At 41.2% G+C, this 72,089-nt stretch overlaps 2 protein-coding genes and 1 pseudogene across 2 annotated transcripts; all 3 read left to right on the top strand.

Moving 5' to 3' along the window:
• The first annotated feature begins 12,670 nt into the window (after window positions 1–12,670).
• On the top strand, window positions 12,671–15,816 carry LOC127094320 (probable ADP-ribosylation factor GTPase-activating protein AGD14; annotated as a pseudogene).
• Window positions 15,817–15,964: 148 nt separating this feature from the next.
• Window positions 15,965–36,688, top strand: LOC127094319 (glucan endo-1,3-beta-glucosidase 5-like). The gene is made up of 2 exons (XM_051033168.1): window positions 15,965–16,308; window positions 36,334–36,688. Exons 1-2 carry the CDS (start codon window positions 15,995–15,997, stop codon window positions 36,686–36,688), a joined length of 669 nt encoding a protein of 222 aa, XP_050889125.1. The 5' UTR covers window positions 15,965–15,994.
• Window positions 34,732–35,754, top strand: LOC127093373 (probable ADP-ribosylation factor GTPase-activating protein AGD14). The gene has a single exon (XM_051032295.1). The coding sequence runs from the start codon at window positions 34,945–34,947 to the stop codon at window positions 35,683–35,685; it is 741 nt and encodes a 246-aa protein (XP_050888252.1). The 5' UTR covers window positions 34,732–34,944; the 3' UTR covers window positions 35,686–35,754.
• Window positions 36,689–72,089: the final 35,401 nt, after the last annotated feature.

The following is a 72,089-nucleotide window of genomic DNA, read 5'->3' as shown; positions in this document are numbered from 1 at the left end:
CAATGAGCAATGTTCAAGCAACCAAATGAAGCAATGAGCTCAACACATCAACTTAAATCCCTACAAAACACAAAGAAGTCAGAAAACAATCCAATTTGCACCTCAAAAGGTGAGCAACTCAACCATTAGCTAAATGTCCAAACCTGAAACACAAGTCAAGGTTAGTTCATGTACAAAACACTAGTACAAAGACCAAGTTCAAAACCAAACTAAATGATCAAAACAGAAACCAATCTTTCACATAATGCACATTCAAACATTCAATAAAATGTCCTCGAAAGGACCAACATCAATTCACAAGGCAAGTACCTCAAATGGCTCATGCTATGCAAGTGACAACAAATGTGCACAAAGTGAACTTCCAAATTAGAAAATCCAAATCAAAACAGAAAAGCATGCAATGGCCTTGAAATTTTTTATGCAAGCTACTCATGTCATGAACAAGCAATGTGCAAAAAATCAGATCCAGAAAAGTTCAAATGATAGATGAAAAAAAATTTACAAATGCAATGCAAAAAAATGTGACACAAATTGTCACATTCATCTTCATGTGTCAAAAACAATGATAGCATATGAGAAAAAATTCAAACCAGTGCTCAAAAATCATATCATGAGTGAAGATCAATCATGCAAAAAATCAAATCAATTGGATCAAAGATGAAGATTTCACAAAGCATTGAATGCAACATATCAAAATAGCATGGCATGGATCAAAAAATTCACACATTAAAAATCAGACATCAACAAATCATGAAAATAATATCAAAATAACTAGACATTAAAACAGAACTATGAAAAAAATTGGAGTTAATTTGGATCATTTTTCTATTTTTTATGAATTCTCAAAGTAACTAAAATAATATGAAATCACATGGAAATATGGAGGGAAAAGAAATATTTCAAATAATACTCAGAATATTCACATCCACACGATCAGGCGCGAGAATCACATCAACGGTCCAGGTTTGAACTATGAAACGCACCGTTTCATTTATTACATCAGCATGCACACATCAGCATTCAACATACATACATGGCAAGTCAAAGCAAACAGGGCCAATCAAATGGACAAGCAAGCAGTTACATGGCAGCCAACACAGCATAAATGAAACGATGCGTTTCATTTATGAGTCACCAACACACATCAGCGAGTCAAAGCTCGCGTGGCAAAGTTAAGAGAATATCAGCCAATGATTCATACACGCAAGGCAACATCTGGAATCCACGTGGTAAAACCCTAAAAATGAACCAGACGCCAGAGCTAAGCTCTGGTCGTCTTCTCCGGTGACATTCCGGTGACATTCAACCAAAATTTTCCAGAATTTAGCAAATGATACATCAATCGAAAGCTCTTGCAACATACATCTCAAATATCATACTCATTCATCCTAATTCATGCTAGGTTTTACAGATCGAACACAAACATATTTGAGATCCAAACTTCAAGTTCATCATACATGCTCAATATTCATCCATTTTCGAATCTAAACATATCTATGTGCTCTACACAGTGAGATCTACACAACTATAACAAGAAAACAGCAAAAAGAGATGATGAATTTTTCACTTACTTGAAATGCAGTTCTCTATTCACGCGTGTTCAAGCTCTCTACAGCTCCAGATCTGCTCCAATATCCTTGACTTGAAGCTTTGTGCAAAGAGAATCAATTGAAAACACTTGGATCTAGCTCAATTTCCATGAAGATGCAGTTGAACAGCTCGAATATGGACTGAATTGCTTCAATTGGATGATGAATCTTGCTTAGAATTGCACCAGGATCATGAATCTAAAAGAATTATTGGTGTTTGTGTGAAGAAAATCGAGAATCAAAGAGAGAGAAAAATGGAGGGAGTTTTGAAATTCTAGATCTGAAAATTCTCTTCTTCTGTGATTATGGTTAGGGTTTGGCTTTTATATGGTGTGTTAATGATGCTGAAATCCCAATTAAACCTTGGTTAAACATGATTAGTGAGATGTGGATCAAATTGCAAAATTGCAAATGAGGCTAGCATGGCCATGTCCCACGTGTACAGTACCATGCAAGGGTTTGAATTCACTCCAAATCAACCAATAATCATCATGGAATGGTTGTTTTCCTTGTATCATAAGCTAATTTTGAGTTATGTAAATTCCCTCCAAAATGAACACATGTGAAATAATAGGCATACAAGCCTCTCTCATGCATGGAAATGGTTCATTTGAAAAGTATTGGTCATGAGGAGTATTTTGCAAAAAGAATGGACCAAATTGGAGCTTTGTACCAAAAGTTATGCCATTTTGAATTTCCATGCACACCTTGTGATCATTTGGCCATAACTTCTCAACCAATCATCATATGAACATGAAACAGGACTTTTTGGAAAGGGGAGACAAAGATCTACAACTTTCATGTTCACCAAAAATCAATTTGAAGCTCCTTTGATGTTGAACATTCAAGTTGAAAATGGACTAAAAACTTGCCATTTTTGGAAACTTGAAATTACAGGTCATTTTCCATTTTTAGTAACTTTTGCCATGACCTCAAAATCTTCAAGATAGATGTTTGCAATGACAAATAGACTTCATTTGAACATGATTGAGGTGTTTCAACTCATCTCCCCAACCTCAAAGCCCACAGTTGACTGCACAGTTGACTCTTCGCTCCTCAGATGACCTTGAAATGCTTTGATGAATTTGGGCCTTTATCTCTTGATGAAATGGCTTCAAAATGAAACCTAGCTCATGTAAGCTCCTTAGAATGATCATGTGGTCCTTATACCAAGGAAAATATCTCATTTCTTGCACAAAGGATGCTCTTGAAGTGCTTGACCTGTGATTGCTTCAACTGCAAACAAAAATGTTAATGACATATTTTTGTGCTTTTGGTTAGTGAATAAAATGAGAAAAGCCATGATATACAATTCAAGCATGCCTGGTGATCTCAAACCACTCACAAGGAGGTCCCACCCAAAGGGAAAGGAAGCCAAGATGCTCAATGATCCTTGAAGCTATGCAATGCAATGCTATGATGCCATGAGGGATCTTAGGGACAAAATTGGGGTTTTACAATATGTCACTAACATCTTTTGTTTGTAGCTTGAGCAGTCACAAGGTCAAAAGCTTCAAGGAGATCCTATATGCATTGATATGGCCAAGAGAAGATGAAACCAATCATGGAAATGGTTATTAAAGCTCTCATCCATCAAATATGTCTCCCAAGTATCTTAATTCATCATTTTGATTAAAGAAAATCAAAGGGTTTGAGGCTTGTTTCCCAAGGAAACCCTAATTCATCAGCTTATCAACTATGCCTTGCACATGAAGCAACCTCAACCCATGATCAAATAGAATCAAGGGAAGTTCTTTAATTAATCATTTCATGCATATTTGAACTTATTTTAGTGTCCTCAATCATCAATTCATCAAGATATGAGGTATGGGCTTGAGAAGTTGATCAGTCAATTCATCTGACTATTTGGAAATACACTGAGACCTAACTCTTTATGTGTTTGTCAAATGGAGATAACCCCAAGAGAAACGATGTTCTTAGGAACCATATGAACAACTTTCATGTTCATCAAAATTTTATTTGAAGCTTGGAAGGTCATCATCCATTCCAAGACATTATAGGTCATTTTGATTGAAACCCTAATTTTGGGTCAACTTCCCAAGGACATAACTCCTTCATTTTTCATGATTTTGAGGTGACATCAAAGTAATTGGAAATCTTAAGATGTTTACTTCAAATGTTATGTTGAGTAAAATTTCAAAATCTCAAAATAAATACATGTGATAATGCAAAACATTATAAGTCACTTTGGACCAAATGCATTCAAATGTGAAAAAGTCTAACTTCAAGGGCCCATAACTTCTTCATCAAAAATCCAAATGATGCAAAATATGAGTCCAAATTGATTTCCTTGAAAAGATATACAACTTTCATGTTTAATATTTTATCATTTGGAGCTTGCATCATTGAGACAGAAGGGCTTGAACTTTGGCCAATTTTGAAAATTCCACGAATGCATGTTTTGCACCCTACACTTTAAGCTCGATTTTCATTAATTTCCAAGGCCCAAATGGAGTTTTGATCAACATGACATTTGTTCCTTATGCAACAAGATTTCCAACCATTACTCATAAGGTTGCATTTTGATTTTGGACATGGTATTTTCGAAGGCTTGAACATTATGGCACATTTTGGAAAATCATTTGAATTTTCATTGCATGAGCTATTACCACATAACTTGCACGTCCAGTTTGCATTTTCTTGTCATCAGCTGCCAAAACCAAGTGGAATTGAGCCCTCCATGCGCCTGTACAGGCCCATGCATGGAGGCCCTTTCCATTCATGCAAATTTGAAATCATGCATTCAGCATTGCCTTGCCTATAAATACATTGCATATGAGCTTCATTTCACTAACCTGAAGGCGCCCTAAATGTTGTGCAATTGAATCCTCACACCCACACCAAAGGAACTCTCTCTTTTTTCTCTCAATTTTCATATTTAGAATTCAGTTTCCTCGACTGATTTCTTAGATCTAAAGTTCCTTAGCCTTCTTCTCCTTCATCCATAGAGTAAACTGCAAGCATCCATAACAAGGAATTGTGACTCCAAGCTCTGCAAATCAGAGGTTCACTTCACATTTTAAATCCTTTGAATCTACTCATATATTGGTTATTTCTTGCTGTTGTTGTGTAATCTGAAGTCCTCTGCATAGAGGCAATTGTTTGATGCTTTTAATTTTCAAAATCCAACAAGTTTCAGTTGAACTCCATGAAATTCAACCTCTGATTTCTCTCTCAATAGGAATCTAGAGTGAATTTGGTTGGTACAGAAGTGATGTACATCACTCCACCTTTCGTTTGATACCTGGATCGCGCATTTTGGTTAACATTTAATTCTCTGTAAATTTGGACCTTCACCGGAGCTGGCCGGAGAAGACGGTGGCGTTGGCCACCATCTGGTCTCCAGATTTAATCTGAGCTGTCCATTTGCGTTTCCAGATTTAATCCAGGTTGTCCAACGTTATGACTTATTTTAAGGCACTATGTGATTCAGTTGCCTAGGGTGTATGGTGAGCGTGCGCTTCCTGGCCACATGATGATCCACGTCAATTAATGAAAGTGCATCAGACGGTCCACGTTTTTCCATCATTTTAAATTTTGATTTTAATTTCCTTTTATTTCTTTTATGCTATTTCATTTTCAAAAATTCATATCTCCTTCATTATTGGTCCAAAAAATGTGAAACCAATTGCATTATTTCTCTTTTAATTTCTAGTTTCTAAAAATGATTTTTAATATTTTTTATTTTATCATTTGATATTTTTTATGAATTTTCTCTTTTCTGGTTATTTTTAATTCATTTTAAATAGTTTTTGAGATCCAAAAAATACAAAAATATTTTTCCAACCTCTTTGAATGATGATAGATCTATGAAAAATATTCTCATCAATTTATTTGAGATTTTAATTCAATTAGGTTATTTTTATGCATGTTTAATTGACTTAAAATAGTTTTTGACTTTTAAAAATGCTTTGTTTGACCTTGTTGAACTTGGGATAATTCACTTGGACTTTTCAAAGTTGATTTGAAGTGAATTTGAAGTTTGACCTTTCTTTATTATTTTTAATTCAAGTTTTATTTTAAATATTAAAAATGCCAAAAATATTTGACTTGTTTCTTGACTTCTAATCTTCATCTTGCCTCTGTTTTCTATTGTTTGACCTTGATCTTCCCTATCTTTGGTCAACATTTGTTTATTAATACATACCATTTCCATTAATGCACTTTAATATTCTTCATCTTCTTCTTCTTCTTCTTTTCTTTTTTTGATCAATGAGTTAAAGATTGGTGGTTAGCATTGATACATGGAGGTTTAATCTTCCTTGATTCAAATCTAATTCATCTTGATCATGGATCAAGTGAATGGCTTTGCATTAAGGATAGATTGCTTCCTAAATCATGCAAAGAACCTAAATCAATACAAGATCATTTCTCATCTTCTTTTTCGCATGGCAAGTTGTTGGAGTTTGATTCACTAATCAAGACCTCTAACTTGTGTTGTTGCCTACATTATTATTGACCGGCCTCAGATATTTGTGACTTCTACATAAGTCCAATTACGATTGCTTAACATAGCGCTAAATTAGCCTTATGGCACACTAACTATTAACATTAACCATTAACCATTAACATTTACTTTTTGCACTTTACATTTATGCAATTTACTATTCTTGTACATATTATTCATTTGCTTTTCCCTTTGCTCATTTGAGCACATGTTTATGTTAATGCAATTTGCCTTTTGCTCACTTGAGCATATAATTGTGTATGTATCATTGTGCTTGTGTTTTGTTTTGATTGTTGTGGACCAAATGCAAAGAAATGGACAAATGGACTTATACTTTAGGACTTCCCCTATGCAAATTTGAAGTCAAAGAGCAACTAGGCATTGGGCCTTTAGAGTGCTATAAAAGTCAAAGAGCAACTAGGCATTGGGCCTTTAGAATGCTATAAATGCTAAAGAGAACTTTGAAGAGACCACTTTCTAAACTCCTTCTTGTTCATTCTTGGTTTGTTTGATAGAACTTTTTAATGTGTGTGTTCTTGTGCTAGGGATTCCAACATTGGGCCTAAGAGAGGAACCATTGCCATAAGCTTCTATGAGAGAGAGATCTAAGAGCCATTGAGGAACTTTCCAAGAGCTTGTTCGATTATGTTGATTGCTTGAGCTTACTATTATTTTGCTTGCATATTCCAAACGGTGGGAGCTACTTGGATCATCAATATGATCTCAAGAGAGGAACTCCATTTGTGGTCTTGCTTCTTATCCCTTATCTCTTGTATGATTAGGACTTTAGCCATTCTTCTTCTTCCCTCCACTCTAAACCCAAGCCAAAACTTTTGTGCAAACATTTAACATTTCTTTTCCAACATTAGAAACCTAAGCCTTATGCTTTTGATTTTCAAACTTTCTTTTCATAACACTTATTTTGAATTGAATCTTTAAATCCACTTTGACCATATTTTGTAAATACTTTTCATTGGTAAATACAACTCATTCAAACACTTTTGTGGTTTCAATGACCATTTTTTTAATGAAATTTTCCATAACCTTTAGCTATTAGGTTTGAGTTATCCTTTAGGTATATGTAATACTCACCTATATCCTTAGTGATGGACAATGAGTCTTCCATGCTTATTATAGGGTTAACCCCTCACTAGCATGTTGAAGCTATCCTCACATGGTGGATTTGTGGTTTTAGGTTGAGTTTTCTCCCTTGGATAACAAAAGACCTTAAGGCTTTTGGACCAATCAATTCACCAATTCATTTTGAGATTTTTACCCCGAACTACGAGGTTTTGATCCTAATCTTTTTTAAGATGGTACGTAGGCAATGTGTTTATCCATCCAAACACAAAATGTAAATAACTTGTATATTCTCTTCTCATCTCTTCAAAAATGAAAAGGGCTCCCTAGGAGTACCTAGGATGTTTTGGGTGCTTAAAACCTTCCCATTGCATAACCAACCCCCTTACCCAGATCTCTGACATTTTTACTAGTTTTTGATTTGATAAAACTTTTAGGTTTTTGTTCGCTTTCTAACCATTCCTTTGGATAAATAGAAGTGTGGTGGCGAATCGACTTGTATGGTTTACCTTAGATTTAGTCAATATCTCTAATGGTAACGAGTACCCCGCTACACTCACATAAGCTCACATATGCATAAAATAAGGAATGAAATAACTTACCTTGATTGAATTTGATCATAGGTTGAGGTTGCTTCATGAGCAAGGCACAGTCAAAGCACAGTTGAATTAGGGTTTCCTTGGGAAACAATCCTCAAGCCCTTTGGGTTATCTTGATCAAATTGGAAAATTGAGATACTTTGGAGACATATATGATGATTAAGAGCTTTGTGGACCATTTTCATGCTTGTTCTCATTTTCATCAATTCATTGAGCTTAGGAGCCTCCTAGGAGCATGGGAGCACATGATCCCTTGAGCTTTAAAACAAAAAGAGTGAGTGACATATTTTTGTGCTTTTGGTTAGTAATCAAAATAAGAAAAGCAATAATATAAAATACAAGCATGCTTGGTGGTCTCAAAACACTCACATAAGTCCCATCCCTAGGGTTAAGGAGCCAAACATGCTATGATCCTTGAGGCAATGCAATGAGCGATGATATAATGCCATGAGGGATCTTAAGGTCAAAATTAGGGTCTTACAGATGCCCCTATTTAAGGTCATTCTATCCGGAGATATGAAGGTTAAAATCTTCATCTCGACGAGGTAGAATGGGTTTAAATAATAACAAAGAGACGAATTTTGGTCCCTTAGAGACCTCGTGATGCAAATGTATGCATGCAAAAATAAAATCTTCATGGTGAATAATTGCCACGAAGGAAAAGAAATTGGGAGAAACTGAAAAATCCATAGGAGTAACACATTCACTAGGGAGACCGAGACTCTGGGGAAGAATAGGGTAAAAAATGTGTGAGCAGGTCACAGCTTGAGAACTTGCTAGGAGACACGAAGGGATTTCATAAAAGTAAATCAATGGAAAGACTCGAGCTGACGCAAAGATGCATGTATTGGGGAATATGCCAATACAGCAAAATTATCCTCAAAGGATACTTCGGACAAAAATCCGGACTCAGACGGGGACGTCCACAAAGGACTCAGCTGAGGAAGAAACAACGAGATATTACCGGTTACTGGGTAATAAACTCAAAAGGGAGACATATTGTTAAATCACCGGTTTCTGGGTGAGAGAACAACATGCTTAGGGAGAAAGAATATCTAAGACCGATATAAGGGTGAGAGATATCAATCCTCCGAAACATCTGAGGAGGACCCAAAAGGCACATCTCAACTCAAGAAAAGTCTGACTCCACGGGGGACAAAAAGTCATAATAGGGAGCAGAAGGAAGGAACACCAGGGATACCGGTTACTGGGCATATAATAGGTGACCAACCAGGCGTGAATTGGGAACATCCAAGACACTCATCATCCGAAAGGAGGGCTGGAAAAAGCAAACTCGACATATAGGATGGACATTCGATTCCACAAGGAAATATAAATCTTACTCGACTGGAGAAGAACAAAGACTTCGACTCAAGAGCGCATGAGACATATTATCTATTACAGTCATAACGTAGATAACATGTTGTCGCATTACGCGAAAAACCGGCGGGAAACGAAAACAACAGAACCGCCACCGTGCGTTATTTATCCCAAAAGAGGGAAAGGAAACGCTCGAAGTAAACCTGGAAAAGACATGGTCTCGCGACCAAAGAGAATGGGATCGGGAGTCGGTTATGCGAAGGGAAGGTATTAGCACCCCTACGCATCCGTCGTACTCGACGGGATCCACGCACAAAAGGAAGGAAAATGGTTGCTAAAACACTGCTCAAACAAACATCAAACACTGGCTGAAAGAGACACAAGAAAACAAACGAAACTAACTCGGCAGGATATCGCATCCTGGGCCTACGTAGTCTATCAGGCATAGACATCAGAGTCGACGTAGTTCGGGCTAGGGGAAAACGTGCTCGCTAGGATGTCGCATCCTATGCATACGTATCTTCTCGGACTAAAGAAGAATCAGAGCAATCGTAGCTCGGCTAACGCACGCCAAACAAAATAACACAGGGAATCGACTGCCAATCGCTGGACTTACGTCAAACTCCACACAAACAGGCAAACATGGAAACCGAATGCCAATCGCTGGACTTACATCAGACTCCGAACCAAACTCACCCACACTGGAAACCAAATGCCAATTGCTGGAGTTACATCGGACTCCAAGCACACAATAGACAATAGGATACGGAATGCCAATCGCTGGTCTTACATCCATCTCCTAACACACACAAGAGACAAACCAAAAAGGGCGCCCGGAGAGATCAGCTCATCTCCTGCCTACGTACCTCATCTGGTATGAGGATCAGGGCGACGTAGTTCCCCTACGCAGGGACAAAGGACTAACCTAACCAGATAACAAAGGGAGACACAACTAGGGAGACTACGACTCGAGCCTAGATGTTATCATGCAAATCATCCCTAAGTTAAGGTTGCTATCTAACTTGCACAGGGAGCAAGATATCCTAACAGCACAGGCAAAAGCAAACAATCACAAATAGCACACACTATATACACACAAAGTGGGCTCACACAAGGGTTAGGCTGTCCAACACAAGCCATCTGTAATCAGGTGATGTTAGCTCTTAACCCTAACATTGAGAGTTAGGGTGAAGCAGATGAAATAGGAAGTGAAGATGAGACTTCACAGCTCTTATCCATGGCCTGGGAGAGCTTTAGACAAATGAAGTGTGGGTTCAGAAAGTGGGAACCCTTCTACACTTATGACTGACTCAACATGGATCTTGGGTTAATATCCATAATGCATCAACATCAGTTGTGTGAGCAAAGGGATGACTCAACTGAAGAGCAGGAGATAGATTGCACATCTCTTGTATCTGCCAATTGCCTTATCAAAGGTCTTTTCCTGCTTGGGACAAAAGTAAACAAGCACAAGCATTGCCTCTTAAGGAGGACTTCAGACAGGTGCCTGGCCAAGTAACAGGCCAGGTCTTCCAGACTACATGGAGTTAGAGACATTATACCTCAATGCTCAAGCTATCAAGCAAAGCAAAAGCAACTTCACAATGAACTATAGCAACTAAGGTACCTGAAAACAATCCAACATGATCAGTACACAACTCAAACAAAAGTCAAACAGACAATGGTCAACAGTTAACTGTACACAGCCAAACAACAATCAAGCAAAGCAATGCACAAAGGTGCAAGCCACAAGGCTTAAGTACAAGTCTCAAAGCCTACAAAACAAACTCAAGGTTAGTCATAAACAAGCAATGGACCAACTCCAATTGAGTGCACATCATCAAGTATAAGCAATTATACTCTTTGACCTGAAACAACGCTCAAACATTAAGCACTAACCACTAGGACAAGGCCTAGGGTCAAAATGGGAGCAATAAATCAAAACAGAACATGAAAATTATCAAGAATCAAGTTCAATCAAATAAGAAACAAATCCAAGTGGTCTCACATTCATATCATCAACCAATTTCATTTCATAAAGCATTTAGTGCAAAGCATGCAATTTGAAGCTCATAGAACCAAACAAAATGATTCAATCCACATCAACTCAAAAACAATTCAATAAATCCCAATAAAACTCATGGCTAAACAGCATTCATCAAATGATCTACATACCGAATTTCAAGTCATTTGGACAAAGGGAAGCAAGTCAATTAAATTCATCAAGTCAAGGCAAGGCAAAACAAGCTCATACAAGGCACAAAATCATGTATCAACCTCAAGCAAGCACAAAACATAATTGGCACAAGATAAATGCATCAAACCAAAGCCATGGCAAACTTCAAGGTGTCTAGAATACATGTGTAAAATTTCAGGTCCATCCAATAAACACCAAGAATTTCACAAATCATATAAGATCATGACTCACAAAAAGTCCACAATTGGCTAACCAGAAGAGAAAATCTCAAAAAAATTGGAAATGCACTCAAAAATTCTAAAAAAATTCACACTCAAACTTAACATCCAGAATAGGAAACATGCAAAAATTCAGATTATTTGGCAAATGAATGGCATGGAAAATAAAATCAACAAGTTGGACAAGAAATGGTGTGACACACATTGTCACACCTTCATTCATCATAGCATATCTCCACAACCAGAAATGATAAAATCACAAACTCTATACCAAAAAATCCCTAAAGGTCTCTAGTTTACACATGCAAAATTTCAGCCTCATTGGGTTAAGCATCACCATTTCACAACCAAAATATCAAGCAAGGTGCAAGTAAACACATGTATGAGCAAACCCTAGGCAACATGAAAAACCTCACGTGTACAATATCTGGAAAAATATCCATAACAAAGTAGACATGATGATGAACAAAATGCAAAAAGTCTCATGTGATTTGGATTATTATTTTGAGAGTTATGATTTTTTTAATGGAGAAGAAAATTAAAAAATGCATGAATGGAGTGTACATGAACATGTGAAGACAATGGAAATAAATGCAAAAGGCAATATGAAGAAGTGCTCTGGTCCAGGCTCGAACCGGCGAGCAATTTGAAATCCAGCGCTCACTTAATGAAACGCACCGTTTCATTAAGTGAGGTGGCACGCTGCTATTGGTGCATGGGACAAAAACCACGAAACACATGCAAACTGAGCGCGAGAAGATCAAAATGCTTCTGGAAATTGGAAACCCTAGACATTCATCAAGTGTTCATTATGTTCATCCAGGTCAAGAACAAATCATTCCAGAAATTCATGAAATATATACCATTCGAATCATCCTTTAACACACATCACTAATCCAGCATCAATTTCATCTAATTCTAACCATATCAAAAGCATCGAGCAAAATAATTTTTGACATCCAAACTTCAAATCATGATAACTTTCTCAAAACTCAATGAAATCAAGAGATCTAAAGTGAAGAATGACCTATGTTCCACGATCTACAAGATGCACATGATAATTGGAAGAATTAGAGCAATCGAATTTTCACCTCAATGAAGATGCAGAAGTTGATTTGCTTGTTTCAAGGCCTGGAAATGCAAAACAGACGCTCTACCAAGCTCAGGTAGTTGAATGGATGATGATTTGAGTGTTGAACATGGAAGATCTAGCTCCAATCCTCAACTGCCATGAAAGATGCTTGATGCAACAATTCTTGAAACAACACGAAAACCTTGAATGCTTGCTTCCAAAACCTTCAATAATGCTTGTGGATGATGGAACAATGAAGAACCAGGCAAGTTTTTTGGAGAATTTGCAGAAAAAATGAGAGAGAAAGTTTTGTGCAATTTGCAATTTTTGATCTAGATCTGGTGCAAATGATGCGTTAATCCCAAATTCTGTTAGAATTATGGTTATATATGATGCACTAATCATTTCCTTAATCTCAATTAGCCAAATGTGAAGGATTAATGAAGATGCAAGTGTATGTGCAAATTGGTCAAGTCACCTTGTATGTATGAAACCTGTTGCTACAGTGCACGTTTTATGAACCAAACACACTCCAAATATCATGTAGTAGCCAAATGTGAAGCTTGGAAGTGTGAAAAATGCTTAGTTTTCAAATTCAACTTTTCCCACCAAAATTCAAATTCAAATCAAGTGGAAAATCCAATTTTTTTGTGATGAGATTTGATGAATGGTAATGCATGATTATGATAGAGCATGTTAAAACAAGATTGTAGCAAAAAACCCCACTCCATTTGGCCTTGTGGTGTGAAAGTTATGCTAGCTTGAACTTCAAATTTCCTTGACAATGATTTGATCATATCTTGCCAACCACACATGAGAAATGGATGTTCTTGGACTTTTTGTAAAGGTGAGAGCAAGATCTTAAACTTTCATGTTAGACAAAATTTCATTTGAAGCTTGTATGATGATGTAAATTTGAGGAGAAGACCTTTCCATTTTTGGCAGTTTGAAATTACAGGTCACTTACTATTTTTGGAAACTTTTAATCTGACCTCAAATTCTTCAATGTTGATCTTTGAAATGTCAAATGAGACTTGTATGGACATGAATGAGGCCTCTCTAACCATCTCCCACCTTCAAATCCATGATTTCATGCACAGTTGACCACAATTGACCACAGTTGACTTTCTAGGGTTTCAGATGAAATTCAGCTTAAATGTTGAGCTTTGATCATCCAATCCTTGGCCACACCACTTCAACATGGTCCCTAGGTCATATGAACATGTTGAACCAACCTTAGGGTTTTGCTTCAATAGAGAATGCACTTGCTTGCTTGATTAACTGGATCTCCTGACCAGTCTTGACTGATGACTTGCACTTGGGCAAATGGACAATGCAATGCTATGCAGTGGACAATGTAATGTTAATGACCTAATCATGAAAATGTATGTACAAAATGGGAGGTGCAAATTTGAGGTGCTACAGCTGCCCCTATTTGTCATACCCCGATTTTGACCCTGAAATTTTTCCATTTTTTTATTTGGCACTTGGCCTAAAATTCACTTGCATACATTCATTCCCAAATCCATTTTTTTTTATTGATAGACATTAGTCATTATCTAGCTTCTTGATCATGGTGTATTTTGATTATAAAATGGATTTTAATTATTTGACTTTTTTTAATTTTCAATTTGATTTTAATTTCGAATTAAGTTTAATTCCAAGTTTTAATTTAATCTTAATTGTTCATTTTACTAATGATTCAAACTCTGATTGATTATTTCCAAATGAATGTTAGAGTTGATATCAAAGTAATTTTAACGAATTATAGATTAATTTGATTTTAATTTGGTTTATGCTGATTTGTTATTATTATTTAAATTGATATTTAGATTAGTCTTGGATTATTCCTAAAATCCATAACCATTTTTATAATCAAATATCCAAATTTCTTAAACCCACAATTAAATCCACTTTTTTCCAATCCAACAACCCAACTCTATTTTTAAATCCATATCTAAAATCCATATCCATTTTCATTATCCATTCGGAACCAATTTAAACCAATCCATATCCAAAATCCTTTCAATCATAACAATTAACCAATTAACCCAAAGTTCATTAATCTAAAACAATTACCCAACAAAAAAACAAGTCTCAATTCCAATCCCATAAGAATTCCATAACAGACAACAACTTTTCAACCTTAAGATCTTACAATTCTGGCAGTTCAATTGATTTTTTTTCTCGGAAGCTGTCCAATCTTCAGGGTCCCTTCAAGATAATGCATCAGGAATTTCACTGCCATCTGAACCTGCAAGATCTGTTAGCTTGGATCTTTCCAAGGCACCAGTAGCATCAGCTTCATCTGTTGTTCTTTCTCAAACAGCTGCACCATCTCAAGCTCCATTGGGAGATCTGTTTCAATTATCTGACATGACTGCTGCTACATCTTTCAAGGGAAATCAACCTACACAAACATCCCAAGTCGCATCTATTGATTTCTTTGTGGAGGCTACTGCAACCTCTGATGCAAAATCGGTGGAGATATCCATCCCTAAAAATGAAGGGTGGGCAACATTTGATACGCCTCAGTTCACATCATCTAATGCACACGTGGAAACTCATCCGGCAATACCTTTAAGTGCTGAATCTTTGCAGGATAGATTTGATCCATTTTCCACCGTGAATGGTAATATGCAATGGCCATCTTTTGAAATTTCTAATGTTGGTCTATCTTCTGTTACATCTGATGTATGGCAAGACGGTGTATGGAATGCCGTAAAACAAGTTCCTGTTGCGGCTACAGATACTCAATCATGGAATGCATTTGAAGATTCTACACATTTTCCTGTGGATGGCAGTAGTCAAGGAATAAATTTGCACTATTTTTCATCAGAGATTTCAGGTTTAAGTGCTTCTTCTGAGGGACCCAATAAAGATGGAATCCAAAGTGTTGCTCCTGTTGGAGGTTTTGCTAATCATGTCATCCCATCACACGGAGATATTCAGCCTAATGGAATCAGTCGTAAATCAACTAATCCATTCGATTTTCCCTTTGATTATGATGTAGAGCCGAGCAATTTGTTCCTTGATATGGGCTCTTTGCAAGCTGCTCTTCCAGATGCCCTCTTACCAGCCACATTTGGTGGTATCCCTGAACCCTGGCTCCCTCAAAATACAGCGACACCATATATTTCCTCTGCTGGTGAAGGTGGTTTATCATTCATGGCCGTGCAAACTCCAAGTTCCATCATGACATCTGCTAAGAAGTCAGTTACTTTCTGTACTTCAGTGAAGGTGGAAAGAACTTACATCAACCTTGAGCAATAGAAACTCTACCTTGGTTCAGCTATGGCACAAAAACAGACAAATGCATTCCAAGTTTTAGATGACAGCATACCACAAGTCTACTGCAACTGGCCTGTAATCAAAACAAAATATCTAAAGACATGAATGCTAACCTTTCTCTCTCTTGATGGAAGTGTTTCTGAGAAGTGAAAACTTCAGCATGCGTTTTCTTGTTGCAGTTGCGTTTTTAGTGTCCTGTGTGAGTGGAATCGGCGTAAACTGGGGTACTCAATGTACGCATCTTTTGTCACCTACCACGGTTGTGAGAATGCTGAAAGATAACGGGATTCAAAAGGTGAAGCTGTTTGATGTTGATCCGAATATCTTAGACGCTCTTAAGAAATCTGGTATTCAAGTTATGGTGGGGATTCCAAATGACATGCTTTATACACTTGCTAATAGTGTTCAAGCTGCTGAAAAATGGGTTTCCAAGAATGTTTCTGCTCATGTTTCTTCTGGAGGTGTTGACATTAGGTATGTTGTGGTAAGGAATGAACCATTTCTGTCAACATACAATGGCACTTTTGAAGCCACTACGCTCCCAGCTCTGCAAAACATCCAGGAAGCTCTTACAAAAGCCGGTTTGAGTACTCGACTCAAAGCTACCGTCCCATTAAACGCGGATGTGTATATAAGCTCAACATTGGCTGTTGCATTCAAGTCATGTTGGAAGCCTTCTTTCACATTCAACATTTCAGCCACCAGAGATCGTGCAGATGGTCAATTGCAATACTGATTTGGCAACAAAAAAAAACATTGAAATCAAAACAAACTCTCACCAATTTCACTGCAGTAAAAAAAAAGAGCAAAAAAAAAATTCCCAAGCGTTAAAAATCCAGAATATCCCGATTAGGCAATAGAGATAAAACTCGAAGAGAAAGTTTGAGCTCAGATTACCTTTCCCGAATTGTAGCATCAAATAGGATAAAACTGATTCTGAGCAGACAAAAGCACTTCTGGAATTTTTTCTTCTTTGAACTTTTGAGTACCAAATCAAAACCCTAATCAGCAGAACATAAATAGAGAGGGAGAGTGAATCAATAAGGGGACGAGAGAACGGCGAAGAGATTTCAAAGACAAAAACCCTAAAACCCAAAAATCAAAGAAAAAGCCAGTATTGGAAGAGAGGAGATAGATTCAAGCTCACCTGATTCATTGTCGTAGCCAAAGGTGAGATTCCCGCTTGATGTCTCTGTGAAACCGTGGATTTACGCTTTTGTTGTGTAACGTTGTTGAGTGATGGGTAAGCGATGATGAGCGAAAGTTTAAGAAGATTGAGAGAGATGAGTGTTTGAGAGGAACGCCGTTTGGTAACGGCGAAGGTTGAGAGAGGTGTGAGATAGAGAGTTTTGGAGAACGAAAGTTGGGAGGAGGACGATTGAGTTCTGGGAATCCCATCTGCGTTCTCACTTTTTCTTTTATTTTGTTTTTTTATTTACTATTTGTTCTTTCCTAAACAGACTATTAAATCCCATTTTAAGTGACCATTTAGTTCCCCTTAGTTGGTCATTAATTTTGGTTTATGGGTAGTTAGTAATGTATTTATGGTTATCTTTACCAATTAATTTATTCCTTTTGAAAAACCAACAGCCAGGCGGCTATGGTTCTGTTTTATATTCCTCCATCATTTAAGTTAGTTGGTCCAGTAACATTAGTCCATCCCATTTTAATTGATTTGTTTTCTAAACTATCTCTAGCTAGTTCTGTTTATATAACCAAGTGTTTGTTAAAATAATAACTAGTCATGCGTGGTCTGGTGGAGAAGGGTAGTATCATAGTCTTGAGTGGGGTGGGTTCAATACTCATATGTAGCATTTTCTTTTAGCATTTTATTTTCTTTTAGCATTTTATTTTCTTTTAGTATTTTATTTCTTTTAACATTTTTTGTTATGTTTATGCTTTATTATTTTCATAGTTTCATTATCATAACATAGATTTGTTTTCTTTTAATTTAATCATTCATTCAAAACCATTTTAAAACTATAAAAAATCATATTTTTCTCGATTTAATATCGAGCCCATTATCCACACCTTTGTAAGTCGATTTCTTTTTAAGCATCGCCATCAACCTCACATAGCTTACTCTTGGGCTTTCTTACAATGAGCCGGTTCTCTTGCACTTACACTCATATTTCGCATCATTTGTTGTTTGGGCCTGATCTAATTATTTCATGATTTTGAATCCCCATTTGACAAAATGTACCCCACTTCCCCAATGTGTATATAATGTTGTATTGTTTTATTTCTCTATTTGTTTTAGACACTAACCAAAGAGTAAAATCCACCATTTCTGAAAAAATACAAAATATGACTCGATCCAACGTCGAGTATTTTCTCAATAAACAAATCAATTCATTTCGCCTTCCTATTCTATTCCTTTTCTTCCAAACTTTCATCAAATGGTTGATTCAACGTCAAGCCATTTTCTCTAATAAAAACTCAAAAAATATTAATTCATAGTCAAGACTTTTTCAATAAAGATGGAAGTGGAACGTGGTGTATACCACGCACTCCTGAGACTAGGATTCGAGATGTATATCTCGCCAATCCTAGCTCTCGCCATCATCCAATTTACCCACTTTGTTTTCTCAAACACTCATTCAAATCTTTCTCAAACGTCCATCAATACTTGGTCTAGGTCAAGTCATTTTCACAACAAAACTCAAAATACCTAATTCTTATTTAACACTTTTTCAATAAAGGTGGAAATGGAACATGGTGTATACCATGCACTCCTGAGACTAGGATTCGAGATGTATATCTCGCCAATCTTAGCTCTCGCCATCGTCTAAAATTGTCAATGCGGTTTCTTCAAACCCTTTCTCAATCAAATTCCAAAATACTTAATTCCTATCTTAACCCTTTTTAATAAAGAGGGAAATGGAACATGGTGTATACCATGCACTCCTGAGGCTAGGATTCGAGATGTATATCTCGCCAATCCTAGTTCTCACCATCACTCAAAGCACATCCAACCAATTAAACTCTTTTTTCTCGCCACCGTGCGACCAATCAAAAACCTTTTAAAATGAAAGATATATTGCCTTAAGAGATACAAAATAATGTTTCGGCCACGATTGTTGAGTAGAGATAAATGACGCTTTTCCGAATGTAGATTTGTAAATCCTAACACCTAAGTACATATTGCATGACAACTCTAGGGCAGAACTTCCCCATTTCTTTTAGACCTTCCGTGCGTCTCCGATCTTGTGGCATGTCAATCCATCCTATTGCAAAGAGGTAACTGCCTAAGACTCGATTCAGCGAGCTGCGACACCTACTGCTAGGATTTGGACACATTGCCCACTCTCCTTTGACACAACTGGTGTCCTCCTTTGTAAGTCCATGTTCAGATGGCAATCCCTATGTAGCCGAACTACGGCAACTCTGATTCTCATGTTCATATGAGATACGTAGGCACAAGATGCGATGTCTTGCCGAGTTTGACTAACGACTAACAACTAATCCTTGTTTGTTTTCGCCCTTGTTACGATCCTTTCTCTCGCCCTCGTTGCGATCGAGACATTCCCTTTCTCTTGCCCTATTTGCAATCGAGACCCTTACTCCCGTAGTTGGCTGAACTACGTTTTGCTCTGATTCTCATTCCAGATGAGATACGTAGGCATAAGATGCGATGTCTTAGCGAGCACACTCCTCTTTAACCCATAGGTACCCGAGCTACGAAGACTCTGATTCTCGTATTCAGATGAGATACGTATGCAGTGGATGCGACATCCGTGCGAGTCATTTTCTTTGACCCTTTCTTTTAGTAAATAGTACATTAGATAAACACACACCCTTTAGACAAGAACAACAAGAGTGGATCCCGTAGAGTACTACGGATGCGTAGGGGTGCTAATACCTTCCCTTCGCATAATCGACTCCCGAACCCAAGATTTGGTTGCGAGACCTTGTCTTTTCCTTTCCTTCTCTTCAGGTTTACTTCGAGCGTTTCCTTTCCCTCCTTTGGGATAAATAACGCACGGTGGCGACTCTTCTGTCATTTTCTTTCGTCGGTTGTTTTTTCGCACCCTTGTATTTTTCAGGTTGCGACAGCTGGCGACTCTGCTGGGGATCGAACCCAGAATCTCTGGTTTCCCTAAGCGAGTCCCTCCTAGCTTTTGTAGATTTCTTGTTTGTTGGGTGTTTATGCTTTTGTACAGTCGTTTACTTTCCGCATTTACCTGCTTTACCTTATTGCATTCATGTACATATGTTTGCTGTATCTGTGGGTTCTGTGGGTTGTTTGTTTGTTGGGTTGGGACTGTTCTATGAGAGATAAGCCCACTACCCAGGCCTGAGTGTACACATAGGTGTTAGAGTGGATAGTCATGTGGCTTGCGTGGTATGTTGCTACGTTAAGTCGTTCATGAGACCCACATTCCAGACGAGGTTTCTGTTGGATATATTTTGTCCTATGGGTGTTCCATAACGACAGATATTCCTTTAGAAATCATCGACTCTGGTGACCATTTCCCGAGAACTCAGTTGAGGCCTCTCCTCCGAGACGTGATTATGTTAGCTCTGGTGGGCGCATTCTCGCTGCTCAATCCGAGGACCCCGAGACTGGGAACTTGCTTTAGGATGTCCTGTTGAGGGGAGTCAGTGGAGGTCTTTTATCCCGAAATAATACCAAACCTTCAGTGGTAAATGTATTATTCTCGACTGAAGGGCTGAAGCTGACAAACTTCTGTTCTTAGAACCTACCAGTGAGGGGCGGGCTAAATTCAGGGAACCTTAACCTCCAACCAACCCGGGTTTCTGGAGCAGAGTTTTGGTCTTGTATTATATTCTTCAGTGGGTTTTCTCTTCAGACAGTGCAACCCGACAGATGTTCAAGCAGATACAGCAGTCCTGATTTCCATGTCACCGCATTGCATCACATCATTTTGCATTCATATCACTTAATACATGTTTATCTATTCCCAGGGGTTTATATCTTCTTCTTGATTCCGGTCGGGGTTCTCTTGTTTTTCTACGATGGACATTGGCAGAAAGAGACACGTCGCCTACAAGTTTCCAGTGGTTTGTTTGGAGCCTATTCAACAACTGATGAAGTTAATGGATCACGATTCTCTAGAAGGATTCCGGAAGGATTACGGTTTGATTCTAAGCTTCGTCACGGTTCTCTCCAAAGATCAACACGATGCTCTATTCACACTGCTGCAGTTCTATGACCCTCCATTGAGGTGTTTCACATTCCCGGATTATATTTTGGTCCCTACTTTGGAGGAGATTGCCAGTTTTCTCAGAGTTCCTATCAAGTCACAGTTGTTGTTCTACAGTTCTGAGTTTCTGCCCGATCTCAGCATGGTTGCTTCGGCCACATATTTGGGGAAATCAGTCTTGAAGGCTAATATGTGTCAGAAGGGAGGAGTCAGTGGTTTTCATTTGAGTTTCTTACTGGGAGAAGCAAAGAAGAAACTTGAAGATGGTGACCAGAGGGGTTTCAATGCTGTGTTGGCTCTTTGTGTTTATGGGGTTGTCCTGTTCCCTAATGTTGCAAAATTTGTGGACATAGACGCCGTACGCCTCTTCGTATTGGGAAATCCGGTGCCGACCTTGTTGGGAGATTTCTTTCATTCAGTGCATCACAGGAATGAGAATAGAAGGGGAGGATTGGTGAATTTTTGTGCACCCTTGTTTCATAAGTGGTTCAGTTCTCACCTACCCAAGTCAGGAGTGTTCGTTGATGTCGAGGACTCGTTGAGTTGGTCGAAGAGATTGATGGGGTTGAGAGCTGAAGATATTTCTTGGTGGTCTGACCAGAGCTTGCTTCGGGCGGATATTATTCATAGTTGTGGGAACTTCCCAAATGTACCGTTGGTAGGAAGAAGAGGAGGAATCAACTATAATCCTTCTCTAGCGGTTAGACAGTTTGGATATGCTTTAAGAACTCCGCCTTTGGAAAAGGACGTGGAAGAATCACTGTTTTTCCATTCTTCGCCTGATTTGACTGTATCCCGTAAGGCAGCTGAGGCCTGGCTCAAGGTGATCAAGAGAGGAAGAACTGTGCTTGGAAAAGGAGATCGTAGAACTTACCCTCAGTATGGAGAGTGGCTTCAAGGAAGAGTCGAAGAGTTGGGTCTGCCGTTTCCTATAGAAGAACCTTTGTATCCACCTACTCCTGCGCAGTCAATAATGGTGAGCCGAGAGGAGTATGACAAATTAAAGAAAGCCATGGAGGAGCTTCAAATTGAAAACTCGGAGTTAAGTGTGAAGTTGCAAGACTATATGCATCAATTCCATGAGGCAGAATATCAGAAGGGGGAAGCCGTCAGATTGCAAGGGGAAGCAGAAAGGAAATTAGCTGTAGAGGTGGACTTCTTCAGAAAGACAGACAAGGCCTTGGGATCATCCAGTTCTGAGTTGAAGCGAGTCAAGCAACAATTAATGGATTCTCATGGTAAATTGGCAGGGTGGCAAGAGCGATGGGATGCATTTTCAACTTCTCGGAAGGCAAAGGAGGAGGAGATGGTGACCGAACTGACTGGTCAGATGGAGAAATTGGAGACTTTGCTGAAGGAGAAGAACAATGAGCTTCTGTGCGCCCGTTCTACCAATGGTTACATCACCGATCAACTCAATGAGGCTCGAGGACAGATTGAAGAACTTAAGGTGTTGGCAGGTTTGAAGAAATCCAGACTTGAAGAGGTATTCGGAGAAGATGATGGGAATTACTACACAGAGCACATCAACGAGTTGGATGGAGTTATTCACCAGAGGAATCTGCTTATCCGGCGTTTGATAGAATTCCCAAATCATCCTGACACGATAGCATTGCTGGCTGAAGTGAGGAGTAGTCCTCATGGTTTGTACACAGGAGGCTGAGTCCTGATTATTGCTCCTCCCTTTACTTATTGCTTTGTTGTTGTGTGGTGATGATACACAGGCTTGTTGTGGAGATCCTCTTTTGATGTACTTTCGGCTAAGGCCCCTTTCCTTGAACTTGTTTGTATGGTGGTTTCCCTTTATTGCATCTTGATCTCAGAAGTTTATCCATGACTCAATCTTCTTGCGCTATTCACCTGATGTGAGACTGGAATCAAGGGGGTAGAATACCTTTTGGATTTGATAAACATGTCATTGCATTTACATATTCATTTTCATATCTTGCATAACAGGTACCGCTACGGTGTTCTCATATTATTCGGTGTTCCACTAGCAGGATAGATGATTCAGGAATTCACCGGTACGGTACCCGCAGAAACCAGCAGAAAGCAATGGAAAGTCTACAAGCAGAACTTGCTGAGATGAGGGTCCGCATGAACCAATTCATGGATGTGGTTCAGGGAGTAGCGCAAGGACAGCAAGAGATTAGACAAATGATACAAAGGAATCCCGCAACTACTCAACCAGAGGTCGTGACTGATCCTCCAATTGCAGAGGTTAATGGACCGGGGCCTGTCCCGATCCCACATAACAACCACGATCAACAACCCATTCACGATGATCAAGATGATCAGTTCTTGCTGCCAGAAGACTTTGGTTTGGGCCATGGTATGGATCCCATGTTCAGGAGATTAGAGGAGAGGCTGAAGGCAGTAGAAGGACAAAACCCCCTGGGGGTAGATGTTTCTGACTTGGGATTGGTCCCAGGCGTGAGGGTCCCACCGAAGTTCAAAGTCTCAATCTTTGACAAGTACAATGGTAGCTCTTGCCCGAAGACCCATGTGCAAGCCTACTTCCGAAAGATGGTTGCATACTCTGATGACGAGAAGCTACTTATGTACTTCTTCCAGGACAGCCTAGCTGGGGCATCCCTGGAATGGTACATGAGGTTGGATAGAGCCCACATCCGTTGCTGGAGGGATTTGGCGGAAGCTTTTGTGAAGCAATACCAGTATAATGCAGACATGGCCCCAGACAGAACCCAACTACAGAACCTGTCTCTTAAAAGCAATGAGTGCTTCAGGGAATACGCTCAACGCTGGAGGGAGACAGCTTCCCGTGTTCAACTTCCCATGTTGGAAAAGGAAATGGCCAACATGTTCATGAATACGTTGCCTGGACCTTACCTGGAGCGTCTGGTGGGGTGCAATGCCTCCAACTTTGCTGATGTGGTCTCTACCGGAGAGAGGGTAGAGAATTACCTGAAGACCTACAAGAGCCACAATGGAGGTAGATCTTCATCAGGAGTAAAGAAGCCATTTATGGGAGGACAGAAGCAGAGGGAAGGGGGTGTGAATTCTGTGTCTTCATATCAAAACAGGGATAACCGGAGGAATAATTTTCAAAACTATCATCAGCGACCGTATGTTGCAGCTGTGACTATCCCGGCTGCAGCACCACTACAACAACAACAACCACAACGTCAGCAAACTCAGTATCAACAACAACAACAGCCAGGTAACAGAACCGCCTATCAACAGAGGCAGAGGATGATGGACCGGCGTTTCGACACTCTTCCAATGTCGTACGCTCAGCTGCTTACAAGTATTCAACAACTACAACTTGTGCAGCTACGCACTCTGGCTCCTCCGGTTGGTAGACTTCCGGTGGGTTACGATGCCAATGCTAGGTGTAGTTTCCACTCTGGGGCACCTGGCCACAATATTGAGAACTGCAAAGCTTTTAAGCACGTAGTTCAGGACCTCATAGATTCAAAGGCGATCAACCTTGCACCGGCTCCTAATGTCGTTAACAATCCAATGCCACAACATGGTGGTGCAAACGTTAATCTGCTGGAGGAAGAAGCCAAGTCCGTTAAGGATGTGTTGAAGTTGAAGACTCCGTTGTTGGAAATTAAGGAATGCTTGCTGAAGGCCGATGTTTTCCCCGGTTGTGGGAAAGGTTGTTTGGATTGCGCTACACAGGGTTAGGATTGCTTGAAGCTGCAGCAGGGTATCCAGGTCTTGCTTGACAATGGTACCCTCCAAGTTGAAGACTTGTCTGTCAAAGAGTTTGCTGAAGGGGTAGTTGAAGAGGTGTTTGAAGATGCTGTTGAAGAATTCACAGATGTTGTTCCTGATGATTGTGTATTTCCCATTGATGTATTTAATTTTTCAAATGTTGTTGCTGATATACCAAACAATGTGTCTGATTTTGATGTAACTGAACTTGATTCCGGTGTTCCGGATGTTTTTGTTTCAATGAATGAGATTCCTGAGTATGACTATGATGTCGCTACTATCACCATCTTTTACCCGACTAATCAGATCAGTGTGCCAGAAGCGCAACCAGTGCCACCAGTGCGACCGGCCGCTGTGACAATCACAACCCATGGTCCTTTACCTTTCACAAGCGATAGGGCCATTCCTTGGCATTATGGGGGGAGTGTATACACACACGATCATGGGGTGGAACGACCTTTGAAGGTAGAAGAGGGTCAAAAGTCTGAACTCGAAGTTGAAGGTCCCGCAGTGGACAATGTTGGTGGAATCGGGCGCTTCACCAGGAGTGGCAGACTATTCTCGCCACCCGTTACCCAAGCTGAGAGCACTGATGCCGCGGTTAAGGCCAAAGGCAAGCAAGTTGTAAATGAGGGCACTTCTGCACCCCGGACTGGCTCAGAGCCTACTTTCTCGAATGATGTGGACGAGTTCTTAAGAATTATAAAGAAAAGCGACTACAAAGTAGTCGATCAGTTGATTCAGACGCCGTCTAAGATATCCATTCTCTCACTCCTATTGTATTCAGAGGCACACAGGGAGGCACTTCTGAAGGTCCTTAATGCTGCATATGTGCGTCAAGAGATCTCAGTAAACCAACTAGAAGGGATCATTGCAAATGTTCATGCAAGCAACGGGTTGGGTTTTACTGATTCTGACTTAACACCAGCTGGACGCAACCATAACAAAGCTTTGCATATCTCAATGGAATGTAAAGACACTGTGTTATCTCATGTTCTGGTGGATACAGGTTCTTCTCTCAATGTGCTACCCAAGAGAGCCCTGTCAAGGTTAGAAGTAGAAGGTTTGATCTTGAAACCTTCAGATCTCATGGTGAGAGCCTTCGATGGTTCTAAGAGGTCGTTGTTTGGAGAGGTAGAATTGTCAATTCAGATTGGATCACAAACCTTCAACACCGTATTCTATGTGATGGATATCAGTCCCTCGTACAGTTGCCTTCTGGGTCGTCCTTGGATCCACAATGCTGGGGCAGTCTCCTCAACACTGCATCAGAAGATCAAGTTCCCAGTCAATGGAAGAATTGTCACCGTCTGTGGTGAGGAGGACATACTGGTAAGTAACCTGTCTACCTTCAAGTACGTAGAGGTAGAAGGTGAAATTCATGAGACTCTCTGTCAGGCCTTTGAGTCAGTTCAGATCAAGGATGCAACTCCGGTGGAAGGGGTTAAAGCAGGAGCTCCTATCTCATCTTTCAAGCAGGCGCAAGCCTTGGTGGATTCAGGTATTGCTCCCGGTTGGGGACGTCTGTTGGAGTTACCAATGAAGGACGACAAGTTCGGGATTGGGTATCAACCAGCGCTGACTTCTACAACTTCAGCACTTCAGACTCGTCAGGGGCCGATTACTTTCTCCAGTGCTGGCGTCATCCAATATGGCCAGATCTCGGCGATCAACGATGAAGATGGGGATAGTGATTGCGACATCGACAACTGGGTGCGTCCGAGGATCCCGGGTGAAGTCATCAACAATTGGTCTTCCGAGGAAATTGTCCAAGTCACTCTTCTAGAGGAGTAATTTTTCTTTGTTTATTCATGCATGTCCAAGTCTTACGTTCCGCCCAGGGCGTAATGACTCATTGTAGGGCTCATCTATGTGAATACCTGCATTGTTTATCATAAATGAAGGACGTCTTTTGCATTCAAATATTTTGTTCACTGTCTTTCTATTTTTGCAGTTTTCAAAATTTCAAAAGAATAAAAATATTTGGCAATGTTTTGTTTAGTTTTCACTCACTGTTCATACTCATAAGCACATACCATCACTCATGCAGATGCACATCACCGGATCCTATTGATAACGATTCTGCTATGGCTCGCTTCGACTTCAAAAACCCAATCTTCCAAGCTGAAGAAGAGGGTGATGAAGACTGTGAACTCCCTGAAGAACTTGCCAGGCTGTTGTAATACCCCAAAATTTACCCTTCATTTTTCCTAAAAAAAAAAAAAAAAAAAAAAAAAAAACGAAAACGAAAACGAAAAAAAAAAAAAAAACCAAACGAAAATAAAAAAAAAAAATAAAAAATTAATTAATTAATTAATTAATTAATTAATTAATTAATTAAATAATTAAAATAAATAAATTATTTTGGACTTGGGTCTCCCTCATTTGAGCCCATTACCCACGAAAATCAGTCTATAAATACTGAGGTTTCAGTAGAGGAAAGGACACTTGGAGTTACACTGGGAGATTCACTGGAGAAAGAAGGAAGAGAAGCAAAACCCTGAGGAAAAGATAGTGAGAGAAAAGCCAACAGAGTTCAGAGCAACCTCCAAACCCTGAAAGGAACTCAACTTGTAAACCTCACGGGCGCAACTCAATCAAGCTCTCCAATCAGGTTTGCCCTATATCCATCATCTTTATGCCTTTTATTTGAATGCTCTAAATGTATGAGGTATTATGGGTGAATTTGATACCTTTTTGTGAGCCTTTTGTGAATTTTGATGGAATTATTCATGTGGTTACATTTTGATTTAGGGGCAACTCTGGGTTACCCTATTTTGTTTATTCTAACCTGTCTTGTGTTTCCATGGCATTGTTTTCTCTTGATTTCATCCTACTACTCTAACCCTTTGTCGAGTTTTGTGAGGGCTCACATGGCTTTCGCAGAGACACTCGCGTGGTTTCCCACTTTATTTGTAGGATACCCCCTGGAGTTTTATTCTGATTATTCGTGTTGACTGATTTCCTTTGACGGTCCAGCTGGAGACATTTCAGGGTTTCTTGCCCCTTTAACTGCTATAGCTTCGGATCTTTATCCGTGTGGTAATTTTTTCCCTTTCTCATACTTTATCGCTTTCTTAGCTGGAAGACCTCGATAGGAGGCAATGTTTGAGCCCCTTGGTGGCATTTTACTTTGAGATACATGTTTTGTGTTTTGTATTCATATCCCTGCAGGTAGCGCGGTTCCTTCGTCAAGGACTGCCTTTTGCCCTCGAGCATCCCAAACCCTAAAACCCAAAGCAACACGTTTACTCCTTCTACTACAGGCGAGTAAGTCTCCAAAGGTCGAGCATCCGGTAGATTGCGTAGTAACGTTGTTCGTCCAAAACCCAATCCATAACCCCGTAGTTAGCCGAACTACGGCTTGCTCTGATTCTCATTCCAGATGAGATACGTAGGCATAAGACGCGATGTCTTAGCGAGCACACATCCCCCCAACCCATAGGTCAGCCGAGCTACGAAGACTCTGATTCTCATATTCAGATGAGATACGTATGCAGTGGATGCGACATCCACGCGAGTCATTTTCATTTAACCCTTTTTTTTTTGGTAAACAGCACAAGATAAACTCACACCCTTTAGACAAGAACTACAAAAGTGGATCCCGTAGAGTACTACGGATGCGTAGGGGTGCTAATACCTCCCTTCGCATAACCGACTCCCGAACCCAAGATTTGGTTGCGAGACCCCGTCTTGTCCTTTCCTTTTGCAGGTTTACTTCGAGCGTTTCCTTTCCCTCCCTTGGGATAAATAACGCACGGTGGCGACTCTCCTGTCTTTTTCTTTCGCCGGTTGTTTTTTTTCACACTGTATTTTTCAGGTTGCGACAGCTGTTAAAGCAAGAGGAAAGGGTCATTCAACCACATCAAGAGGCTACTGAAGTGATTAATCTCGGCACCGAGGACGCCAAGAGAGAAATCAAGATAGGGGTTGCTTTGGAAGACGATGTAAAGAAGGGGTTGATTGAACTGTTGCAAGAGTATGTCGACGTCTTCGCTTGGTCTTATCAGGATATGCCAGGGCTTGACACAGACATTGTGGTACACCGTTTACCTCTCAAAGAGGGTTGTCCTCCGGTCAAGCAGAAGCTCAGAAGAACAAGACCAGAGATGGCCGTCAAGATAAAAGAAGAAGTGCAAAAACAGTTGGATGCAGGGTTTCTAGCGGTCACCAATTATCCTCCATGGGTCGCAAACATCGTTCCAGTACCTAAGAAAGATGGAAAGGTACGGATGTGTGTCGACTACCGGGATCTGAACAGAGCTAGCCCTAAAGATGATTTCCCATTACCTCACATCGATGTTTTGGTGGATAACACAGCTCAGTTCTCGGTATTCTCCTTCATGGATGGCTTTTCTGGCTATAACCAAATCAAGATGGCACCAGAAGACATGGAGAAGACAACTTTCATAACCCCATGGGGGACCTTCTGCTACAAGGTGATGCCGTTTGGTCTGAAAAACGCTGGGGCAACATATCAACGAGCTATGGTGACTCTGTTCCATGACATGATTCATCATGAAATCGAGGTTTATGTGGACGATATGATTGCCAAATCTCAGACAGAAGAAGAACATCTGGTGAATCTGCAGAAACTGTTTGAGCGTTTAAGGAAATTCAAGCTGAGGCTTAATCCGAACAAGTGCACTTTCGGGGTGAGATCTGGAAAATTGCTGGGTTTTATTGTTAGCGGAAAAGGGATTGAGGTGGATCCTGACAAAGTGAAAGCAATACAGGAAATGCCTGAGCCAAGAACAGAGAAGCAAGTCCGTGGTTTCTTAGGGAGGTTGGATTACATTGCAAGGTTCATCTCTCACCTAACAGCCACGTGTGAGCCAATTTTCAAATTGCTGAGGAAAGATCAGGCTATCAGGTGGAATGACGATTGTCAAAGGGCTTTTGAAAAGATAAAAGAGTATTTGCATAATCCTCCTATCCTTATGCCTCCAGTCTCAGGGAGACCGCTGATTATGTACTTGACAGTACTTGACAATTCTATGGGTTGTGTTCTCGGTCAACACGACGAGACAGGTAGGAAAGAACATGCCATCTACTACCTGAGTAAAAAATTCACAGACTGCGAGTCGAGATACTCAATGCTTGAAAAGACATGTTGTGCACTTGCATGGGCTGCTAAGCGATTGAGACAATACATGCTGACTCACACAACCTTACTGATCTCCAAGATGGATCCAGTCAAGTATATATTCGAGAAGCCAGCTCTCACCGGAAGGGTTTCTCGTTGGCAAATGGTATTGACAGAGTATGATATGCAATATACATCCCAGAAAGCCATCAAGGGGAGTATTCTGTCAGACTATCTTGCTCAACAACCGATTGAAGACTATGAGCCGATGAAGTTTGATTTTCCAGATGAAGACATCATGTTCCTCAAGATGAAAGACTGTGAAGAGCCAGTTGTTAGGGAGGGACCTGATCCAGATGAAAAGTGGATTTTAACGTTTGATGGGGCCGTCAACGCCAAAGGAAGTGGAATTGGCGCTGTCATTACTACTCCGAAAGGTGCCCACATGCCTTTCACCGCTCGTCTGACTTTCGAGTGCACCAATAATGAAGCTGAGTACGAGGCCTGTATCTTGGGTATTGAGCAAGCCATTGATTTGAGAATCAAGACTCTGGACATCTTCGGAGATTCAGCTCTAGTGATCAATCAAGTAAATGGTGATTGGAACACTCTCCAGCCTACTCTGGTCCCCTACAGAGATTACACGAGAAGACTGTTGACGTTCTTCACAACAGTAAAGCTGTATCATATACCTCGTGATGAGAACCAGATGGCAAATGCTCTTGCTACTCTATCCTCCATGATCAAGGTGGTTCGGTGGAATCATGCTCCTAGGATCGATGTTATGCGCCTTGATAGGGCCGCGTATGTGTTTGCTGCTGAACTGGTAGTTGATGACAAGCCCTGGTATCACGACATCAAGTGCTTTCTGAAGAATCAAGAGTACCCTGCAGGGGCATCCAACAATGACAGAAAGACTTTGAGAAGATTGGCAGGCAGTTTCTTCTTGAACAAAGACGATGTGTTGTATAAGAGGAACTTCGACATGGTTTTGCTCAGATGCGTGGATAGACACGAGGCGGACATGTTAATGCAGGAAGTTCATGAAGGTTCCTTCGGTACTCATGCCGGCGGACATGCAATGGCTAAGAAATTGTTAAGGGCGGGTTATTACTGGATGACCATGGAATCAGATTGTTTCAAGTATGCTCGGAAGTGTCATAAATGCCAGATTTATGCTGATAAGGTGCATGTACCGCCGAATCCTCTGAATGTGATGTCTTCGCCATGGCCGTTTGCTATGTGGGGCATTGACATGATTGGAAAGATTGAGCCGACTGCTTCCAATGGACATCGCTTCATCCTTGTTGCCATCGACTATTTCACCAAGTGGGTTGAAGCAGCGTCGTTTGCGAATGTCACTAGACATGTGGTTGCCCGATTCATTAAGAAAGAAATCATTTGTCGTTATGGGGTTCCTGAAAGAATCATCACTGATAATGGTTCCAATCTCAATAACAAAATGATGAAGGAGTTGTGCCAGAACTTCAATATTCAGCACCACAATTCTTCCCCCTATCGTCCTAAGATGAACGGTGCTGTTGAGGCAGCAAATGAGAACATAAAGAAGATTGTGCAGAAGATGGTCGTTACATACAGAGATTGGCATGAGATGCTACCCTTCGCCTTGCATGGGTACCGCACTTCAGTACGTACGTCGACCAGGGCGACCCCTTACTCCCTGGTGTATGGTATGGAAGCGGTCCTGCCTGTCGAAGTGGAGATTCCATCTCTAAGAGTCCTGTTGGATGTCAAGCTAGACGAAGCTGAATGGATTCGAACAAGGTTCAACGAGTTGAGTCTTATTGAAGAGAAGCGAATGGCAGCCATTTGTCATGGGCAGTTGTATCAGAGTCGGATGAAGAGAGCTTTTGATCAGAAAGTGCGTCCTCGTTGTTTACAAGTCGGAAATTTAGTGTTCAAAAGGATCCTTCCTCCTCAGACTGATCACAGGGGCAAGTGGACTCCTAACTATGAGGGACCTTATATTGTCACCAAGGTTTTTGATGCAGGGGCCTTAATGCTTGCAACGATGGATGGCGAAGACTTCACTTCCCCGGTTAACTCAGACGCAGTTAAAAAATACTTCGCATAAAATAGACCCGCTGGACGGTAAAAAGAACAGTCCAGGCAAAAATGGGCATCCCGACGAACCAAGAAAATGAAAAGGTTCGGGAAAAAATTAGGGATTTAAAAATGAAAAGATCGTACACCCGATAAGTTGAAAACCTGAAAAGGCAACTTAAGCAAAAATGGGTATCCCGGTGGATTGAAAACCCGAAAAGGGAAATCCAGGCAAAAGTTAGGGATTTAGCGAATGACTGCGTTCTGAGTTAGTTCTGAATCTCATCTCATGTCGGTGACTGGAAACTTTCAAAAGGGTAGGAAAGAGTCCAATCACTTTTTCAGAAGGCTAATCATCTGGAGGATCTTGAAGACGAGCGAGTCATAGCAGAATTGGAACCCAGTAGAAATCCATTTCACATTGCCACTAGATTAATTTCTGTTTTGCGATTACCTCTTCCTAGGGATTGCTTCCTGATGTAAATGCCTATTCAGAGGCCATTCAATCAATAAAATCATGTTATTTAGTATATCTCTGTTTTCATTTTCATTTTACTGTTTTGTTTGCAAAAATGACGTTCGAATTTTTGATAAACATTGCATCATGACACATAAGGGCTTTACAGGTATATGCTTAATAAACATTTAAAGTTGCTGTGAATTTTAAGTGCTTTGGATCATCTATTCAGAACAGATACCCTCGGGGCATTTCCTGAGCATGTGTGTCAGACTATACACTCCCCAACGGAGTTGACAGTACCAGACTGTATCTTCCCAGCAGAAGCAGCTGCTCCTAAAAGTTCGATGCCAGATCGAGGATTTCAATCCCAGATCGATGATCTCTTTCCTGGAAGCATAACCTCGGTACCGTATCGGTGTTTGCTCCCCCCTGCTGAGTCATCTCTCGTAGATTATGGTTGCCAGAACCACTATCGCTTCCCCCAACAACAGTTTTGCAGCGCCGTTCTCTCCCCAGTCAGAGTCTCGGTATCTCGTCATTGCCGGAACACCGCGTGGCCGGTCATTTCCCCACATAGTTCATTATGCTGTGCATCTCCAACAGTAGTGCCAGGGTCCAGAAGATTGTGATCATTTCCCCAACAGGATTCCTTGCTTCAGCTTGGCAGTTTCCCCAGCATTTCGCATCCCTGCATGTAGAATCGTATTGCATTGCATCCTCCCAAATCGCGTAGCATTTCCATCTTCATGGAGCATTACGCCATCGCAAAATTCAAACATGCGCATGTAAGCATAAAACATTCTCGGTATCTCAAGTGATAAGCCAGAAGTTTGTTTCCAGTGCTCAGACTGAAGTTTGTTCATGACTTATTATCCCCAGCATGGGTCGATGGCCCACGTGCCGCCTCAATTATCATTTTCCCTATTTCTGCTGAGGCTGATAGGCATGAAGTTTCTGGTATCCGGACCGAAGTGGCATTCAGGCCAGTTTTTCCGATATTCAGATCGAAGAAGTTTCCGACAATCAGGTCGAAGTACTTGTGGCTTTCAGGCCAGTTTCCGGTATCCAGACCGAAGTGGCATTCAGGCCAGTTTTTCCGATATTCAGATCGAGAAGTTTCCGACAATCAGGTCGAAGTACTTGTGGCATTCAGGCCAGTTTCCGGTATCCAGACCGAAGTGGCATTCAGGCCAGTTTTTCCGATGTTCAGATCGAAGAAGTTTCCGACAATCAGGTCGAAGTACTTATGGCATTCAGGCCAGTTTTTTTTCGATTTTCAGATCGAAGAAGTTTCCGACGATCAAGTCGAAGTACCTGTGGCATTCAGGCCAGTTTTCTGATTTCCAGATCGAAGTGGTGTTCAGACCAGATTTCCGGTGATCAGACCAACATTGATACTCTCATATTCCGATGCTTAGTGTTCAGACTAATGTGCGGCGTTCAGGCCATGGGTATTCCTGTGTTACCATTTATTTTGGTATCCAGGTCAACTTTCTGTTTCGGTACTCAGGCCGATTTTCACCGTACCAGACAGATTCTTCTTTTGAGATTGCTTCTTTGCCGATTCTGACAGGCATTGTTAATTATTTCATAGGGATTTAGGATCAAAATCCGGGTCTTCTTAATATTTAACCATCTCCCACTATGATCATATGAAGAACGTCCTGCTTCATATTCTCTAGTTGATGACGCTTAAATAGGGGCAACTGTCATGCCCCGATTTTGACCCTGAAATTTTTCCATTTTTTTATTTGGAACTTGGCCTAAAATTCACTTGCATACATTCATTCCCAAATCCATTTTTTTTATTGATAGACATTGGTCATTATCTAGCTTCTTGATCATGGTGTATTTTGATTATAAAATGGATTTTAATTATTTGACTTTTTTTAATTTTCAATTTGATTTTAATTTCGAATTAAGTTTAATTCCAAGTTTCAATTTAATCTTAATTGTTCATTTTACTAATGATTCAAACTCTGATTGATTATTTCCAAATGAATGTTAGAGTTGATATCAAAGTAATTTTAACGAATTATAGATTAATTTGATTTTAATTTGGTTTATGCTGATTTGTTATTATTATTTAAATTGATATTTAGATTAGTCTTGGATTATTCCTAAAATCCATAACCATTTTTATAATCAAATATCCAAATTCTTTAAACCCACAATTAAATCCACTTTTTTCCAATCCAACAACCCAACTCTATTTTTAAATCCATATCTAAAATCCATATCCATTTTCATTATCCATTCGGAACCAATTTAAACCAATCCATATCCAAAATCCTTTCAATCATAACAATTAACCAATTAACCCAAAGTTCATTAATCTAAAACAATTACCCAAAAAAAAAAAACAAGTCCCAATTCCAATCCCATAAGAATTCCATAACAGACAGCAACTTTTCAACCTTAAGATCTTACAATTCTGGCAGTTCAATTGATTTTTTTTCTCGGAAGCTGTCCAATCTTCAGGGTCCCTTCAAGATAATGCATCAGGAATTTCACTGCCATCTGAACCTGCAAGATCTGTTAGCTTGGATCTTTCCAAGGCACCAGTAGCATCAGCTTCATCTGTTGTTCTTTCTCAAACAACTGCACCATCTCAAGCTCCATTGGGAGATCTGTTTCAATTATCTGACATGACTGCAGCTACATCTTTCAAGGGAAATCAACCTACACAAACATCCCAAGTCGCATCTATTGATTTCTTTGTGGAGGCTATTGCAACCTCTGATGCAAAATCGGTGGAGATATCCATCCCTAAAAATGAAGGGTGGGCAACATTTGATACGCCTCAATTCACATCATCTAATGCACACGTGGAAACTCATCCGGCAGTACCTTTAAGTGCTGAATCTTTGCAGGATAGATTTGATCCATTTTCCACCGTGAATGGTAATATGCAATGGCCATCTTTTGAAATTTCTAATGTTGGTCTATCTTCTGTTACATCTGATGTATGGCAAGACGGTGTATGGAATGTCGTAAAACAAGTTCCTGTTGCGGCTACAGATACTCAATCATGGAATGCATTTGAAGATTCTACACATTTTCCTGTGGATGGCAGTAGTCAAGGATTAAATTTGCACTATTTTTCATCAGAGATTTCAGGTTTAAGTGCTTCTTCTGAGGGACCCAATAAAGATGGAATCCAAAGTGTTGCTCCTGTTGGAGGTTTTGCTAATCATGTCATCCCATCACACGGAGATATTCAGCCTAATGGAATCAGTCGTAAATCAACTAATCCATTCGATTTTCCCTTTGATTCTGATGTAGAGCCGAGCAATTTGTTCCTTGATATGGGCTCTTTGCAAGCTGCTCTTCCAGATGCCCTCTTACCAGCCACATTTGGTGGTATCCCTGAACCCTGGCTCCCTTAAAATACAGCGACACCATATATTTCCTCTGCTGGTGAAGGTGGTTTATCATTCATGGCCGTGCAAACTCCAAGTTCCATCATGACATCTGCTAAGAAGTCAGTTACTTTCTGTACTTCAGTGAAGGTGGAAAGAACTTACATCAACCTTGAGCAATAGAAACTCTACCTTGGTTCAGCTATGGCACAAAAACAGACAAATGCATTCCAAGTTTTAGATGACAGCATACCACAAGTCTACTGCAACTGGCCTGTAATCAAAACAAAATATCTAAAGACATGAATGCTAACCTTTCTCTCTCTTGATGGAAGTGTTTCTGAGAAGTGAAAACTTCAGCATGCGTTTTCTTGTTGCAGTTGCGTCTTTAGTGTCCTGTGTGAGTGGAATCGGCGTAAACTGGGGTACTCAATGTACGCATCTTTTGTCACCTACCACGGTTGTGAGAATGCTGAAAGATAACGGGATTCAGAAGGTAAAGCTGTTTGGTGATGATCCGAATATCTTAGACGCTATTAAGAAATCTGGTATTCAAGTTATGGTGGGGATTCCAAATGACATGCTTTATACACTTGCTAATAGTGTTCAAGCTGCTGAAAAATGGGTTTCCAAGAATGTTTCTGCTCATGTTTCTTCTGGAGGTGTTGACATTAGGTATGTTGCGGTAGGGAATGAACCATTTCTGTCAACATACAATGGCACTTTTGAAGCCACTACGCTCCCAGCTCTGCAAAACATCCAGGCAGCTCTTACAAAAGCCGGTTTGAGTACTCGAGTCAAACTTACCGTCCCATTAAACGCGGATGTGTATATAAGCTCAACATTGGCTGTTGCATTCAAATCATGTTGGAAGCCTTCTTTCACATTCAACATTTCAGCCACCAGAGATCGTGCAGACGGTCAATTGCAATACGGATTTGGCAACAAAAAAAACATTGAAATCAAAACAAACTCTCACCAATTTCACTGCAGTAAAAAAAAGAGCAAAAAAAAAATTCCCAAGCGTTAAAAATCCAGAATATCCCGATTAGGCAATAGAGACAAAACTCGAAGAGAAAGTTTGAGCTCAGATTACCTTTCCCGAATTGTAGCATCAAATAGGATAAAACTGATTCTGAGCAGACAAAAGCACTTCTGGAATTTTTTCTTCTTTGAACTTTTGAGTACCAAATCAAAACCCTAATCAGCAGAACATAAATAGAGAGGGAGAGTGAATCAGTAAGGGGACGAGAGAACGACGAAGAGATTTCAAAGACAAAAACCCTAAAACCCAAAAATCAAAGAAAAAGCCAGTATTGGAAGAGAGGAGATAGATTCAAGCTCACCTGATTCATTGTCGTAGCCAAAGGTGAGATTCCCGCTTGATGTCTCTGTGAAACCGTGGATTTACGCTTTTGTTGTTTAACGTTGTTGAGTGATGGGTAAGCGATGATGAGCGAAAGTTTAAGAAGATTGAGAGAGATGAGTGTTTGAGAGGAACGCCGTTTGGTAACGGCGAAGGTTGAGAGAGGTGTGAGATAGAGAGTTTTGGAGAACGAAAGTTGGGAGGAGGACGATTGAGTTCTGGGAATCCCATCTGCGTTCTCAACTTTTCTTTTATTTTGTTTTTTTATTTACTATTTGTTCTTTCCTAAACAGACTATTAAATCCCATTTTAAGTGACCATTTAGTTCCCCTTAGTTGGTCATTAATTTTGGTTTATGGGTAGTTAGTAACGTATTTATGGTTATCTTTACCAATTAATTTATTCCTTTTGAAAAACCAACAGCCAGGCGGCTATGGTTTTGTTTTATATTCCTCCATCATTTAAGTTAGTTGGTCCAGTAACATTAGTCCATCCCATTTTAATTGATTTGTTTTCTAAACTATCTCTAGCTAGTTCTGTTTATATATCCAAGTGTTTGTTAAAATAATAACTAGTCATGAGTGGTCTGGTGGAGAAGGGTAGTATCATAGTCTTGAGTGGGGTGGGTTCAATACTCATATGTAGCTTTTTCTTTTAGCATTTTATTTTCTTTTAGCATTTTATTTTCTTTTAGTATTTTATTTCTTTTAACATTTTTTGTTATGTTTATGCTTTATTATTTTCATAGTTTCATTATCATAACATAGATTTGTTTTCTTTTAATTTAATCATTCATTCAAAACAATTTTAAAACTATAAAAAATCATATTTTTCTCGATTTAATATCGAGCCCATTTTCCACACCTTTGTATGTCGATTGCTTTTTGAGCATCGCCATCAACCTCACATAGCTTACTCTTGGGCTTTCTTACAATGAGCCGGTTCTCTTGCACTTACACTCACATTTCGCATCATTTGTTGTTTGGGCCTGATCTAATTATTTCATGATTTTGAATCCCCATTTGACAAAATGTACCCCACTTCCCCAATGTGTATATAATGTTGTATTGTTTTATTTCTCTATTTGTTTTAGACACTAACCAAAGAGTAAAATCCACCATTTCTGAAAAATACAAAATATGACTCGATCCAACGTCGAGTATTTTCTCAATAAACAAATCAATTCATTTTGCCTTCCTATTCTATTCCTTTTCTTCCAAACTTTCATCAAATGGTTGATTCAACGTCAAGCCATTTTCTCTAATAAAAACTCAAAAAATATTAATTCATAGTCAAGACTTTTTCAATAAAGATGGAAGTGGAACGTGGTGTATACCACGCACTCCTGAGACTAGGATTCGAGATGTATATCTCGCCAATCCTAGCTCTCGCCATCATCCAATTTACCCACTTTGTTTTCTCAAACACTCATTCAAATCTTTCTCAAACGTCCATCAATACTTGATCTAGGTCAAGTCATTTTCACAACAAAACTCAAAATACCTAATTCTTATTTAACACTTTTTCAATAAAGGTGGAAATGGAACATGGTGTATACCATGCACTCCTGAGACTAGGATTCGAGATGTATATCTCGCCAATCTTAGCTCTCACCATCGTCTAAAATTGTCAATGCGGTTTCTTCAAACCCTTTCTCAATCAAATTCCAAAATACTTAATTCCTATCTTAACCTTTTTTAATAAAGAGGGAAATGGAACATGGTGTATACCATGCACTCCTGAGGCTAGGATTCGAGATGTATATCTCGCCAATCCTAGTTCTCGCCATCACTCAAAGCACATCCAACCAATTAAACTCTTTTTTCTCGCCGCCGTGCGACCAATCAAAAACCTTTTAAAATGAAAGATATATTGCCTTAAGAGATACAAAACAATGTTTCGGCCACGATTGTTGAGTAGAGATAAATGACGCTTTTCCGAATGTAGATTTGTAAATCCTAACACCTAAGTACATATTGCATGACAACTCTAGGGCAGAACTTCCCCATTTCTTTTAGACCTTCCGTGCGTCTCCGATCTTGTGGCATGTCAATCCATCCTATTGCAAAGAGGTAACTGCCTAAGACTCGATTCAGCGAGCTACGACACCTACTGCTAGGATGTGGACACATTGCCCACTCTCCTTTGACACAACTGGTGTCCTCCTTTGTAAGTTCATGTTCAGATGGCAATCCCTATGTAGCCGAACTACGGCAACTCTGATTCTCATGTTCATATGAGATACGTAGGCACAAGATGCGATGTCTTGCCGAGTTTGACTAACGACTAACAACTAATCCTTGTTTGTTTTCGCCCTTGTTACGATCCTTTCTCTCGCCCTCGTTGCGATCGAGACATTCCCTTTCTCTTGCCCTATTTGCAATCGAGACCCTTACTCCCGTAGTTGGCTGAACTACGTTTTGCTCTGATTCTCATTCCAGATGAGATACGTAGGCATAAGATGCGATGTCTTAGCGAGCACACTCCTCTTTAACCCATAGGTACCCGAGCTACGAAGACTCTGATTCTCGTATTCAGATGAGATACGTATGCAGTGGATGCGACATCCGTGCGAGTCATTTTCTTTGACCCTTTCTTTTAGTAAATAGTACATTAGATAAACACACACCCTTTAGACAAGAACAACAAGAGTGGATCCCGTAGAGTACTACGGATGCGTAGGGGTGCTAATACCTTCCCTTCGCATAATCGACTCCCGAACCCAAGATTTGGTTGCGAGACCTTGTCTTTTCCTTTCCTTCTCTTCAGGTTTACTTCGAGCGTTTCCTTTCCCTCCTTTGGGATAAATAACGCACGGTGGCGACTCTTCTGTCATTTTCTTTCGCCGGTTGTTTTTTCGCACCCTTGTATTTTTCAGGTTGCGACACTATTCAATCAACTGGGAACCCGAATGGATGAGAGCAACGGCTGTCAGACTTTCAGGGTAAACAGGGATTGAATACCGAAGAACCGTAGAAATTTGCACAATGCGGGGATCCACCAACGGAAACGTCCACTGGGATCTGATATTTATTACTGGGGATTTTGATTTTTCTCAAAGGTAGAGTCACATCCAGACATCGAAAGACGATGAATGGGAATAGAAATCACAACTAGATGCCAACGGACAACTAGGAAGAACTCGACGTTTATCGAAACCAACGGAGAGGTAACCAGACATTAATGAATGACTGGAAGAGATACAACCACATGTCAGCGGACGTAGTGGGAAAAACTCGACGTTTACCAAAACCAACGGAGAGGTAACTCAACTGGGGACGACCAGGAAAAACTCGACGTTTATCGAAACCAACGGAGAGGTAACTCTACTGGGGACGACCAGGAAAAACTCGACGTTTATCGAAACCAACGGAGAGGTAACTCTACTGGGGATGACCAGGAAAAACTCGACGTTTACCAAAACCAACGGAGAGGTGACCAGACATCAACGAATGAATGGGAAGACTCGACCAGACGTCAACGGACGGACGGGAGAAGCTCGACGTTTATCGACACCAACGGAGAAGGAGAAGACTAGGTAAAAAGCTAATCACAACCAAACGTCAACGGACGAGTGGGAAAAACTCAACGTTTATCGAAACCAACGGAGAGGTAAACAGACATCAATGGATGACCTGTGGGGATAATACAACTAGATGTCAACGAACAACTAGGAAAAACTCGACGTTTATCGACACCAACGGAGAGGAGAACTACTGCTGGGAAAGATGCACAACTATACGTCAATGGACGAATAGGCAAAAACTCAACGTTTATCGAAACCAACGGAGAGGTAGCTCACTGGGGATCAAGGTCACGACAGAGAGCAGACGGGAAGGAACACCAAGGATACCGGGTTGTAGGTATGAAACAGGTGACCAACCAAAGCGTGAATTGGTTTCTGTTCCAAAACACTCATCATCCTGAAGAGAGCGAAAGCAAACTTGTTAAAGGATGGACATTCGATTCCACAAGGAATACGAATCTTACTCAGTTGGGGAAGCAAATGAAGGGTTCAGCCAAAGAGCGCATGAGATATATCATCTATAGCCGTCAAAACGTAGATAATCCACTCGCATGGAAGATTATCCATAACCGGTTGGTAGGTTGTTAAATGGATAAATCGACCGACATCATCCTGAAGAGAGTGGAAGCAAACTTGTTAAAGGATGGACATTCGATTCCCCAAGGAATACGAATCTTACTCTGATGGGAGGGACGACACTTCGACCACCGAGCGCATGAGATATATCATCTATAGCCGTCAAAACGTAGATAATACACTCGCATGGAAGATTATCCATAACCGGGTTGGAGGTTGTTAAATGGATAAATCAACCGACATCATCCTGAAGAAAGCTAGAAAAACAATCTTGTTAAAGGATGGACATTCGATTCCACAAGGAATACGAATCTTACTCAGTTGGAGAAAACAATCAAAAGATTGACCAAAGAGCGCATGAGATATATCATCTATAGCCGTCAAAACGTAGATAATACACTCGCATGGAAGACTATCCATAACCGGGTTGTAGGTTGTTAAATGGATAAATCGACCGACAAGAAAGGCATCGGGATACCAGGACTAGGTATGCAAAGATGACCATCAAAAGGGGAAACCACAGACATTACCAGCAAATGGTGAATGAACGAGGACCCGTTGGGGATAAAGTTGCTGACTCGGAGCAAATATCCAAAAGGATGGGAATATCAATTCCAACTGGATAATGATAACCAAAAGAGGGGATTACATCTACCGGTTCGTAGGCAGAAAACCACAGAAAAGCAATCGTCATCGACTAGGATGAGCACAAAGGTTGACTCCACCAAGGGGAGAACATGGAGTTACATCTACCGGGTAGTAGGTAGAAGACCACAAAGGAAGGACTTACAACTACCGGTTCGTGGGTAGAAGCCACCAAACAGTCTGTGGGGAGACAGAGTGAGAAAACAGGATTTACAACTACCGGGTAGTAGGTAAAAGACCGCAAAGGTAGGACTTACAACTACTGGTTTATAGGCAGAGGCCAACAAATTCCACTGAGGATAAGATGAATGAGTGTCGGTTAGTGAGCAATTATTCATTTATACCACAGGGAAGCACAATATACAGGCAAACACGCCACAACAACAATTCATGTTGCAGATCAGAAATACCAAGAAGCAACCAGATCTCTGATGAAGATAGATAGGCATTGATAAAGCTCATCATGCCAATAACTTCCGCTGAGGAATCTATCCGAGGGAACGCCAGATTACTGGGATGTCGATCTACCAAGTACCGAATCTTCCAAAGACAAGTACCTATGTCGGGGAGAGGAGAAGACTGCTCTGCTGGAGAGACGAAAGTCGAAGTCTTCAGTAAACACTCTGCTTGGGAACTGGCCCACAAAAATGTTCCAACGGCAAACTTGCTGGGGATGCCCCACGATAGGGCTCAAATAGCACTTTACTGGGGATGCACCACCATAGAGCTAACAGGGAATTGGAGGGAGAATGTTGCGCTGCCGGGGACATGAAGATGAACCACTTCAACCAACACTGCACTGAGCAACCTCGCTGAGGAGAAACCATAAGAGGTTCTACAGGAAAAAGATACAGTTACGCTCGAGATACGAACAAATTTCTTACCTGTTGGTAATCATACCACCCTTGGGAGAGCACTGCGGATCTCCTAAGTATCCTTCCATCATTGTGAATGTTCACTTTGTTTAAGAACAAGTTTTGAAAATTTTGTTTATTTTGAAAACAATGATACTTTATCAATTAAAACATGCAAAACATTTGTTGAGTTGAAACAAATAAGAGTGCAAATAATTGGATAAAAGCTCAAATTGATGTGATGGAATGTTAGTCTGCCAATGGCAGGACTCCATGGATCTGTACAAGTTTGAAATCGGTGATGTATATTGGAAGAGGGCTACATTGAACATAATGACCTTTTCTCTACCATTCCGAATTTCGATGTATCCGGAGCTTCAGTCGACGATGAATCGAGAGTTCCTGGCGGATGACAGATATAGAGCACAGTCTTGTCATGATGCAGTTACTTGCCAAATCCCTAATTTTTGCCTAGATTGCCCCAGTGTGAGGTGCTCAATCTAGCGGGATGCAAATTCTTTTTTTTTTCCAATGTCTCTAACTTTTGCCTGGATTGCCCTTTCGGGTTTTCAATCCACCGAGACGCTCCTTTTTGCTTGAGTCGCCCTTTGGGGTGTTCGACTTAGCGAGCTATTCTGCTTTTGCTTTTTTTTTTTAGCCGAAGTATTTCTTGACGCATCTTGATTCACATGACGAGTGAACTTCTTCATCCATTGTTGTAAGTGTCAAAGCACCGCCTGAAAACGCTCTCTTGACAACATATGGACATTCATAGCTTGGGGTTCACTTGCCCCTGGAATCGGGCGCGAAAGACGAGACTTTCTTGAGCACAAGGTCACCTTCTCGGGACGCGCGAGGCTTGACCTTCTTATCGAATGAGTTCTTCACTCTCTGCTGATGTAACTGACCATGACACATGGCAGTTAATCTCTTCTTTTCGATCAGATTCACTTGGTCGTAACAACTCTGAATCCATTCAGCATCAGTCAACTTGGGACTTTGAGGGTGCTATTTTTCTTTTGTTTCTTTCTTTCTTTTTCTTTCTTTCTTTTGATTTTGCACCCTCCTCTTTCTTTTCTTTTTTCTTTGTTTTTTTTTATAATGCCCCAGTTGGCTGTTCTGCTGATTCTCGAGATACAACTGAGCGATCTTCTTTTCTTGCTCAAGAAGTCGGGAAATCTCGTCAGGAATCCCTTCAACATCATCTTCTTCCGCTTCGAATACAGGGAATTCAAAATTGGGAGATGACGTCGGATCATTATGTTCAATGGGTTTAAGAATCAACCTGCATAATGATTTTGAGTATGAAAAGCTTTTTGAAAATCAAACAAGACAATCGTTATGCAGATGAAAATATTGGTTTTATTTTTGTTTTTAGGGTTTTTTGTGATCACCAATTTCATGCAAAAAGCAAAAAGGGAAAACAAATGGAAAAACAAATGTTTTAACATGCTTTTATTTGAATGAAAATATCATTGCACAAAATGTTGCCAACAATGTCATCACTTCTCCTTTTGGCATGGGAGAAGGGTTTTTAAACAAAGTGATTATTACTCTGACTTATGAACAACTGTAGGAACGCCCACAGTGACCCAATTATGATAAATCCCACCAGGGATGACAAATGTCAGAATCCTTTGCATCAGCAGCTTCTGCTCTTGAACAACCCTTTGTTCGTTGAAGACCTCAGAAGAAAAGCCACCGCCAGCCCGGGGCTTGTTGTCTTCAAGCTTGATTAAACCTGGGACCTAAGTCCTCGAAGCTCAGAATTCCTGATCTGATAAGGTCCTGCACCTTATTTTTCAACTGAAAGCAGCTTTCCACATCATGACCAGGAGCACCCGAATGATACACACAATGCTGATCAGGCCTATACCACCACCGAGGGTTGACGGGTATAGCCGGCGGGTCTCTGGGAGTAATCAAGTTCCGCTCTATCAAAGAGGGATACAGCTCTGCATACGACATAGGGATCAGATCAAAAATGATCTTCTTCCTCTCATTACCTGTACTGGCTTGATTACCATTGTGAGGCTGGTAAGCCTGCTGCTGAGGACGCTGTTGTTGATGCTGATATTGCTGAGTTGGTCTTCTCTGCTGTTGGGGTTGAGTTGCTGGAATAGTCACAGCGGCAGCCTGACGGTACTCTCCTCTGTTTGCACTCCTTCGACGGTGCACAACATTCGTTTCACTCTCTCCCCTTTTGGGTGCCCCAGAGTATGTCTTCTTAGAACTCGACGAACTTGAAGAGCCAGGATCTTGAATCTTTCCTGCTTTAATGAGACTCTCAGTCCTCTCCCCACAGACAACAACATCAGAAAAGCTACTGAATGGGAAACTCCCCATACGGTCCATGAACACACCCTGCAAGGTCCCGATGAACATATCAGTCAGCTCTCTCTCCAACATCGGAGGTTGCACTCTTACGGCTAGCTCACGCCACCTCTGGGCATACTCTTTGAAGCTCTCACCAGTCTTCTGACATAGACTCTGCAGTTGGGTTCGGCTCGGTACCATATCCATGTTGTGCTTGTACTGCCTCAAAAAGGCTTCACCCAGATCTTTCCAGCTTCTGACTGATTCTTTCTTCAGATCCATGTACCAGTCCAAAGACGCTCCAGACAAACTGTCTTGGAAAAAGTACATCCACATCTTCTCATCGTCAGTGTATGCTGAGATCTTTCTGTAGTAAGCCTGCACATGAGTGCGAGGACAAGAAGTGCCATTGTATTTTTCAAAGGACGGCGCTTTGAATTTGTAGGGGATTCTCAGCCCATCCACCAGACCCATATCGGTTACATCGAACCCCAGAGAGTTCTGACACTCCATGGCACGGATTTTCTCAGGAAGGGCATCCACTTTTCTATCCCTCTCTCCAGTTCTCACAACTTCATCATCATCACTCAACAGTGTGAACATGTCCTCTTGTCGGTCAACAATCGGAGCAGGGTGACGAACAGGAGCTCGGGTAGCTCTGGCGTTGACAGTCTCTGCAGCAAGAGGTTGTTCGTTGATCCTTATACCCCTTAACTCATCACCTATAGCGTAGTCATTAGCGGGAGCAGCAACATTAACGTTCTCATGAGCAGGTGCAACAACAGGTGAAGCACGGTTGGACGTCTGAATCACGGTCTCTTGTCTCTGAACTAGGGATCGAAGCTCCTCCTGACCTTGCGCAACCCCTTGCATCATCATCATAAACTGGGCCATGTTTGCCCTCATCTCAGCCAACTCCGTCTGAACTTGGTCCATAATTCTCTGATGATTCAGTTTGGTTGAGTAGCGATGCGGTCTCTGATCAGCTATCCTGTCTCAGTCAAGAACCAAAGTTAGAAGTCTCTCCCAAGCATGTCTGTAATGCAAGGATGATATGTGCATGATATGCATGATACGTATACTATTTTATCATGAATGATCCTGGAAAAGGATATGCGTATGCGAGTTAATTTTTTTCTGTTTTTCATGCATTCTTATTTTTTTGAAAAATAAACATGCTATGATGCAGATGATGCGAACATGACTGGTCAGGCTGTGCATCTCAGAGCACAGGATCAAAGCTTCGGCTCGAACTCGGAACCACAATTCATTTGAAACCCAAAGTCATCTAATAAACTGTCATTTGAACCCAATCTGAGGAACCGAGTCACCAACAGGACCATAAGTCACCAACAAGTCACCAACTGTACCTGTAATAATGATCATTCCCTCCCCACTCACGGGTGTCATCTAGGCCAAGTTAAGGTCGAGAGAAACGCAGGATAAACAACCCTTTCAAGAATATCATCTTGTGCACAACTGATGTATGCACCGATAATACCCCATCAGAGTCTGAACTGCTCGTGATATCAATGTTCCGCTAAGTGGCGCATACCACCCGCTTCCCATGAATCACTTTATTCCTAGGTTTCCTAGATTTCACTCATAGCCTGGGTATTTGGCCTTTTACCTCGAGTAACTCCCACCCCCAAACAGAGAAACACAGCACAGCCGGCACAGATGAATATGAATGAATGCAAACATTAATGCACACATAAATGCAAACAATAAACGAATGAATGCAATAAATAACAGCAAACAGCAACCAAAACCCTATCCTAGAGAGCGCTAGGAGAGACTCGCTTAGGGAAGATGGACCAGCAAGAGGTCAACTTCTCTCTCTCCCCAGCAGAGTCGCCAGCTGTCGCATTACGGGAAAAACCGGCGGGAAACGAAAACAACAGAGCCGCCACCGTGCATTATTTATCCCAAAAGAGGGAAAGGAAACGCTCGAAGTAAACCTGGAAAAGACATGGTCTCGCGACCAAAGAGAATGGGATCGGGAGTCGGTTATGCGAAGGGAATGTATTAGCACCCCTACGCATCCGTCGTACTCGACGGGATCCACGCACAAAAGGAAGGAAAATGGTTGCTAAACCACTGCTCAAACAAACATCAAACACTGGCTGAAAGAGACACAAGAAAACAAACGAAACTAACTCGGCAGGATATCGCATCCTGGGCCTACGTAGTCTATCAGGCATAGACATCAGAGTCGACGTAGTTCGGGCTAGGGGAAAACATGCTCGCTAGGATGTCGCATCCTATGCATACGTATCTTCTCGGACTAAAGAAGAATCAGAGCACTCGTAGCTCGGCTAACGCACGCCAAACAAAACAACACAGGGAATCGACTGCCAATCGTTGGACTTACGTCAAACTCCACACAAACAGGCAAACATGGAAACCGAATGCCAATCGCTGGACTTACATCAGACTCCAAACCAAACTCACCCACACTGGAAACCAAATGCCAATTGCTGGACTTACATCGGACTCCAAGCACACAACAGACAATAGGATACGGAATGCCAATCGCTGGTCTTACATCCATCTTCAATGACCATTTTCTTAATGAAATTTTCCATAACCTTTAGCTATTAGGTTTGAGTATCCTTAAGGTATATGTAATACTCACCTATATCCTTAGTGATGGACAATGAGTCTTCCATGCTTATTATAGGGTTAACCCCTCACTAGCATGTTGAAGTTATCCTCACATGGTGGATTTGTGGTTTTAGGTTGAGTTTTCTCCCTTGGATAACAAAAGACCTTAAGGCTTTTGGACCAATCAATTCACCAATTCATTTTGAGATTTTTACCCCGAACTACGAGGTTTTGATCCTAATCTTTTTCAAGATGGTATGTAGGCAATGTGTTTATCCATCCAAACACAAAATGTAAATAACTTATATATTCTCTTCTCATCTCTTCAAAAATGAAAAGGGCTCCCTAGGAGTACCTAGGATGTTTTGGGTGTTTAAAACCTTCCCGTTGCATAACCAACCCCCTTACCCAGATCTCTGACATTTTTACTAGTTTTTGATTTGATAAAACTTTTAGGTTTTTGTTTGCTTTCTAACCATTCCTTTGGATAAATAGAAGTGCGGTGGCGAATCGACTTGTATGGTTTACCTTAGATTTAGTCAATATCTCTAATGGTAACGAGTACCCCGCTACACTCACATAAGCTCACATATGTATAAAATAAGGAATGAAATAACTTACCTTGATTGAATTTGATCATAGGTTGAGGTTGCTTCATGAGCAAGGCACAGTCAAAGCACAGTTGAATTAGGGTTTCCTTGGGAAACAATCCTCAAGCCCTTTGGGTTATCTTGATCAAATTGGCAAATTGAGATACTTTGGAGACATATATGATGATTAAGAGCTTTGTGGACCATTTTCATGCTTGTTCTCATTTTCATCAATTCATTGAGCTTAGGAGCCTCCTAGGAGCATGGGAGCACATGATCCCTTGAGCTTTAAAACAAAAAGAGTTAGTGACATATTTTTGTGCTTTTGGTTAGTAATCAAAATAAGAAAAGCAATAATATAAAATACAAGCATGCTTGGTGGTCTCAAAACACTCACATAAGTCCCATCCCTAGGGTTAAGGAGCCAAATATGCTATGATCCTTGAGGCAATGCAATGAGCGATGATATAATGCCATGAGGGATCTTAAGGTCAAAATTAGGGTCTTACAGATGCCCCTATTTAAGGTCATTCTATCCGGAGATATGAAGGTTAAAATCTTCATCTCGACGAGGTAGAATGGGCTTAAATAATAACAAAGAAACGAATTTTGGTCCCTTAGAGACCTCGTGATGCAAATGTATGCGTGCAAAAATAAAATCTTCAGGGTGAATAATTGCCACGAAGGAAAAGAAATTGGGAGAAATTGAAAAATCCATAGGAGTAACACACTCACTAGGGAGACCGAGACTCTGGGGAAGAATAGGGTAAAAAAATGTGTGAGCAGGTCACAGCTTGAGAACTTGCTAGGAGACACGAAGGGATTTCATAAAAGTAAATCAATGGAAAGACTCGAGCTGACGCAAAGATGCATGTATTGGGGAATATGCCAAAACAGCAAAATTATCCTCAAAGGATACTTCGGACAAAAATCCGGACTCAGACGGGGACGTCCACAAAGGACTCAGCTGAGGAAGAAACAACGAGATATTACCGGTTACTGGGTAATAAACTCAAAAGGGAGACATATTGTTAAATCACCGGTTTCTGGGTGAGAGAACAACATGCTTAGGGAGAAAGAATATCTAAGACCGATATAAGGGTGAGAGATATCAATCCTCCGAAACATCTGAGGAGGACCCAAAAGGCACATCTCAACTCAAGAAAAGTCTGACTCCACGGGGGACAAAAAGTCATAATAGGGAGCAGAAGGAAGGAACACCAGGGATACCGGTTACTGGGCATATAATAGGTGACCAACCAGGCGTGAATTGGGAACATCCAAGACACTCATCATCCGAAAGGAGGGCTGGAAAAAGCAAACTCGACTTATAGGATGGACATTCGATTCCACAAGGAAATATAAATCTTACTCGACTGGAGAAGAACAAAGACTTTGACTCAAGAGCGCATGAGACATATTATCTATTACCGTCATAACGTAGATAACATGTTGTCGCATTACGCGAAAAACCGGCGGGAAACGAAAACAACAGAGCCGCCACCGTGCGTTATTTATCCCAAAAGAGGGAAAGGAAACGCTCGAAGTAAACCTGGAAAAGACATGGTCTCGCGACCAAAGAGAATGGGATCGGGAGTCGGTTATGCGAAGGGAAGGTATTAGCACCCCTACGCATTCGTCGTACTCGACGGGATCCACGCACAAAAGGAAGGAAAATGGTTGCTAAAACACTGCTCAAACAAACATCAAACACTGGCTGAAAGAGACACAAGAAAACAAACGAAACTAACTCGGCAGGATATCGCATCCTGGGCCTACGTAGTCTATCAGGCATAGACATCATAGTCGACGTAGTTCGGGCTAGGGGAAAACGTGCTCGCTAGGATGTCGCATCCTATGCATACGTATCTTCTCGGACTAAAGAAGAATCAGAGCACTCGTAGCTCGGCTAACGCACGCCAAACAAAATAACACAGGGAATCGACTGCCAATCGTTGGACTTACGTCAAACTCCACACAAACAGGCAAACATGGAAACCGAATGCCAATCGCTGGACTTACATCAGACTCCGAACCAAACTCACCCACACTGGAAACCAAATGCCAATTGCTGGACTTACATCGGACTCCAAGCACACAACAGACAATAGGATACGGAATGCCAATCGCTGGTCTTACATCCATCTCCTAACACACACAAGAGACAAACCAAAAAGGGCGCCCGGAGAGATCAGCTCATCTCCTGCCTATGTACCTCATCTGGTATGAGGATCAGGGCGACGTAGTTCCCCTACGCAGGGACAAAGGACTAGCCTAACCAGATAACAAAGGGAGACACAACTAGGGAGACTACGACTCGAGCCTAGATGTTATCATGCAAATCATCCCTAAGTTAAGGTTGCTATCTAACTTGCACAGGGAGCAAGCTATCCTAACAGCACAGGCAAAAGCAAACAATCACAAATAGCACACACTATATACACACAAAGTGGGCTCACACAAGGGTTAGGCTGTCCAACACAAGCCATCTGTAATCAGGTGATGTTAGCTCTTAACCCTAACATTGAGAGTTAGGATGAAGCAGATGAAATAGGAAGTGAAGATGAGACTTCACAGCTCTTATCCCTGGCCTGGGAGAGCTTTAGACAAATGAAGTGTGGGTTCAGAAAGTGGAAACCCTTCTACACTTATGACTGACTCAACATGGATCTTGGGTTAATATCCATAATGCATTAACACCAGTTGTGTGAGCAAAGGGATGACTCAACTGAAGAGCAGGAGATGGATTGCACATCTCTTGTATCTGCCAATTGCCTTATCAAAGGTGTTTTCCTTCTTGGGACAAAAGTAAACAAGCACAAGCATTGTCTCTTAAGGAGGACTTCAGACAGGTGCCTGGCCAAGTAACATGCCAGGTCTTCCAAACTACATGGAGTTAGAGACATTATACCTCAATGCTCAAGCTATCAAGCAAAGCAAAAGCAAGTTCACAATGAACTATAGCAACTAAGGTACCTGAAAACAATCCAACATGATCAGTACACAACTCAAACAAAAGTCAAACAGACAATGGTCAACAGTTAACTGTACACAACCAAACAACAATCAAGCAAAGCAATGCACAAAGGTGCAAGCCACAAGGCCTAAGTACAAGTCTCAAAGCCTACAAAACAAACTCAAGGTTAGTCATAAACAAGCAATGGACCAACTCCAATTGAGTGCACATCATCAAGTATAAGCAATTGTACTCTTTGACCTGAAACAAAGCTCAAACATTAAGCACTAACCACTAGGACAAGGCCTAGGGTCAAAATGGGAGCAATAAACCAAAACAGAACATGAAAATTATCAAGAATCAAGTTCAATCAAATAAGAAACAAATCCAAGTGGTCTCACATTCATATCATCAACCAATTTCATTTCATAAAGCATTTAGTGCAAAGCATTCAATTTGAAGCTCATAGAACCAAACAGAATGATTCAATCCACATCAACTCAAAAACAATTCAATAAATCCCAATAAAAATCATGGCTAAACAGCATCCATCAAATGATCTACATACCAAATTTCAAGTCATTTGGACAAAGGGAAGCACGTCAATTAAATTCATCAAGTCAAGGCAAGGCAAACCAAGCTCATACAAGGCACAAAATCATGTATCAAATTCAAGCAAGCACAAAACAGAATTGGCACAAGATAAATGCATCAAACCAAAGCCATGGCAAACTTCAAGGTGTCTAGAATACATGTGTAAAATTTCAGGTCCATCCAATAAACACCAAGAATTTCACAAATCATACAAGATCATGACTCACAAAAAGTCCACAATTGTCTAACCAGAAGAGAAAATCTCAAACAAATTGGAAATGCACTCAAAAATTCTACAAAAATTCACACTCAAACTTAACATCCAGAAGAGTCAACATGCAAAAATTCATATTATTTGGCAAATGAATGGCATGGAAAATAAAATCAAAAAGTTGGACAAGAAATGGTGTGACACACATTGTCACACCTTCATTCATCATAGCATATCTCCACAACCAGAAATGATAAAATCACAAACTCTATACCAAAAAATCCCTAAAGGTCTCTAGTTAACACATGCAAAATTTCAGCCTCATTGGGTTAAGCATCACCATTTCACAACCAAAATATCAAGCAAGGTGCAAGTAAACACATGTATGAGCAAACCCTAGGTAACATGAAAAACCTCACGTGAACAATATCTGAAAAAATATCCATAAAAAAGTAGACATGATGATGAACAAAATGCAAAAAGTCTCATGTGATTTGGATTATTATTTTGAGAGTTATGATTTTTTTAATGGAGAAGAAAATTAAAAAATGCATGAATGGAGTGTACATGAACATGTGAAGACAATGGAAATAAATGCAAAAGGCAATATGAAGAAGTGCTCTGGTCCAGGCTCGAACCGGCGAGCAATTTGAAATTCAGCGCTCACTTAATGAAACGCACCGTTTCATTAAGTGAGGTGGCACGCTGCTTGAAATTACAGGTCACTTACTATTTTTGGAAACTTTTCATCTGACCTCAAATTCTTCAATGTTGATCTTTGAAATGTCAAATGAGACTTGTATGGACATGAATGAGGCCTCTCTAACCATCTCCCACCTTCAAATCCATGATTTCATGCACAGTTGACCACAATTGACCATAGTTGACTTTCTAGGGTTTAAGATGAAATTCAGCTTGAATGTTGAGCTTTGATCATCCAATCCTTGGCCAAACCACTTCAACATGGTCCCTAGGTCATATGAACATGTTGAACCAACCTTAGGGTTTTGCTTCAATAGAGAATGCACTTGCTTGCTTGATTAACTGGATCTCCTGACCAGTCTTGACTGATGACTTGCACTTGGGCAAATGGACAATGCAATGCTATGCAGTGGACAATGTAATGTTAATGACCTAATCATGAAAATGTATGTACAAAATGGGAGGTGCAAATTTGAGGTGCTACACATACTCGCATGGAAGATTATCCACAACCGGTTACTGGGTTAGTGAAGGATAAATCGACCGAGAAGAAAGGACATCGGGATACCAGTTACTGGGTATAAAATGATGACCAATCAAAAAGGAGAAACAATCATTACCAAACAAGGGTAACTGAAAGATGACTCGCTGGGGATACATTGACCAGAGCAATTATCCAAGAGATATATCACCGGTTACTGGGTGGTATACTCAAAAGTGAAGGAATATCAATACCGGTTATTGGGTAAAGATAACCAACAAAGAGGGGATTACATCTACCGGTTACTGGGTAGAAAACCACAGAAATAGGACTTACAACTACCGGTTACTGGGTAGAAGGCCACAAGATCCGCTAGGGAAAAGATGGACAATTATTGGTTACTGAGCAATTGAAAAACTAAACCACAGGGAACTGCAGGGGAATAACAGGAAAAGAGTCAATCTAGGAACAAACTAGAAAGACACAATTAAACAAGACTCAACCCGATGAGGATATAACTCAGGGGAGTAATTCCATCCCGATACATAACCGGGGAGGAAACTGAAACAATAATCATCCACAAGGACATAACTCAGTGGGGAATAAAGAAGGAAAGATAGACACTTTCTGCCTATGAGGCTAACTCTAAATGGAGAGATCAGACACAAACATCTGCTTGGGGAAGAACATTTCACCAATATTTGAATGTTATAATTATGCATGTATATGCGTGGTTTATGTATGATTAATGTTGACAGACAGGCATATCTAACACAAACAGGCTCGAGAGCCATAAACGGACATCCGGCATAACATCTTCACAGAGAAAGGCCAGGCCCACAGGAGAAATCAACTCTGGTGGGGATGATCTAATACCAGGAGACATAGACCAACATTGTGTATAGGCAAAGCCACAGCTTCCGACTGCCAGGGATCTTCCAAAAATTCTCAGGGACAGGTGGCTGAATATCAATAAGATCCGTCGTAGAAGAAACTCTACTGGGGAACTTATCGAGTGATGAGGTGGAGCTCCGTGGGGAACAACCGCCAAACAGATACTCATCAATCAAAACATTCCTTCTAATTACTAGAGAGACATCTCTGCTAAGGGGAGAAAGACCAATTTGCTCTGCTGGGGAAGGAAACAGCGCATCCTTCTCATCACCGTCCAATATTGGAAGAAATCTTCAGACTCGGAGGGGGTACCAATTATCAAGCTCGGATCAGGCAACCCTACTGGGGATGGACTGTAAGCGACCCTACTGGGGATAAATTGCTGGTACTCCCGAAGGAACTGTCCTGGCTGAGGGAAACGGAAACGAATCCTTCGTCCACACGCTGTAGTACTGGGGATGAAAAGGGGAACAAGCCCTTCATCAACTACTCTAGACAAACTTCCTGCTTAAAGAGACAATTTATTTGGGAAGGCAGCTATGCAGGGAACACATGCCTACTCCGCTGGGGACTTCTACTCCTACCGGGGAAAGACAAACTTCCTCGTGAATAGATAGCATATCAACTTTTATCAATCTATAAGGGATTTTAGGTCAGTCCACACAAGGGATGACAACCATATAATTGATCAAACACCAATGCTAGTGTCAGACTCCTTGGGAAGCTGATGATGTATCACTCTTTTGCACTCGCTGGGGAGACAACTTGAAAGCTGATGAAGAGGATATAAGAATGCCAGAATAAATACACAAATATCTTACCCTTTTGGAAATCGTACTATCCTTGGAAGAGCACTGAAGACGTTCCAACTATCCTTTTAGTCACTGTGAATGTTCACTTTGTTTAAAACAGTTTATAAAAACTTTATTCGTTTAGAACAATGATATTTATCAATTAAAACATGCAAACATTTGTTAAACAGAAACAAATAAGAGTGCCAAGAATTGGATAAAGGCTTAAATTTATTTAATAGAATGGTAGTCCGCAAAATGGCGAGACTCCATGGATCTTTACAAATTTGAAATTGGTGATATATATTGGAAAAAGGGCTACATTGAACATAATGACCATTTCTCCACCAACTCGGAATCCACTGTATTTGAAGCTTCAGTTGATGATGATTGAGCGAGAATGTTTGATAGATGACAGTTAAAGAACAAAGTCTTGTCAGGATGTAATTACTTGCCAAATCCCTAATTTTTGCCTAGATTGCCCCAGGGTGAGGTACTCAATCTAGCGGGATATATACATATCATTTTTTTTCATGTCTCTAACTTTTGCCTGGACCGCCCTTTCGGGTTTTCAATCCACCGAGACGCTCATTTTTGCCTAAGTCTCCTTTTCGGGTTTTTAACTTAGCGAGCTATTCTGTTTTTATTTTAGGCGAAGTATTTCTTGACTGCATCTAAATTCACAGGACGGGTGAAATCCTCTCCATCCATAGTTATGAGCAACAAAGCACCGCCTGAAAAGGCTCTCTTAACAACGTATGAACCTTCATAGTTTGGAGTCCACTTGCCCCTGGAATCGGGCGCGAAAGACAAAACTTTCTTGAGCACGAGGTCACCTTCTCAGAACACACGAGGCTTGACCTTCTTATCAAAGGATTTCTTCATCCTTTGCTGATACAACTGACCATGGCACATGGCCGTTAATCTCTTCTCTTCAATCAAGTTCAACTGGTCAAAATGACTTTGAACCCATTCAGCCTCAGTCAACTTGGCTTCCATCAAGACTCTCATTGATGGGATCTCAACCTCCACGGGGAGCACAACCTCTATGCCATATACAAGTGAGAAAGGGATTGCCCCTATTGAAGTGCGGACATATGTACGATAACCATGTAAAGAAAATGGCAGCATCTCATGTCAATCTTTGTACGTAACAACCATCTTCTGAATAATCTTCTTGATGTTCTTATTAGCAGCTTCAACAGCCCCATTCATCTTGGATCTATAGGGAGAAGAATTATGATGTGCGATCTTGAACTCACTACACAACTCTTTCATCATCTTGTTGTTCAAGTTAGATCAATTATCAGTAATGATCTTATCTGGCACACCATATCGGCATATAAGCTGGTTCTTGATAAACTTCACAACCACCTGCCTGGTCACACTCGCATACGATGCCGCTTTAACCCACTTGATGAAGTAATCAATGGCTACGAGAATAAAGCGGTGACCATTTGATGCCTTTGGTTCAATCATGTCAATTCCCCATATGGAGAAAGGCCATGGTGAGGAATTAACATTAAAAAGTGTTGGGGGAATATGAATCTTATCCGCATAAATCTGACACTTGTGGCATTTCTTCACATGTTTGCAGCAATCAGACTCCATTGTCAGCCAATAGTAGCCTGCTCTCAACATCTTCTTTGCCATGGAATGTCCATTGGAATGAGTACCAAACTAACCCTCATGGACTTCAGTCATCAACAAGTCTGCTTTGTGTCTATCCACGCATCTGAGCAGAACCATGTCAAAATTCCTCTTATAAAGCACATCGCCATTGAGGTAGAAACTGCCGGATAATCTCCTCAAAGTCTTCTTATCTTTAACAGATGCCTCAGGCGGTGTAAGTATGACTTTGGAGAAAGCACTTGATATCATAATACCATGGATTATCATCTTTTACTTCCTCAACTGCAAACACGTGAGTTGGGCTATCCAAGCGCATAACGGTAACATTGGGAACTTCATTCTAATACTTCACTACAATCATTGAAGCAAGCATGGCAAAAGCATCTGCCATCCGATTCTCGTCTCGAGGAATATGATGGAAATCAACCTCAGTAAAGAAATTTGAAATCCTCCTCGCATAATCTCTGTATGGGATGAGGCCAGGCTGATTCGTCTCCCATTCACCCTTAATATGATTAACAACAAAGGCCGAATCACCATAAACATCAAGATGTTTGATCCTAAGATCAATACATTCTTCTAAACCCATAATACAAGCCTCATACTCCACCATATTATTCGTGCATTTGAAAGTTAGCCTTGTTATAAAAGGAAAATGTGTGCCTTGAGGAGTAATAATCACTGCCCCAATACCATTTCCATATTGATTAACAGCACCATTGAACACCATGCCCCATCGAGAACCAGGCTTTGGCCCTTCATCGGCCATAGGCTCATCACAATTTTTCATCTTCAAATACAGAATCTCCTCATTAGGGAAGTCGTATTGCACAGACTGATAATCCTCAATTGGTTGATGTGCCAAATGGTCTGCCAAGATACTTCCTTTAATAACCTTTTGAGCTCGATACTCGATATCATACTCAGATACCAACATCTGCCAACGGGCAATCCTCCCAGTTAAAGCAGGCTTCTCAAAGATATACTTGATTGGATCCATTTTGGATATCAACCAAGTCGTATGATTCAACATATACTGGCGTAAACGCTTAGCGGCCCAAGCCAACGCACAGCATGTATTCTCAAGCATTGGGTACCGAGACTCACAATCAATAAACTTCTTACTCAAATAGTATATTGCATACTCTTTCTTTCCTGATTCATCTTGCTGTCCCAATACACATCCCATGGAATCATCAAGCACGGTCAAGTACATAATCAAAGATCTCCCTTCAACAGGCGGAGATAGAATCGGAGGCTCAGACAAGTACTCTTTGATACTATCAAAGGCCTTCTGGCAATCCTCGGTCCAATCATGACACTGATCTTTCCAGAGGAGCTTGAATATAGGCGCACATATGGCAGTCATGTGGGATATAAATCTCGAAATGTAATTTAAGCTGCCAAGAAAACCTCGGACTTGCTTCTCAGTTTTGGGCGCAGGCATCTCTTGTATTTCTTTGGCCTTGGTAGGATCAACTTCAATACCTCTCTCGCTGATAATAATGCCCAATAACTTGTCGGAACGGACTCCAAATGTACACTTGTTCGGATTCAGGCGGAGTTTGTACTTCCTCAAACGCTGGAAAAGCTTCAACAAGTGTTCTACATGTTCAACTTCCGTTTTCGACTTCACAATCATATAATCAACATACACCTCAATCTCCTTATGCATCATATCATGAAACAAGGTGGTCATAGCTCGTTGATACGTGGCTCCGGCGTTCTTCAAACTGAAGGGCATCACTCGATAACAGAATGTTCCCCAAGGTGTGATGAATGTTGTCTTCTCCATATCCTCAGGTTCCATTTTAATCTGGTTATAACCAGGAAATCCGTCCATAAATGAGAAGACATTGAATTTATTTGTATTGTCTACCAACATATCAATGTGTGGTAGAGGAAAATCATCTTTCGGAATAGCTTTATTCAAGTCACGGTAATCCACACACATTCGGACTTTTCCATCTTTCTTAGGCACGGGCACAATATTGGCCACCCATTGAGGATATGTAGAAATCACCAGAAACCCAGCATCAATTTGCTTCTGAACTTCTTCTTTAATCTTCACTGCCATATCGGGATGAGTTCTTCTGAGCTTCGGCTTCACAGATACACATTCATGCTTCAACGGCAAGAAATGTTGCACAATATCAGTATCTAGACCAGGCATATCTTCATACGACCATGCGAAGACGTCGACATATTCTCGTAGAAACTCAATCAACCCCTTCTTAACAGACTCTTCAAGGAGTGCCCCAATCTTCACTTCACGAATGCAATCTTCAGACCCCAAGTTGACTATTTCCAGATTCTCAAGATGTGGCTGAATGATCTTTTCCTCGTGCTCAAGCAGACGGGTAATCTCATCAGGAATCTCTTCAACATCATCTTATTCTACCTCAAATACAGGGAACTCAAAGTTGGGAGATGGTGTTGGATCATTATGTTCAATGGGTTTGATAAACCTGCATAATGATTTTGAGTATAAAAGAGATTTCAAAATTCAAACAAAGCAAATCATTATGCAGATGAAAAGATTGATTTTATTCTCTTTTTTAGGGTTTTATGGTGATCACCAATTTCATGCAAAAAAGAAAAAAGTAAAAAAAAAATGGAAAAATAAACATTTAACATGTGATTATTGAATGAATATCATTGTCTTAATCCAATTGTGCCAACAATGTCATCACTTCTCCTGTTGGCATGGGAGAATGGTTTTTAATCAAAATGAACATATTACGCTGACTTGGGGATAACTGTTGGAACATTAACAGTGACCCAATTATTGCAGATTCCGCCAGGTATGACAAAGTTGCCAAGGTCTTCCTCTTCATCATCTTCAACAATGGCAGCAACTTCCTGATCTTCAACAGTGTGGATAAAACCTCCACTCTGGAACAGCCCACGCTCATTGGAAACACCAGAAGAATACCCTATGCCAGCTCAGGACTTGTTATCTTCCAACTTTATCATTTGCCCTAAACCAGTAGTTGCACCATGCTCAATGGCCAACTTTGCTTCGTTGTAGGAGACAAATGAAGAAAGTCCTTTCCTTGAAGGCTCAGCAATAGACAAGGCTTAGAACGGAGTCCCAACCTCATCCTCAGCGTCAATATAGGAAAAGGAAGATAAATGACTGACTAAGAGAGCCTTCTCTCCCCCTACCACCACCAACTTCTTGTTTTTCACAAACTTCAACTTTTGGTGTAGGGTGGATGTCACGACGCCTGCCTCGTGAATCCATGGCCTGCCTAGCAAACAACTGTAAGACGGATGAATATCCATGACCTGAAAAGTAATCTGAAAATCACTAGGTCCAATCTTTATCAGGAGTTCTAATTCACCGATCACATTTTTGCAAGATCCGTCAAACGCCTTCACAACCACTCCACTCTGCCTCATGGGAGGCCCCTGGTAAGAAAGTTTGGCAAGAGTGGATTTTGGCAACACATTAAGCGATGATCCTATGTCCACCAACACATTGGACAAGGCATCATCCTTACAGTTCATAGAAATGTGTAAAGCCAAATTATGGTCTTTTCCCTCCTCGGGAAGATCTGCATCACAGAAGCTCAAGTTGTTGCAAGCAGTTATATTTGCAACAATGCTAATAAACTGTTCTATTGTGACATCGTGGTCAACGTATGCCACGTCCAACACCCTTTGCAAAGCTTCGCGGTGTGGCTCAGAATTCATCAACAAAGATAAGAGAGATATCTTTGATGGAGTTTGTAGCAGCTTATCAACAACGTTGTATTCACTCCTTTTGATGAGCCTCAGCATCTCATCACCATCCTCTTTTAACATGCCAAACTGGCCAATTATGATAGGAGTATTATTATTCTTGATAGCAACAGGATCAACAACAGAAACAGAATTATTTTGAGAAGAAGTCCCCACGGGACCGGCATGATTAACAATGGTTCTCTTCATAATGTCTTCATAGGGTTTCGGTTGCGCCGAGAAAACACGACCACTATGGGTCACACCACTGACATCAGAAATGCTTACAACAGAGGTTGAGGGCAACAACACCTCCTTCCCATCTTCTAGCATCACAGCGTTATACCGGTAGGGAACAGCCTTGTCTGATACATACGGGATATGGTCCGGTGGGTTGATCACAAGAGCTGGTGATACCTTCTTCTTGTTGTCATCATACTTGACGACAACATGCTCAGGAAGTTTAAACACAGGAGTAATTACATCAACTTCATCCTCATTACGATTCTGAAGTATTTCAATCATTCCCTAATCAATCATCTCTTGGATGTCCTTTCTAACTTGACGGCATCCTCTCTCATTGATAGTGCACACCTGGCACCTATCATGGTCATGCTCGTAGTGGCTGTGTTCACGCAACAACTTGTGCATCTCGACCAAAGATTGCCTTATGTCATTCACATAAAGGACTTTATATTTGCCAAGGCATCCCTGGACCATGTTAACAGTTGCTTTCCCATGCTCGGGCAATGGGTTCTTCTTAACATTCAGACCCAAGTCCTCGAAAAACAATATCCCACTTCTCACAAGGTCTTGCACATTGGTCTTCAACGGGTAACAATTCTCCATGTCATGTCCGGGAGCACCGGAATGATACACACAGTGAAGCTCAGGCTTATACCATCACTGAGGGTTGGTCAGTACAGCAGGAGGATCTCGTGGAGTTATCAGCTTCCTATCTATCAAGGAAGGATAAAGTTCAGCATATGTCATCAGAATCGAGTCAAAAGTTACCCTCTTCCTCTCGTAATTGCTGGTGCTGGTGTTATTATTGTTGCGAGGCTGGTAGGCCTGTTGTTGTTGACGATGTTGTTGTTGTTGTTGTTGATGATAGTGAACTTCTCTAAAAGTAGGTGTTATATGAGCCACCTGGTGTTGGTTGACGGTAGAACGCACATCCTTCCTCCTCACGGAAGGCCTTCTTTTGATATGGGAAAACACAACATGAGTCTCTCCCTCCTTCTTCCTTGCAAAGCCTCCATACTTCTTTGCTGAGGAGTTGTCATCTCTGGATAATCGTCCTTCACAGACCCCTTCTTCCAATCTCATCCCCATATTCACCATTTTGGTGAAGTCTGAGGGAGCATTGGTAATCATTCTTTCATAATAGAAAGAGCTCAAAGTCTTCAAGAAGATCTTTGTCATCTCCTTCTCTTCCAGGGGTGGCACTATCTGAGCTACCAACTCTCGCCATCTCTAGGCGTACTCCTTGAAGGTCTCTTTCTCCTTTTGCGACATCGCCCTCAATTGGTCCCTGTCCGGATCCATATCCATATTATATTTGTACTGCTTGACGAAGGCCTCGCCTAAGTCATTGAAAGAGTGAATGCTCTCACTCTCCAGCCCCATATACCACCGGAGTGCAGCACCTGACAGGCTATCCTAGAAGTAGTGGATCAGCAGTTGATCATTGTCGGTCTGTGTTGACATCTTGCGAGCATACATCACAAGATGGCTGAGAGGGCATGTATTTCCCTTATATTTCTCAAAGTCATGCACTTTGAACTTAATAGGGATCTTCACGTTGGGTACTAGGCACAACTCAGCAGCACTTTTACCAAAGAGGTCCTTACCCCTCAGAGTCTTCAGTTCCTTGTGCAGCTCAAGGAATTGGTCTTTCATTTCGTCCATCTTCTCATATACATCCGGTCCTTCAGATGGCTTGGAATGATAGATGGTGTCTTCAACACGCGGTAAGTGTAACACCCCAAAATTTGCCCTCCTCATTCATGCATTCATTTAGCATTTCATATTGCATTTCATCATGTCAATCAGAATTAGATCCAAGAAACTTTAAAAAAAAAATTAAAAAAAAAAACGAAACGAAAAAAATAATAATAATAATAATAAAAATAATAATAAAAAAATAATAAATAAAATATAATAGAAAAAACTTGGACTTGGACCTCTCTCATTTGAGCCCACAAAGCCATGAAAATCAGGTTATAAAATAGGGAGATCAGACAGAAAAAAGAAGAGAAGCAAAATACTCTGAGGTTTCCTTGAAACAAAACCCTTGACAAAACCTGGAGAGAAACCTGACAGAGAACTCAGAGCAACCCCCAGGCAGCTCTGAAAAATTCAATCTGACTCACACACTTTCATCTCACGCAAACCCTAACATTGCCTTGCAAACCCAGCCGTGCCATTTGATTTCAATCGGTCTCTCCCATCAGGTTTGCCTCATTCCCATGATTTTATGCTCTTAATTTGGATCATCTGAATGTATGAGGTATGATGGATGAATTTCATTATGTTTTTGCCCACGGGTTTAATTATGCATGAATGGGTGAAACCTATGCCTTGAATGTTTAATCACATGATTTCTGAAATGTATGCCACAGGGTTTGAGGTTTCTGAAACCATACTGTTATCCATGAAAAAAATGCTTATCGTGTTTCACTAACCCTTTTGTTGAGTTTTTGTGAGGGCTCACAGACTCTTGCAGAGATGGTTTGCGTGGTTTTCCCACTTTATTTGTGGGATACCCCCTGGAGGTTCATTCCGATTACCTGTACTGACTCACCTTTCTTTGATGGCATTAGCTTGGGAGATCCCTGGGTTTCTTACTCCTTTAATTGTTGTTACTTCGGATCTTTATCCGTGTGGTACTTTTACCTCTTTTCCGCATTTTATCGTTTTCTTAGCTGGAAGACCTCGATAGGAGGCATTTGCTTTCTTTTGTTTATTTACTTCTGAGCCCCTTGTTGGCTCATTTACTTTATACATGTTTGTTTTGTATGTGTTCGTATCCCTGCAGGTAGCGCAGTTCCTTCGTCAAGGACTGCCTTTTTGCCCTTGAGCATCCCAAACCCTAAAACCCAAAGCAACACGTTAACTCCTTCTACTACAGGCGAGTAAGTCTCCAAAGGTCGAGCATCCGATAGATTGCGTAGTGACGTCGTTCGTCCAAAACCCAATCCATAACCCCATAGTTAGCCGAACTACGTTTTGCTCTGATTCTCAGGCCAGATGAGATACGTAGGCATAAGACGCGATGTCTTAGCGAGCACAATTACCCTTAAACCCCTAGGTAGCCGAGCTACGAAGACTCTGATTCTCATATTCATATGAGATACGTATGCAGTGGATGCGACATCCACGCGAGTCATTTTCATTTAACCCCCCCTTTTTTAAATAACACATTAGATAAACCCACACCCTTTAGACAAGAACTACAAAAGTGGATCCCGTAGAGTACTACGGATGCGTAGGGGTGCTAATACCTTCCCTTCGCATAACCGACTCCCGAACCCAAGATTTGGTTGCGAGACCCCGTCTTGTCCTTTCCTTTTTCAGGTTTACTTCGAGCGTTTCCTTTCCCTCCTTTGGGATGAATAACGCACGGTGGCGACTCTTCTGTCATTGTCTTTCGCCGGTTGTTTTTCGCGCACTGTATTTTTCAGGTTGCTACAGCTGGCGACTCCACTGGGGATTGAAAGAAGTTGACCTCTTGCTGGTCCATCTTCTCTAAGCGAGTCCCTCCTAGCTTGTGTGATTTCTTGTTTATTGGGTGTTCATGCTTTTGTACCTTTATTTTCTTACCTGCTTGCATGCATCTGTTGTATCTGTTGGATCTGTTTGTTTGTTTGTTGGGATGGGGTGTTCTATGAGAGATAAGCCCATTACCCAGGCTTGAGTGTACACACAGGTTTTAGAATGGATAATCATGAGGCTTGCGTGGCGTGTTGCTACGTTAAGTCGTTCGTGAAGAACCACACCCAGACGAGGTTTCTTTTGGATATATTATGTCTTACGGGTGTTTCGTAACGGCAGGATGTTCCTCTAGAAATCGTCGACTCTGGTGACCATTTCCCGAGAACTCAGTCGAGGCCTCTCCTCCGAGACGTGATTATGTTAGCTCTGGTGGGCGCATTCTCGCTGCTTAATCCGAGGATCCCGAGACTGGGAACTTGCTATTAGGATGTCCTGTTGAGGGGAGTCAATGGAGGTCTTTTGTCCCGTAATAATACCAAACCTTCAGTGGTAAACGTATTATTCGCGACTGAAGGGCTGAAGCTGACGAACTTCGGTTCTTAGAACCTACCAGTGAGGGGCGAGCTAAATTCAGGAAACCTTAACCTCCAACCAACCCGGTTTTCTGGAGCAGAGTTTTGGTCTTGTATTATATTCCTCAGTGAATTCCTCTCCAGGCAGTGCAACCTGACAGATGTTCAAGCGGATCCATCAATTCTGATTGACATGCCTTTGCATTACATAACATCATCTGCATATTTGCATCCAACATCTCATGCTTATTCATTTGCAGGGTATTCCCTTTCAAAATGGGGGTGCCTTAAAACTGAACAAGCAGTGCATCGCATACCATGCATATTAACCCTTGTCTGTTTTGCAGGTGTCACCGCAGTGTCTAATGTTTGTTCCCTGTATCAGGCAGTTATTGGCCCCAAGCGAGTCCACAGGTACTCGACAAAGGAAAATCGTCCACAGCTAGCGATGGACCAAGTACAGAAAGAGCTGGCTGATATGCGTGAAAGGATGGATCAGTTCATGACATTGATGACTGGTATGGCAGAAGGCCAGGAAAAGCTGAGAGAATTGGTTGAGCAACCGAGACCCGATCCGGAGGTGGAGATACCAAATGCTGAGGGAAACCCTGGTAACCCTGGGAACGCTGATAACCCTGTGAACACTGGTAACGCGGGTAACGCAAATGCTGATGGAAACCCGGGTAATGTTGGCAACACAGGGAATGTTGGAAATGGTATTGGCGGAAGGTACAATGTGAATCAAGGAATTCGGATTAACGGGTGCCCCGTTACTGAAGATTATCAGTATGATCAATTTTCTTTGCACGACGAGGCCCTCGAGACCACTCGCCGTATGGATGAGCTTGCTGAGAAGCTCAAATCTTTGGAGTCTCAAAATTCCTTAGGCTTTGATGTCACAAATCTTGGTTTGGTTTAGGGAGTAAGGATTCCTCACAAGTTCAAACCCCCTACTTTTGAGAAATACAACGGGGCTTCTTTCCCACGCACTCATCTCCAATCTTATATGGGAAGGTTGGGAGCTCACACAGAAGATGAAAAGCTATGGATGTACTATTTTGAAGACAGCCTAACTGGAGCTTCTCGTGAATGGTATTCTCATTTGTCTCGTACTACCATCAAGAGCTGGAAAGACTTGGCAGAGGCTTTTGTCAAGCAATATCAATACAACTTGGACATGGCTCCAAATCGGACCTTGTTGCAAGGTATGTCTCAGACTGCCAAGGAAACCTTTAGAGAGTATGCTCAGCGTTGGAGACAGATTGCTGCGTTCGTCCAACCCCTTATGTCTGAAAGGGAGATGGCGGACATGTTCATGAACACTCTTCAAGGCAATTATATTGAGAGATTGGCTGCTTGCCCGTCAATCAGCTTTGCAGAGATAGTAATTGCTGGAGAAAGAATCGAGAGTCTGTTGAAGATAGGCCGAATTCAAGACAATAGTGCTTCCAACTCATCAGGTCCCAAGAGACCGTTTGCTGGTAACGGTCAGCGAAGAAAAGAAGGCGAGGCAAGCGTTGTGTATGACGGCAGAGGCAGGGGTAGAGGACGCCCTAATTATTATCAAGATCAAGTGGCCGCAGTCACTATTCCAACACCTGTTCCTCAACCGCAATATCATCCGCAACAACAACCCAGGTACAACAATCAACAACAAGGCGGTAATCCGGGTCAGCAGAGACACTATCAACAACGTCCAAGGCAGACGGACCGGGTCATCGAACCAATCCCAATGCCTTATTCAGTATTACTTCCCAAGATGGTTGACATGAATCTGGTTACAGAACTCTGGCCCCACTAATCGATCCCAACAGATGGCCGCCGAAGAGGTTACTACTGAGGAAGATCCTCCTAAGACCGCATTCGAGAAAGAAGTGGATGAGTTTATGAGGATTATCAAGAAAAGTGACTACAAGGTAGTCGACCAGCTAAATCAGACACCCTCAAAGATCTCCATTCTGTCACTATTGTTGTGCTCTGAGGCGCACAGAGCAGCCTTGTTGAAAGTACTGAATATGGCCTATGTTCCACCAGAGATAACTGTTAACCAGCTGGAGTCGGTAGTTTCCAATGTAAACGCTAGTCGAGGGCTAGGTTTCACCGATAATGACCTGACATCTGAGGGCATGAATCACAACAAAGCCTTGCATATCACAATGGAGTGCAAAGGGGTGATGCTTTCCCATGTTTTGGTTGATACAGGCTCTTCTCTGAATGTTCTTCCAAAGAAAGCCTTAACGAAGTTGGATTGCGATGACACCATCCTGAGGCCAAGTAACTTAGTTGTGAGGGCTTTTGATGGCTCTAAGAGAGCTGTCTTTGGCGAAGTTGAGTTGCCAGTTAAGATTGGACCGCAGGTATTCAAGAGTACCTTTTATGTGATGGATATCCAGCCTGCCTATAGCTGTCTGCTAGGTCGACCTTGGATTCATGTTGCCGGTGTTGTTACTTCTACCCTCCACCAGAAGCTCAAATATGAACTAGAAGGTCAGGTCGTCACTGTCTGTGGTGAAGAGGATATTTTTGTTAGCCACCTGTCTACATTTAAGTATGTAGAGATGGACGGCGAGATGCACGAGATGCTGTGTCAGGGCTTCGAAGCCATAAACATCAATGAGGTCGCGCCCGAAGCTGTCTTTTCACCTGAGTTTGAGAAGGTAGGGACTTCTATCTCTTCATACAAGCAAGTTGTCGAAGTGGTTAAAGCTGGTAATGCCCAAGGCTGGGGCAAATTTGTGGATCCAGTCATCAAAGAATACAAGTTTGGATTGGGGTATGCTCTAGGATCTCAGAAGAATGAAACCGGTACTCTCTCCAGCGGGGGTTTGGTTTCTCCCCACATCGTCAATGCTGCAGATGAAGACAAGGCTGACAGCGACTGTGACTTAAATAGCTGGATTCTCCCGTGTGTCCCGGGAGAAAAGCTCGACAATTGGTCGTCTGAAAAAACCGTCCGGGTTACTCTACTGAAAGAGTGATTTTTATTGTTACATGCATAATAAAGTCTTACACTTTGCCCAAGGTGTAATGGCTCATTTGTAGGGCCATCCATTTAGTTACATTTCGCAATTATTTTTATCATCAATAAAGGACAGCTTTTGCAAACAATTTTGTGTTCTCTTTCTTTCAGTTTTTTTTTACTTTTACAAAAAAAATGGCAATGTTTCTTTTTTCGTTTTTTCTTTCTTTCCAAAAAAAAATCTCTCATTCTAAGGTAAAGCATGATCCTCCATCATGCAGAGCTGACCACCCGGATCTCACTACTAACGACACTGCTATGGCCAAGTATGACTTCGACAATCCTATCTATTAAGCCGAAGAAGGGATTGAGGAAGATTGTGAATTGCCTGAAGGGTTAGCCAGATTGTTGAAACAGGAGGACCGAGCTATTACACCTTATCAGGAAGTGATTGAGACCGTCAACATTGGTACCGGGGACGACAAGAAAGAGATCAAGATCGGAGCAAGTCTACAGGCCGAGAGGAAAGACCGTTGATCATGTACTTGACTGTGTTAGAAAGGTCAATGGGTTGTGTGCTCGGTCAGCATGACGAGTCAGGTCGAAAAGAGCATGCAATATACTACCTTAGCAAAAGTTTACCGACTATGAACAAAGATACTCATTGCTCGAGAAAACTTGCCGCGCTTTGGCATGGGCTGCTCGCCGACTAAGACAGTATATGTTGACTCACACGACTCTATTGATATAAAAAATGGATCCATTCAAGTATATTTTTGAAAAGCCAGCACTTACCGGAAAGGTTACTAGGTGACAAATGATACTGACAGAGTATGATATCCAATACACTTCACAAAAAGCCATCAAGGGAAGTGTCTTGTCAGACTATCTTGCAGAGCAACCGATTGATGATTACCAACCTATGAGGTTTGACTTTCCTGATGAGGACATCATGTTTCTCAAATCGAAAGATTGAGAGGAACCACTCCCGGAGGAGGGGCCTGACCCTGAATCCAAATGGGTTATGATGTTTGATGGGGCGGTCCATGTCAATGGTCGCGGAGTTGGTGTAGTGTTGATCACACCGGAAGGGGGTTCATATGCCATTTGGTGCCAGAATAACTTTTCCCTGCACCAACAATGAAGCCGAATACGAAGCTTGTATCCTAAGACTTGAGGAAGCCGTCAATATACAGAATAAAACCCTGGATGTATACGGGGATTCAGCTTTGGTCATCAATCAAACCAACAGGAAATGGTATACACCTCAGCCTCATCTGGCTCCTTACAGAGACTACACGAGAAGATTGTTGACTTTCTTTTGAAGAAAACCAATTTGCTGATGCTTTGTTTACCTTGTCTTCGATGATTAAGGAGCTATGCTGGAACTACGTACCCAGAATTGACGTATCTCGGTCAGAGACGAATGAAGAAAGCATTTGGTCAGAAAGTGCGCCCTCGGGGGTATCAAGTCGGTGAATTGGTACTCAAAATATTTCTTCCTCCCAACACAGATCACAGGGGCAAATGGACACCGAACTATGAGGGTCCGTACGTGGTTGAAAGGATTTTCTATGGCGGAGCTTTGATGCTAACAACCATGGATGGCGAAGGATTCCCGTCCCCTATTAACTCAGACGCAGTTAAAAAAAATACTTCGCATAAAATAGACCCGCTGGACGATAAAAAGAATAGTCCAGGCAAAAAAAGGGCATCCCGACGAACCAAAAAAAAAGAATAAAGAGGTTCGGGCATAAATTAGGGATATAAAAAAAGAGTACACCCGGTGAGTCGAAAACCTAAAAGGGCGGCTCAGGCAAAAATGGGTATCCCGGTGGATTGAAAACCCGAAAAGGGGGCGATCCAGGCAAAAGTTAGGGAATAAGCGAATGACTGTGATCTGAGTTCATCAGTGTTATATCACCGTTTCATTCAATCCGGCAATCTTCGAAGGTTAAAGATCGACTAATCATCCACTTCAGAAAGCAAGATGAGCAGAGCGTCTTGAGGACATACGAGCCATAGCAGAGTCGAAACTCGGTGGGACCCCGTATTCCCATTGCCATTAGGATAGTTCTCTTTTTATAGCGATCACCTCTTTTCAGGGATCAGCTTCCTGATACCCTCGCCTATTCCTGGCACAAATTTTTTCCCCAGTAAGAGTCAAATAATTCAGTTAAAGAGCCTCTTTATTTTTTCATTTATCAGTTTGTTTGCAAAAATGTCCGAATTTTTGATAAAACATATTGCATATGAACATAATGGTGGCTTTTGCAGATGATTTGCACAGGAAAACATTTAAAATTGCTTTGAATGTGCTTAATCCCGGACGGTGAATTCAAACCGAGTAATTCCCCCGAGGCATACGTGTATTTTTGGTTGCAGGTCACAGGAACCGGATGCCAAGTCATGAATCCTCATCCCCAAGCGGTTGACAAAGTCTCTCCTCAGCAGAGCATGTTCCCCAGTAGAGTTGACAGTATCCAGACTATATATCCCCAGCGGAGTTGACAGTGTCAGACTGTATCTTCCTAGCAACAGCGGAGTGGTTGCATAACCAACAGATGAGAGGGTGGTGTTCCCAGTGTTCATCTCATTCCCCAACAGATTATTTTTAACAGATTTGTTAATCCCCAGCTTGAGGGCGATTAGCAAGTTCATATCCTCAGCAAAGGTCGGTTCCTACGACATTTCCCCAGGAAGTGTTTTCCCCACAGACTCTCCTCATAGAGCCTCGCCGAACAAAGTTTCCATAGTTGATACTCCCCCCGCAAGGTTAACTTTTCAAGCAGCCAATTTATTTTTGGTGGCTCATTGGTCCCGGCAGACGGATCATTCCCCACAGAGCATTCAAAGATTGATACAGCGATCTGTTCCCTACCAGAGTTTGCTTCCCCAAGCAGATTTCTTTTTACACCATGCATAACATTTGCATTTGCATGCATATCATATCAAGCATACACATAAGCTGATAAACAGGTTCTTCCAAGCAGACTGAAGAATTACTTTACAACCAAGGTCATGAGATCCAGCTAGAGGATCAAGCGTGAGTGATCCAGCCTGAGGGTCATTTCGAAGATTCAGCCTGAGAATCGTTTTCCAGTGATCCGGCCTGAGGTTCATTTTGAAGATTCAGCCTGAGAATCGTGTTCCAGTGATCCAGCCTGAGGTTCATTTTGAAGATTCATCCTGAGAATCGTTTTCCAGTGATCCGGCCTGAGGTTCATTTCGAAGATTCAGCCTGAGAATCGTGTTCCAGTGATCCAGCTTGAGGGTCATTTCGAAGATTCAGCCTGAGAATCGTGTTCCAGTGATCCAGCCTGAGGGTCATTTCGAAGATTTAGCCTGAGAATCGTGTTCCAGTAAGCCAGCCTAAGGCTCAATTTGAAGATTCCCCAGTGAAGTCGCCTACAAGCTTTATTTCCCCAGCAAGCCCAAGTCTAATTGAGGAGTCGTTACAACATGTTCTAGCCCGAAGAATATGTACGAAGCCCAAAAGTGGAATATTCTCGAAGCTGCATATCTAATATGAAGGTTGGGTGTAGATTTCAAAAGAGGGTCAACCAGCGCATGCCTCAGATGCGGGATCCTAATGATGGGAATTTATCATCAAAACAATCCAGATCTAGCAAGAAGATCGAAGTAGATTCAGCCAGAGAATCGAAAAAAAGAAGATCTAGCCAGAAGATCGAAAATCGCAACAATTCAGATCTAGCCAGAAGATCGAAGTAGATTCAGCCAGAGAATCAAAGGAAATAGATTCAGCTAGAGAATCGAAACGAAGGAGATCTAGCCAGAAGATCGAAGAAGATCTAGCCAGAAGATCAAAATCGTATCCAGCCCGAGGATCAAAATTAATATCCAACCAGAGGACTAAATTGAGTATAGGTTCAGCCAGAGGATCGAAACTCCAGATTAAGCCAGAAGACTGATTCAGATCCAGCCAGAGGATCGGAAGAAAAATAAACAGCCCGGTGTATGTCCGTGTTTTTGTGGTGTTCTCGGAGCGCAAATTTTCGGTATGTCTTTGGTATTCAATCACAGCTCACCCCGTTTGTCTGATAAGCTGTTCGCTTTCATCCTACTCGGGTTAGCTGATGATTGAACAGGGGCAGCTGTAACACCCCAAAATTTGCCCATCTCATTCATGCATTCATTTAGCATTTCATATTGCATTTCATCATGTTAATCAGAATTAGATCCAAGGAACTTTAAAAAAAAATAAAAAAAAAACGAAATGAAAAAAAAATAAAAATAATAAAATAATAAAAATAATAATAAAAAAATAATAAATAAAATATAATAGAAAAAACTTGGACTTGGACCTCTCTCATTTGAGCCCACAAAGCCATGAAAATCAGGTTATAAAAGAGGGAGATCAGACAGAAAAAAGAAGAGAAGCAAAATACTCTAAGGTTTCCTTGAAACAAAACCCTTGACAAAACCTGGAGAGAAACCTGACAGAGAACTCAGAGCAACCCCTAGGCAGCTCTGAAAAATTCAATCTGACTCACACACTTTCATCTCACGCAAACCCTAACATTGCCTTGCAAACCCAGCCATGCCATTTGATTTCAACCAGTCTCTCCCATCAGGTTTGCCTCATTCCCATGATTTTATGCTCTTAATTTGGATCATCTGAATGTATGAGGTATGATGGATGAATTTCATTATGTTTTTGCCCACGGGTTTAATTATGCATGAATGGGTGAAACC

This window comes from Lathyrus oleraceus, chromosome 6 (assembly GCF_024323335.1).
Source record: "Lathyrus oleraceus cultivar Zhongwan6 chromosome 6, CAAS_Psat_ZW6_1.0, whole genome shotgun sequence".
NCBI classification, from domain to species: Eukaryota; Viridiplantae; Streptophyta; class Magnoliopsida; order Fabales; family Fabaceae; genus Lathyrus; species Lathyrus oleraceus.
This window is presented reverse-complemented; position numbering and strand designations above follow the sequence as displayed.

Coding starts and splice junctions, on each gene's coding strand:
- LOC127094319 (XM_051033168.1), top strand. CDS start 15,995: ATGCGTTTTCTTGTTGCAGTTGCGTTTTTAGTGTCCTGTGTGAGTGGA. Junction 16,309..36,333: donor TCTGGAGGTGTTGACATTAG/GTATGTTGTGGT, acceptor TGTTGACATTAG/GTATGTTGCGGTAGGGAATG.
- LOC127093373 (XM_051032295.1), top strand. CDS start 34,945: ATGACTGCAGCTACATCTTTCAAGGGAAATCAACCTACACAAACATCC.